At 44.2% G+C, this 52,434-nt stretch overlaps 2 protein-coding genes across 6 annotated transcripts; both read left to right on the forward strand.

Annotated features, from left to right (window-relative positions):
- The first annotated feature begins 1,101 nt into the window (after positions 1-1,101).
- RRP12 (ribosomal RNA processing 12 homolog) lies at positions 1,102-23,517 on the forward strand. The gene is made up of 34 exons (XM_028730535.2): positions 1,102-1,309; positions 2,190-2,431; positions 3,583-3,666; positions 4,537-4,613; positions 5,622-5,727; positions 6,184-6,300; positions 6,570-6,708; positions 6,857-6,984; positions 7,300-7,398; positions 7,613-7,704; positions 7,794-7,905; positions 8,458-8,558; positions 8,654-8,768; positions 9,056-9,198; positions 9,728-9,849; positions 10,409-10,473; positions 10,596-10,758; positions 11,027-11,181; positions 13,027-13,094; positions 13,507-13,600; positions 14,362-14,520; positions 14,662-14,742; positions 15,677-15,782; positions 16,783-16,890; positions 17,267-17,424; positions 17,796-17,887; positions 18,302-18,460; positions 18,647-18,819; positions 18,946-19,059; positions 19,980-20,029; positions 20,267-20,345; positions 20,962-21,029; positions 22,334-22,413; positions 23,048-23,517. The coding sequence occupies exons 1-34, from the start codon at positions 1,171-1,173 to the stop codon at positions 23,148-23,150; spliced, it is 3,891 nt and encodes a 1,296-aa protein (XP_028586368.2). The 5' UTR covers positions 1,102-1,170; the 3' UTR covers positions 23,151-23,517.
- A 2,137-nt stretch (positions 23,518-25,654) lies between these two features.
- ARHGAP19 (Rho GTPase activating protein 19) lies at positions 25,655-52,122 on the forward strand. 5 transcript variants are annotated; one of them, XM_028730537.2, is made up of 14 exons: positions 25,704-25,760; positions 31,366-31,569; positions 32,225-32,325; positions 33,974-34,230; positions 36,622-36,780; positions 43,220-43,300; positions 43,628-43,837; positions 44,141-44,367; positions 44,531-44,617; positions 46,139-46,204; positions 46,693-46,884; positions 47,024-47,122; positions 47,352-47,462; positions 49,807-52,122. In XM_028730537.2, exons 3-14 carry the CDS (start codon positions 32,297-32,299, stop codon positions 49,861-49,863), a joined length of 1,575 nt encoding a protein of 524 aa, XP_028586370.2. In that variant the 5' UTR covers positions 25,704-25,760; positions 31,366-31,569; positions 32,225-32,296; the 3' UTR covers positions 49,864-52,122. The 5 variants fall into 5 exon arrangements, with proteins under 5 accessions (XP_028586369.2, XP_077786275.1, XP_028586370.2 ...); XM_028730536.2 differs by lacking the exons at positions 31,366-31,569; positions 32,225-32,325 and having other exon boundaries at positions 25,655-25,760; XM_028730538.2 differs by lacking the exons at positions 25,704-25,760; positions 32,225-32,325 and having other exon boundaries at positions 31,548-31,569.
- Positions 52,123-52,434: the final 312 nt, after the last annotated feature.

Genomic DNA, 52,434 nt, shown 5'->3' on the forward strand with positions numbered 1-52,434 from the left:
CCATTGACAATCTATTTTTACTTAGTTCTTTATAACATTTCTGCTAAAACCATGTAGCTTCATTCCAGCATCTTTCTAACATTCATTAATTTTACAGTATTTCTGTAAATATACTTTGAATTTTTTCCAATCTTCTTCCACCGACTCTTCTCCCTGGTCTCGGATTCTGCCAGTCATTTCGAAACTGGTGTTATATTTTCCACCAGCCTTGCTCTTGAAAACAAAATGTAGCACTTTTGAGTGCTACATCTAGCTTCACTAACAATGAACCCCAAAACTTGGGATCTCCTGCAAACTGGTGCCTAAGTTATTCAGGCATTTTGCCACATCCCCCAAACTGTGAAACAGATACATGAAACTATCCATTTGGAGTAAATTAGACAAGCTGGGGTTTTGAGTGCTGTTAACTAGAAAACACAGTTTGGAAAGTGCTGCAAAGCTTGAGGTTTCTGCTGCAAAACAACTGCAAAACTTTGGCACTGGTTTGGAGAGTATCGGACAACATTGGGTTTTGGGGTGACACCCATGACCCCTGGTTTGATGTATCAATTTCTCAGTTCAGGGTCACTGCAAAACGTAAAATTGGGCTGAAAAACTCTGCAAAACGATGGCACTGATATGGAGGGGATTCTAAATTTGGGGGTTTGTAGTCAATACACCAATACGCAGCAGAGATGGAGTTGGAACCCATGTCTTTCTGCGAATAATTGTCAAGAAGGAATGGGATCAACGAATATGGCATTAAACAATAGTTTAACTCTTAGTTAATTAAAAAAAAGTTCGAAATCCGCTTTATATCTAATTTTTGCTATCAATCCTCACCACGCTCGTGAACAATTTAACCACCTTTTTTAAAAAAAGAAAACAGCTTCTGGTGCCATAGCAGACAAATAGACTCATCTATTGAGTCACGGACTTGCGGCAGCATTAAGATTCTACTCCCCGGCCTTTTACGCCCACTACCCTTTCGTCGCATACGGAGGGTTATTAACGGGGTCGGAAGTGGATGTTGTATTTTTTCCCCTTTACCTCTTTGGATAGCGGCGGAAAACGTTGGAGGGAAAGCGGAAGTTGATTCTCCGCACGGAGGCGGATAACCGGAAGTACTTGGAAAACAAGGCGGAACTGAGGAGCCGCACGTGGGGTTTCTCGTGGCCTGCGCCGTTCAGAATGGGGCGTTCGGGCAAGCTGCGCTCTGGCTCTGCCAGTAAACTCAAGCGCTGGCGCAAGGGGCATAGCAGCGACAGTAACCCGGAGGGGAGACGCTACCGCCTGGCTGCCCGGGGTCGCTTGCTCGCTCCCCGATCCGGTATGTGCGGCCAGGATAAGTGGGGGAATAGAATGCACTTATAGAAGGAGGGGGGGGGGGATCGGAATAGAAGGGCTTCAGAGAGAGAGAAATCTGTTACAAGGGCTTATGGCGTCATGGGGTTGAAGAAAAGCATTCTTCACCCGGAGAAATGTACTTCGTTTAGTTATCTACGTTATTGAACGTTAAAACCGTGGAACTGTCCGACATGAATGAATTCCTGTACCCACCCTATGTGATATAGCTGGTGCCAGCATCTTATGTGCCCCATAACACAATACAGTGGTACCTCGGGTTACATACGCTTCAGGTTGCATACACTTCAGGTTACAGACTCCGCTAACGCAGAAATATTACCTCGGGTTAAGAACTTTGCTTCAGGATGAGAACAGAAATTGTGCTCCGGCGGCACGGCAGCAGCAGGAGGCCCCATTAGTTAAAGTGGTGCTTCAGGTTAAGAACAGTTTCAGGTTAAGAACAGACCTCCAGAACAAATTAAGTACTTAACCTGAGGTACCACTGTACAAAAGACAAGAAGTATATATTTTATCCTATTAAGTGTGACATTTCATTTTCCACAGCGACCCTTGTTGCTATGGGTGAAGTACTGCTGCCTGTAGTACTTGTTCATTGATGGTTAAGTTGGAATAATAGTTGTGGAAGGATACTTGTGTAAATTTTGATACCAAGCTAGTGAGTAGCTATCTAACTCCGTGGCCAGTCTGTTGTGGATTAATCTCATTCCTGGATTGCCTGGACAACTTGGCTTGTCATTTGTGATTCTCTTGGTAGGCCTTATGTGGACAGAAACCTCACAGCAATCCGTTATGAAGTGTGTCCTCTCCCCAGTGTTGATTGAAGGTTTGTCTTTCCCTTATAGAAAACAGTAACCTGACTGTGGATGCTCTGAAACTGCACAATGAACTGCAGTCATCAGGACCCCTGCCTGCTTCACGGGATGGGGAAGGGAGTCAGCTGCGCATGGAGGAGGATGACAATGCCGAAACTGCTAAGACCCACAAATCTTCAGCCACCTTCCTGAGTGGACTGAGTGACTGCACCAGCCTCACCTTCAGTAAAGTGCAACGTTTCTGGGAGTCCAACTCTGCTGCTCACAAGGAGGTAATGGAATGCCAACTCCTAGGAAGTCACAAGGGCGGTGAAAGGGAGGGGCATAGAATATTGGGGGAAAGCACGCAGAGGGAAAAGTCAGTTTTTGACTGTAAGAGGAGATGGAGTGGAAGAGAGGCCAGCAGAGAAGAAAGTGGGTAAACAATACATTAGAAGGAACAGAGAAAAGTGGACACCAAGCAACCAAAGTGATAGACTAAAAGAAGTAACAGCAGTCAACTGACAGTGTGTCACTAAAGCAGCAGTTATGTTGTTAGCTCATTGTTAACTGCCCTAAAGCTACAAGATTAATAAGTAATACAGTGGTACCTCGGGTTGCAGATGCTTCAGGTTACAGACTCCGCTAACCCAGAAATAGTACCTCGGGTTAAGAACTTTGCTTCAGGATGAGAACAGAAATTGTGCTGTGGCAGCGGGAGGCCCCATTAGCTAAAGTGGTACCTCAGGTTAAGAACAGTTTCAGGTTAAGAATGGACCTCCAGAATGAATTAAGTTCTTAACCCGAGTACCACTGTAATCATATTCGTAAGAGTTGCCAATCTGCCTCTCTCTGTTCATAACTGAGAACTGTGTGCACTATATTTGTTATTCGGGATTGAACAGTTTATAGTTGTTGGCTGTCTGGTAATAATGTAAGAGATGGATCCTCAGAGGCACGTTATGAATACACTGGCTTCCTGCTACATATTGGGGGCACTTTGACACCTTCATTGTTCTGAGGGAAATGGAGGAGGAATTGCTATGCCATTTTGGAAATTTAAAGCAGAACTTGAATTCATACTTAGATTGCAAGAATGAGAAAAGTGGGCATTGTGCCTCCATCTCCAGATTGAAGGAGCAAGTGAAATGAATGTCAATCTACCGCTCATCTCCCTGGATCTCTAGTTCAGACACAATCCTCCTACTCTCATGTCAGCTCAAGAGCCCAGCACAGTGGTTATTGATAGCTGGTCTGCTCTTCCAGCTATTTGCTTATCTATGTTGAAATCATGCTGACCAGTAATCAATGGTGAAGTCTCCGGGAAGCATTCATAGGGATGGACAACAATGTTTACATGTAGGTGTTGGGGTGGCATGTTGTGAGGGAATGTTAAATTAATTTGGGCTTTAATCTGAACTCTCACACTTGGATTCTTTGATAGATATGTGCAGTATTGGCTGCTGTCACCGAGGTGATCCGAGCACAGGGTGGCGTAGAGAGTGAGACAGAGTATTTTGGTGCATTGGTAAGTACCAGTACTGTGAAATGAGGCAGGCAGGAGCTACCTGGACGTTTCAGGTCACTGATATGTACAGTTGAGTGTGGTTACCAACAACTGCTGTGATCGCAGTACTCATCAATAATCGCAATAAACAAACAGACTTGACCGTCATAAGGCAAATAGCAGACAGGAAGTAATGGCAAGACCTTGTAGCATTTGCATGAACAGTTTATCTTACTTCCCTTCATGCTATTTACTTATTTATTTTATTACTACGTTTACATCTTGCCCTTCAAGGAAAATTTCCAGGGAAGCTTACATAAAATTCAGTAAGCACAACCAACACCAATCCCACTGGATGAAACAATTCCAAACACCAGTCGGAGTGATGGTGGTGAGATAAGGCTCCACTTGATATGCACTCAGCCTAGGGGAACAGGGAAATAAACCACTAAGAAAATTGCAAAATGGTGCATCCATAGCCCACCCATGGTAGCAACTGCAGAGGGAGCCAATGAACTCATGATAACAATTGAGCCCCACAACACAGCCCTCGTCTATATTTCTGACACTCATATACTGGTTGTGGCGTGCTATGATTGGGTGCTCCTTGCAATATGGGAGGTGGGGGAAGATTGTCACATGAGCCAGCATATGGCCAGGTTGTTGTTGCCATTATTATTATTAAAATTTGGATACTGCCCTTCATCTGAAGATCTCAGGGTGGTTCATAGCGTAAAAATACAGAATAAAACTACAAAGTACATAATAGAAACATAATAAGAGCAAAAACAAACCAATAACCAAAGGTGCTCCTTTAGACTTCAAGATGCAATCCCAGGGAGTCCAACATCCTTTCTGATTACTTCCCTGCACCATACTATGTCTCCCCAGATGACTACTCTGGAAGCTGTGGAATCTCCAGAGTCCCTGGCTGCTGTTGCTTACCTGCTGAATCTGGTGTTGAAGAGGTGAGTTCTCAGAACATGAGAAAAGTTCGTCTGGACCAGAACAGTGGCCCGTGTCAGGATGCTTTAGAAAAGGATTAGAACAATTGAGGATGCAAGCATAACCTTCAATGCTATCTTGACTATTTCCCAGACAAAGGCTGATCTGGATGTAGCTATTGAATGTGTTGGGCCCTGTTGTGAATCCATTTACACTCTTGTTGTATTTTGGCAATGAGTCCCCAAGATAAATATCCTTCCTCTTTGTGTTGCTGTTGCTGCTTAATTGATTGACACATTCATATGATGTGTTACTGAAATAAAAGTCCCCTAGCAATTTTTTGCACCTGACCTTTTAAACTGTCCTTACTGGTAAAAAATCCTGAATCTATTAGACATTCATTTTTTGGTATCTTTTCTGCAGCCCTCATCACTCAAGCACTTCTGTGTACATTTACCACTTCACTATATCTCTGTTTAGATAAGATGACCAGAATTGCCCACCATGACCCAAGTGTGGATGTTGTTGCTCTTAAACTTGACAATGGATAACTGTGCAAGTGATGAAGTGCAAGAGCTAGTCTGGGCCTTTGGTGACTTTCTTCTCTTTTGAAACAGAGTGGGTGATTCATGTACTGGGAGATTAGAAGTATAGGGTGCTACCAAACTAAGCCTAGCTGCAAGAGAGTAAAGTTCCTTGGAAGCAAAGGGTAGTGGAATATAGTGATACCTTGGATCTTGAATGCCTTGGCTCATGAACAAATTGGCTCCTGAACGATTGAAACCCGGAAGTGAATGTTCCGGTTTTCAAATGTTCTTTTAGAAGCCGAATGTACAACGGGGATTCCGCAGCTTCTGATTGGCTGCAGGAGCTTCCTGCAGCCAATCAGAAGCTGCATTTCGGTTTCCAAACATTTTGGAAGTTGAACAGACTTCTGTAATGGATTCTGTTCGACTTCCAAGGTATGACTGTACTTGCTATTGTTTTTGCCTAACATTGATGCCTCTTCCTATCTCTTAACTCCCAAATAGGGTACCAGGTCCTGTGCTGATCAAGAAATTCTCTGATACATCAAAGGCCTTTATGGGGATCTTAGGCTCCCAAGCCTGTGGAGACTCCACCTCGGCCCTGCGCTGGGTAAGTGTTTCAGGAGAGGACTAACTGTGGGGCAGGAGGGACATCTGGATATTGGGTGTGGGCAGCTATTGTGGTTAATGGAATCCTTTATGTAGTGTGATGTGCACTTGTGATTGTATTGTGAAATCCCTTTGAGATGCTTCATGGGAAATAATGCAGAAATGAAATATAAATAAATAAAAAATGCATGTCCAGGAGTCAGGGGCCATTCTGCATAGCTTCTTGGTTTATTGCTTCTCACCCCACCACCCCCACAAGCAAGGTGTGTGGAGCAGTGCTGGGTTGAATGAATCCTGTTGATAGGCTCAAAGATAAAGGGCGTAGGTAGTGGTGTCAGATGCATCAGAAATTTTAAACTGAATCCCTGGCTTAAGGGCTCACTAGTGTATATGCAAGGATGTTTCTTGGCATAGTGATAGCACTCTATATGTCCATCCTTAATCTGTCTGCTTTCAGGTGCTCTCCTGCCTAGCTACATTGCTGCGAAGACAGAACCTGGTAGCTTGGAATTACCCTGTGACGATGCAAGTTTTTCATGGCATTCTCAGCTTTACTGTCCATGTCAAACCCAAGGTGAGTTCACATCACCTACCCTGTTCAGCACAAACCAGTCAGTTTCACTGCACTTGGCAGCATGCACCCCAACGCTGCCACAGTAACTTTCGCTTTTGTTTCATCTGTTAAATGTATGTCTCAGCTTTCCATGTGGAATGCCTATGGGGGCTAACAATAAAGTATAATAAGAGATGTAGCTCATTTCCAGTATGCAACTGCTTGGAGCTGGGCATGAAGTAAACAGCCCAGCTCACCACCCTTTCTCCCTCCCCTTTCCTTGGTTGCAGGTTCGCAAGGCTGCTCAGCATGGTGTTTGCTCCATCCTGAGAGGTAGCGAATTCCTCTTTGGGGATGGGGCTCCCTCGCATCACCCAGCTGCATCTTCTGCTGCCAAGTTCTGCGTGCAAGAGATTGAGAAAGCTGGAGGTATTGGAGACGGGAGATTCATGAGTTGTGTTTTATTAATATTTGCAAGCTGCTCTGGGACAAATCTCCCTGAAGGGTGGGCTGTGAGTTTTATAATAACAAACTGTGTTGGAGAAGGTAGCAGTGCTAGACCTCTTTGGTTTTCCAGGTGCCAAAGAGGCCACAACCACTCTTCATGTACTCACCCTGCTGCGTGACTTGCTGCCCTGCCTGCCTGCCCCATCTGTCAAATCTTGCTGCGAGACCCTCCTTCGAGTTATGACCCTCAGCCATGTGGTGAGCTCTCTTCTGTTGGTTAACAGTGGCTCTGTGGCGCTGCCTCTGCTCTGGGGATGCCACACCACCCAGTGGGGAGAGCCAACATGCTTCAGTAAGAATGAAAGCATGAATAGTCTTTGTTTGTTACCAATGGGGGCTTGGTACGAATTACCTATGTATCTAAAGTCCCTCTTCAGGATGGGAAATAATGGCCCTGTCACTTTAGGAGGGACATTTCATTAGCATATTTGGCACACTGGCTTTTGTGGGGGAGTCAGTGTATCTGGTGCTTTTAAAAGAACTTATTTTTACACATCTTCTTTCCACCCCCAGCTAGTGACAGCATGTGCTATGAAAGCTTTCCACAGCCTCTTCGTTGCCCAGCCACCCCCATCCTGCCTGCCAGCTGAACTCAATGCCCAGATCATTGTGGTGAGTACTGTAAGAGTCAGACTAGATGAGTGGGGGGGGGTGCATAACCAGCCCTGGGGGCTCAAATATTTAGTTATTCGTTTTGGTACATATATATCCTACTTTTCAAGGCAAAAACCCTTCTCAAAGCAATTCACGAGCTAGTATCAATACAACTTTAAAATAATTCAGATTCAGTAAACAACCAATAACGCTATCTATTCTGCTTTACCAGGCCCTATATGACTATTTACCCAGTGAAAATGACCTTCAGCCTCTGCTGGCCTGGCTATCTGTCATGGAGCGGGCACATGTCAATCTGGCAAAGTAAGGAGGAGAGTAGTGGGGAAGATGGATGGGTGGTGTTGGGTCTACTCCCCAGCTGGTCCATAACAAAAGGTCTCTCCATTCTCTAGGCTGCAGTGGGATCTGTGCTGGGCTCACCTTTCCCGCCTCTTCAGTGCGGCAATGAACTGCTTCCTTTCTCCTCACACACAGGTGGCGGCGGCTGCTGCTCAGACCCTAAAGGTACTGTCCTACCTTTACTCCCAAGCATACCATGTAGGGCTGTCAAGAATTGTGTGCTGCTGAAATAAAGATTTGTTTGGCATTTCAGTGAAAGTATGCAACCCCGCTCTCCCCAAAAGTCCTCTTTGTGAATACACACCTACAGAGAACTTTTGCATTGCCAGCTTCAGTTCAACCCCGTGATGTAACAGGAAACTTGGACCTACAGCCAGCTTGCTGCAAGCTCTGATTGGCACTCACCGAAAGCCTGCTTTAAGGAGGCATCCGCTGTGCTGGTGGGGAACTCCTTAGCACAGTCCATCACTGCAGGCTTGCTGTATAGCCAGTCAGCTGACAGCGCGAGTTTCTCTTGGCTTGGCAAGGAATAACTGGAGCACTTTAATGCTCCTGATTGTTGGACATCTATGTCACCATGTGGGTAAGAGGGCATGGTTTGAGGAAAACTGCCTTGTGGGCCCAATTGGGACACATGCTGGACTTTGCCCACCCCTGCTGTAAGGAGAGTGGGCTAGTGCTAAAGCTCTATGTGTGTGTGTTTGCCTCTTGTTGTAGGTCTTGCTCAATGAATGCGTGGCCCCCCACATGGCAGAGCTGGGGCTGGTTTCCTCTGCCACCCCCTCTGGACCGGCTGCTCACGTCTGCAAGATGTTCAGGTAGAAGAAGTGGCCCAGTGGGTTGAGGGAAAGAGGTCAAAATCCTGGTTTTGAAAGGCTGCGTGTTGAATAGCTATTTGCTTTTCTCCTTGTAGGGCAGTGGAAGAGGGCTTGACATACCGGTTCCATGCGGCATGGGCCTCCGTGTTGCAGGTTCTGAAGACTTTCTTTGAAGTGTGTGGGCATCAGTGCCATCTCGCCATGTGTAAGGTAAAGGAGTTTCTGTGGTGACTGAGCCCTGTTCCACAAGAGACAAGAAGGGATCTCCATGGCAAAAGAATATTTGGACACTGAGGCCTTGCAAACTTCTGAGATGCATTGTTGTTAAACTTTTCTAGAGCTCTTAGGATCGTGAGCTGGAGATTCGTGGATGCATAAATGTGTGTTATACAGTGGATATAAAGAAGTCAGTGATAGGAGTCATTATAAGAGGGTAGGCTGTTTTATAGCACATGCTTACTTGTGTGATGCTCTCTTTCGTTTTCCTTTTTCTGCAGTGCTTACAGTCCTTAGCTGACCTGCGTGGCTCCCCACACTTTCCTCACACTGTGCTGCTCGACCAGACTCTAGGGGCTGCAGTGACCACTATGGGCCCCGAGGTTGTCCTGCAGGCTGTGCCCCTAGATATTGATGGCACAGAGTGAGTATAATCTCTGCCTTTCTGGGTTTCTGATGTTTCTATACCTTCCCATAAGACAAGCCCAGCTGGATCAAGCCATCTAGTTCAACATCCTATTCTCACAGTGGCCATAGGCAGATTCAAATAAGATTTTGCTACCACCTGAATAGGATAGAAATGTGACTGTCTGAATGGGCATCTGCATCAGGGTTCATATGAAAAGAAAAGTTGGGATCCTATACTCTTCTATTAATTAGGAACACTGTTGCATGTTGCAAACGCTTGTTTAGAAGGGGTTAGCAAAATCGCATTTGAATCTGCCTTTGCCATTTAGTTGGATACTCCAAGACCAGAAATCCTTGGACAGGATTGTAGGCTGAGCTGGGTGTTTACTACTTGGGGCTTCCACACCTCCACTATCTTATGGCATTGTTGTAGCTAAAAGTACTCGCAAAGGAACATCGGCGCCAAAATCCAACATACCCAGGTACATTGCTTCCCCAATCCTCTTAATTTTGTCATTTGTTCTCTCTTCTGCTTCCTCCACAAGGGAGACACTGGATTTCCCCCGTAGCTGGCTCCTTCCTGTACTCCGAGACAGTATCCGAGATGCACCCCTTGCCTTCTTCTCCAGTTACTTCCTGCCACTGGCTGCCACTCTAAAACACAGAGGTAACTGACAATGTAGATGGGCAAGACCATGAGCACGTACCAGCAGACCTGAGTGTTGGACCTTAAAAGAGCACGACAACAGCTCCATCTCTAGGGTTTAAGATTGCAGTAGAGCTGTGGTACATTCCACCTGGAGAATCCATCGGAAAGTCTACCATACCAGACATCCCAAAACAAAATCCAGCTTCTAATGAGAAGTTTGGGCATACAGAATGAAAAAAAATACAGATGTTAAAGCTCCACATTTGAAGTCTCTGTCTTGGGATTTAGTTATAGTCGATTGCTGCATACCAGTACTGTTTGCATTCAGCAAGCAGAAATTCATCCTTTGGGTCTGCACCAATTGTGGCTTTGGATACGGGTTAGATCTGCACAAATATATGGGTCATCTATTGTATGGAGTACATCATGACAGCAGTTGCCTGTTAATTTCATGAGATTTTGTATAATGTGCAAACTCCAGGTGTCCTACAGGCAGAGTGTATTGATTTCCCCCTTAGATTAGCTTCTTCATATATACTAAGCTACAGTCACAGACCTCTCTCTTACCTTTCTCCAGCCACAGAGCTTGACGAGGCTAAACGGCACTTAGAAGCCAAGATCTACGATACACTGCAGTGGCAGGTGAGGCAGCACCCCAACAGTTTGGCTTTGCATGTTTTCTGCATCTAGGACTGGGACCCTGTGCTTAAAAGGTTTGGAGAGTAACCGTGGTTCATAACAATGCTCCTTTCTCTGTCTTTCAGATCTGGACCCTTCTGCCTGGTTTCTGTAGCCAGCCTACCGATGTGGTATCCTCCTTCAAAGGACTGGCACGTACTTTGGGCATGGCCATCAGCGATCGCCCTGATCTGCGGCTCGTTGTGTGCCAAGCTTTGCGCAGGCTAATTAACAAAGGCTGTCAAACAGGTAAGATCTATCTGTGGAAGTGACCCTTGCTCAGTTTACTCTAGCCAAGTCACTGTGGCTGGAGCTGTTTCTGTGCTAGTTCTGCTTCTTGCTGAGAATGCAAGAGTGGAGAAAGAGGGGTAGAGAGCCTGGCAGGAGCCCTGCTGTTGATTCCAACATTTTGAAGCATGCTTCACCAGCAGCATCGTTCTCTTTCTTTCTTTCTTTCTTTCTTTCTTTCTTTCTTTCTTTCTCTCCATTCTCTATATTTGTTTGCTTCTCTTTGCAGAGGCCGAGCGTGCTGAAGTTGGGCGTTTTGCAAAGAACTTCCTGCCCATTCTATTCAATGCCTATAGCCAGGAGGGTGGTGCCAGCGAAAGCCCTGTACAGCGGCGTTCTGTGTTGGACACTATAAGGGCCTACTTGACTGTGACGGAGCCAGGGGTGAGCAAAGCTCTGTGAACAACACCAGACTTCTGAGATCACCACCACTTGCTTTGTCATTCTACCTTTCCTCTAGAAAGTGGGAAGCCAGCAGGGTTACTAGTTTCCAAATTCTCAAGACTTGATTTTCAGGGCTTATTTTAAACTTTCTTTAATAGTGTGTTTTAATTGTTGTAACCTGCCCAAGGACCTTGGAATGAAGGGTGATTAACAGATTGTAATAGCAATATCAATCACTTCATGTGGGTCAGCTCTATAAGTGAACAGCATTGCTAGGAATAATAATAATAATAATAATAATAATAATAATAATAATAATAATAATAATAATAATAATAATTTGTATGCCGCCCATCTGACTGGGGTGCTTCCAACAAATTATAAAACCACAGTAAAACATCAATCCTTAAAAACTTCCCTATACTAGGCTGCTTTCAAATGTCTTCTAAAAATCAAATACAGTGGTGCCCCGCAAGACGAATGCCTCGCAAGACAAAAAACCCGCTAGACGAAAGGGTTTTCCGTTTCGGAGGCGCTTCGCAAGACGAATTTCCCTATGGGCTTGCTTCGCAAGACGAAAACGTCTTGCGAGTCTCGCCCTTCCCCCCCCGCTTTCCCCCCCCTTTTTCAAAGCCGCTAAGCCGTTAATAGCCTTTTAACAGCTTAGCCGCTAAGCCTTTAATAACCGCTAAGCCGCTAAATCGCTAATAGCGCTAATCCGCTTAGCTGCTAATGGGCTTGCTTCGCAAGACGAAAAAACCGCTAGACGAAAAGAATCGCGGAACGGATTCTTTTCGTCTTGCGAGGCACCACTGTAGTTGTTTATTTCCTTGACATCTGATGAGAGGGTATTCCACAGGGCTGGCACCACTACCAAGAAGGCCCTCTGCTGGTTCCCTGCAACTTCACTTCTTGCAGGGAGGGAACTGCCAGAAGGCCCTTGAAGCTGGACCTCAGACAAGGGCCATTCTCCTTATTTTAGTCTCTTAATAGAATTAATATATTTTTGTAGTGATAAAACAGGATGGATCGATGGGCAACAGTCTATACACATGAAATACATTTTCCTTTTCTGTTGTAAGTCCCACATGTTAATATAAAAGCAGATGGGTGGGTGTGCAGAACACTGACTATCAGCTCAAAATGAAAAGCCCTTTGCTAGAAAGGCTTCTCATCTGCCGCTTTGGAATGTTCTCTCTTCAAGGTCGTATCAGGGAACTGAAAGAGTGCAGTGTTTGCTAGTATGGCTTCCAAAAGCACAAGTCAAAATACTGTTTAACCCTGAAGTGTTCACGCAGGAGGTTTTATAGCTGAGTTCTCTTAGGGCTTGTCAGATCCAATATGGGTGCACTTCTGCTTGCTTCAGACCAACTGGATACAAGTTGGTCACATCTCTAAGGTCTGCCGGTGCTAGGAGAGAGAGGGGCAGGTTTCTGTAGCTGGATGGATCTCAAATATGGGGGGGGGGGCAGGCCTTTCCCCATCAGGCCTAGAAGAATGGGGCCCTGACTGATGACACCAACAAAAACTGAGGCTGCTCAGTTCAGTGGTTTTTGTTGGGGCAGGGTGCTACTGTTATGGATACTGATTTATTTATTTATTTGGTATCCTTTTAAAGATTTTATAATAGCATTTATGTGGAAATTGTTCAATTTGTGTACTTTTTGATGTTTTATTTATTGTTTATGACTGTGTTTGGTTATGCTTGTAATTATGTGTTTTCCCATGTTGTGAGCTGCCTTGCGCATGGTTTGAACTATGGAAAGGCAGCATACAAACAAAATAATGTATGTGTGGTGCAAAAGGGAAGCTCTGGGGGTGACACTCTCTTTATCTCTATTGCAGATGTTGCATGCTTTCCTAGAGAAAGCTAGTGAGAAACTGACCAGCTCTGATAGTTCAGAGTTCACTAGGTAAGGACACCCCAGAGTTTGGATCCATCTTTTTCCATACAATGGAGAAGAGTGTCCTCAGATGGGTTGTGCTACCCTCTTTTCTATTGCGTAGGCCTATGTAAATCAGTATTGTTTTCATCTGTCTGTGGAGTAAGCCCCTCTCTGTCCCACTCCTGTTAAGCTCCAGAGCACCTCATTGGAGGCCTGATTTTTTCCTCTGTTCCTCCCAGGTGCTCCCCTCTCCCTGCAAGTCAGTGAAGGCAGAGAGGGTGGGATGCACATGGCTTTTCCATTCCTGGCCCTAGTAATTGTGGAATCTGGTAGGTTTGCACTAATAAGTAGTTGGCTTTGTACTATTCCCAGGGAGAAGCAGAGTCCTAAAGATTAGCTTTTGTGTTCACGCTTGCTAACTGTGCCTTCCCTGTTGCAGGCTTTCTGTGTTGGACCTTGTTGTAGCCATGGCCCCTTATGCAGATGAGCCATCTCTGCATGATCTCTATAGCACCATCCAGTCCTCCTTACAGGTGAGCTACCTTTCAGTTAGCTGTTGGAGTGTATGCTGTGGCACATTGCAAGCTCCAGGTCTGCTGGCTTTGACCACCATGATCCCTGCTCTTCCTGAGAGTGCCATATTGACACCCTTAAAATCAGTTTAGCTATTACATTTAGGGAGATACGTGTCTTAATCTGTTCAGAAGGAGGCTGCAGAGTTGTTTGACCTTATCCTTTTTACTTGGCTTCTGCTCCCCAAAGTTGTGTGGAAGCAGTAAGGCGTGTTTGTCTATGATCCATTGCTATCCCGGTCAGGCATAATCTGTCTGCTTTGGGCAACCCTATGGTCCTTGTTTCATGTTGAGTGCCTATCCTCTTGCATCTTCTTGGCCACAGGGATAACTTCCTAGGTGTTTTCCCAGCTGCTTATCCTTGAACATTTTCTGTGTAGCAAAGAGAATGTTCAGATGATCCAACTGATGCTGATTCTGTGCGAAAGACTCATGTAATTGACCCTCACATTCCATATGCTTGTGACATTTAAACAGTCTCTCAACCACATGGAAACCTCTGGCAGATATTCAGCTCCTATGCAACTAAAATATCTAAAAGGGACTAGATGGTCCTCAGGTCCCTTCCAACTTTGTAATTCTATGATTCTATAGATGTGGCCTCTCCCTGGTTTCTGGAATAATCTTCCCCCGACTTCCATATTGTGCAGGCTGGGAGCCTCTGTTCTTGTGTGCATGCAGTTTGTTTTTGCTAACTGATTTCTCTGGTATAATCATCCTAGAACAAAGACCACAGGATACAGAAGAAGGCTTATCGGGTGCTGGAGGAAATATGTGCCTCTGACAGGCCTGCCTGTCAGAACTTTGTTAGAAGTCATCTGGAGGAGCTACAGAGTGCCCTGCTAGGCTCTTTGCCCAGTGCCACTTCACCTGCCAAGAGGGTAAGGAAGGTGTCTGGGGAGAAGACACTTACTGCTTTCCCCCCTGTAGTGGGTAGGGTGCTGAAGCACAGGTGGTGATAGAAATAAGCGATTGCTGTGCTTGCCTGTCTCTAACTCCACACTCCCATTCTTTGTTCCCAGCCCCGTTTGAAGTGCCTCTTCCATGTTGTCAAGCAGCTTGCAGTGGAGCATGAGGATTTCGTTACTGCCCTGGTGCCAGAGGTGAGCAGAAAAGGCAGTGGCAGGCAGGGTGCTGAAGGAATGGGGAAAGTAGGTGGGCAATTGTGTCCGCAGAAGATGGGGAGAAATAGTACTTCTGGGGCTAGAGGTGGGAGCATGCATGGAACTAAATATTCATCTCCAAACAGAGCCAAGTTATGGTACGAGTTCTGCTATATTCCGAATCCCCACATCTTTCTGGCCCATACATTGAATTTTCTCCTCTCCCACCTGCTGCAAACAAACTCATGCCCTTTGGCAAGTGTAGCTATGCAGCATGGAAATCCTCTCTCATTCCTTGCTTGCTTCTTTCTTTTGCATTACAAACATCTTGTACTCATGCTGTGAAGAAGCTGTTGTAATTCAGAATTAGGAATTTTGCTTCTCCTACCTTGTGATGAGGGAATAAATATATTCCCCCATCAGTGGAGGAGGATACCCTGTAGTGGGTTGCTGCTCCCACTTACTCCGACAGGCAGGGCTTATGCAGTTTTGTCTTAGTCCCTGACAGTTGGAAGTTACTGCCAGTTTCTGACCTGCCTGCTCTGCAGTGCTCCATCTTCAGGTTCACCTGATTTGCTCTCTTTTTTAAAAGCAACGAACTAGAAATGTTTTCTCCCTCCTTGAATCTGGATTAGATAGCTACTGCCTTTGTGAAATCCTCAGAAGAAGAAGTTCCCTACTGCTGAAAGTGTTTTGTCTGTTGTCACACGTTGTCACACGTTAAAAAAGATTATAGGTCAACTTGATGACTGTAGGTTTTGTGCTTGGGAAAGTCATAGATTGGCTGGAGCTCTGATTTTAGACCAATGGCTTATATTTTAGACCAATGGCTTATATTTCAGTTCTCTCTGAAAGCTGATGCTGATAATACAGTGATGTTGAAAACTGTGGGGCAGAGGTGGTATGGGGTGATGACAGGTACCTTTGTATTTAGGTCATACTCTGCACCAAGGAGGTGTCGGTGGGTGCCCGCAAGAACGCTTACAACTTGCTTGTAGAGATTGGTCATGCTTTCCTGCGCTTTGGCCCCACACCAAAAGGTGAGTCCTGGTTTGCCTACATTGGGCTGTTACCAAAAAGAGATGGACTTTTTTGCCCTGAGCCCCCTGTCTTTCTGTCAAAAGCTGTGTTGGCTCCTATGTACACGCCTTCTATTTTTTATTACCTTACATTGCTTTCCATCTCTGCTTCATTTATTCCAGTAATTTTAGTCAACTCTCCTCTTATCACTGGTCCATATAACCTTTTCTGAGTTTTTCCAGATTAGTCAAATTTTGCATTTAATTGCTGAATTGAGACCTGGATGAACTTTGTGCAAACTGAAAATCTGTACATATTGATTTTTTTGTGTGTAATTCTGTTTAGCAGAGGGCAATCTATGCAGGGTACTGAAGTCTAACCCCCTGACTACTAGAAATCCTCCTTAATCTCCTGTTTCAGAGATCTCATCAGACAATGCCTACACATTTTTCAGATTATCCTTGAATCATAAGTACTAGAATTTTAAATTTGGCATCTGATATTAAATTCCACACTAATTAAAGAAATGCAGGATTCACTTAGCCCAGCCTGAGGCTTTGAATATCTCAGTCTTCCACCCTTGCACTGTATAAAGCAGAATATATTTAACATTTCAGACTGGTTCCTGCTTTCAGAAGAAGGGTTTTCAGTAGCCAGAACATGGGGGCTTTTCTGTCGTTCCTAATTCAGTGTCTTATAACTGTTGCCTGTTCCCTTCCCAATATTGCCTATCTACTATTGATATCTGTACTCTTGTCTTTTTGGTCTCTGATATTATTATTATTATTATTATTATTATTATTATTATTATTATTATTATTAATTCTGAGATCTGGATGTTAGCATTGTCTCCATAGTGCCTGGGTTCCTCTTTTGAAAACCATTCATTCACATTGGGTTTTCTGCATCATTGTAGCCATTTTCTGGGGGAGCCTCTTCAGCCCCAATGCTGTGTGATATAGTTGGTATCTTACTTTTAGCAGTTTCAGTGAAATAACCCCCAGCATTTATTCCCTCCAGATGGAATGCAGCGTTATCTCCTCCTGGTTTATGCGGGCTTGACCGGTTCAGTCACCATGATCAGTTGCACGGTGCTCGCTCTTGCCCGTTTGCTTTTTGAGTTCAAAGGTGAGAGATCCAAATGCCAAAATCTTGCTGGATAATGTTTATAGCCTCAGTAGTTTAGTACAGAATTCTCCTGCGATTGGCAGGCACCAAAAGTTGGGAGGCACCAAACAGAGTTTGGAGACTGCTATTTGAACTGTGCTTATTGCTAACGGATATGTCCAAGGGTAACATGAATGGTTGTATTCACTATCCTGAGCAGAGAGCTGTGTGCCCTTGGGGTTCCAAGCACCACACCAGTTGTAAGCACTCTGAGGCCTGTGCTGAGTTGCTGCTGAGCAGAAAACTTGCTGAAAGTAATCTGAGCCCTGTGTTGTCTGGCTCTCAGTAGAATCTGAAGAATTGAAGTATGTCTAAGATTAGCTTTACTCTACTGCAGAACACGTTGGGTCAGATGCCCTGGAGCAGCTCATGCAGCATGTCTGCCTCATGGTAGGCTCACGGACACGGGATGTCGTCAAGTCAGCTTTGGGCTTCCTCAAGGTCGCACTCTTGCTCCTGGACACGGCACTGTTGAGTCGGCACTTGGAGACCATGGTGAGAAGAGGGAATACACTAGGGCAGCCTGTAGGAAGGAAGGTTCTGGGAATAAGAGTAGCTTAGTTTGCGTAACTTAAAGGAAGTGACGCAGAAAGGTGCCTGAATTGATGGAGCCTATTTCTGCCCGTTGTCTTGTCTAGTTCCTGACTCAAGAGTTCATGGGTATATATTGGAATTAACGATCCACTCTTTTCCCAGCTTTGGTGAGGTGTTGTGCCACTTCTCGTGCTGTTGGGAAGCAGTAGAAGCCCGGGGAGCGGGGCAGGTTTGCACACATGCATGAGAGAGAGAACCAAGGGAATTCATTTCATGCAAGGTGTGGTTGGGGGGGAGGCATCAAAATTCTAAAGCTTGTGCTCTGCTTACAGTTAGAAGCCATAGGAGGATTGACAGACGACATGAGACGCCATTTCCGCATGAAGCTGCGAAACCTCCTCTCCAAAATGATCCGCAAATTTGGGTAAGTTCTGGGGTTAGAGGGAGGACCGGGGAGATCCTGTGTTGTGATGCTCAGGAAGGAAAACTTCTAAGATCTATATCACATTGCTCATACACTGCTCACTCCAAAGCACTTGCTTCCTAGATGTGCTTGTCTTGAACTGTGCCATCTTGGATACAGCTTCATGCACACAAAACCTATCTGGAGAGTGATGACCAAGCACTTGATAGTAGTCCAGATGTTGCTGGACTCCAAATGACATTAGCTCTAACCATTATGGCCAAAGGTCTGGGATTAGCTGGAATTTTAGTCCCAGCAGTTGGAAGACCACAGGTTAAGCATTGGTCTAATGTCTGTCTGACTTCCATGACTGGTAGTGGGGGATACGTGAGAGACTGATTTCTGTGACACTGTTCTTCCATCTTTACTTCCCAGGTTTGAGCCTTTGCAGGCTTTGCTTCCTGAGTCGTATCGCAAGGTGCTGTTGAATATCCGCAAGGCTGAGGCAAGGAACCGCAAGCGGCAAGCTGTGAAACGGGCAGCAGCCACTTCTGTAGAAGAAGGAGGACCATCGCAACGACCCATGGGGGAGAGGTATTGATGTAGTGCTGGTCTTGTCTTCATGTCATGCCACTGTTGAACCTAAAAGCTACAGTTTTTTAAGGCTAGAGCAGGAGGGGTGTCTGCCATGGCAAGTGCGTTAAAGGGGAAGTGTTCTTTATGTTCCTCTGCACCCTCAGTAAGTACTACTTGCATTGCCTCCTGCCTTCTTGTTTACAGTATGGAGGAGGTCCTGGCAGACTCGGACTCTGATCTTGAAGATGACATCAAGCAGCAGAAAGGAAAAGAAACCAGGAAAGTGCTACGGCAACAAAGCCAGGCCTGGCTTAAGGAGGGAGAAGGCGATGAGCCCCTCAACTTCTTGGACCCTAATGTGGCCCAAAGGGTTCTGGGTAAGGAGCAGTTTGACAGTGGCACAATCTGCCTGTTCAGTTTCGGGAAAGTGGGAGATCATTTATGCTGAGATAAAGGGGCTGTCCTATCTCCTTGTAAGTCTTTTGTGATCTTCTTTTATGCAGCTACGAAACCAGGCACGGGCCAGGCTGCTAAAATCAGCCATGACTTCAAGGTATCAGCTGATGGCCGTCTCATTATATGTGAAGAGGAGGAGGAGGAAGAAGAAGGGGCTAAAGGTACTGGTGGATGGTCTAATGTATTCAGCTGAAAACTGGCCATCAGTGGTCTACAAACTATGACTGGGCTTGGTATCCAAGCAATAGTTTATGTTAACCAGCTGTGGAGTCCAGTTCCACTATGATAGTATCAATATTGTATACGTTTATTGATCCTGATACTGTTTGATGGAATTGTTTGACGTTAGATAACTTGGGCTTTATGTAGGCTGGTGAACATGTGATTTATTTGTTTTACTTTCAACATGTGATTCACTCCAGGGCTTTTGACACTTTTAGCCCTTTCAAGTTAAGACTGTTCACTGCCTTCACATAAAATTATAATGTGCTTAAATATGTATTTACTTCAAACTATTTTTATACTGCCCTTCCATTAAAATAATTAAATAATTATAATGTAATAATATAATAATATACTGGAAACATAAAGCAGTCCAATAAAACATACAATACAATGTAGTTACCACCACAGAGAAAGCACTCTTCCATGTAATCACAAATGGAGTTGGTGCCATAGGATGCAACGCAAATCAGCAGCGCCTCCTCCAAATATCTTAGGGAACATCTAAAATATGTTTCTCAGGGCTTACCAGCTGTTAAATGTTAACCCAACTTACATTGTTTCCTGGTAATAAAAAACAGCAACCAAAATGTGTGTGGATTATTACAAAAATGAAGCACTAGCAGTTTTTCAAAGAGTGTTCTGGTGTGCTTGTGGCATGATTGCAGTCCTGTCCATACTCTTCTGAGAGTAAGCTCCTTTGAACACTTTGGTGTTTGCTTCTGATTAAAGTTTTATCATTTCAACATGTAAAAACAATTTGAACAGCTGAAATGCATACTTTTAAATATAAATGCAAATGATTTTACAATGATGTTTTATGTATTGTTCTCACGCTGATTTTTGTTCTGTGTTACAGGAGTGGATGAAGAGATGGCAGATCTTATGCAGGAAGTCGGGATCCGAAGTGTAAGTACTGAGACATGGGCAGGAGGGGGGGGGAAATAGGAATTTCAAGCATTTTCTTTAAAGGCCCACGCAGTTGCCAAGGTGAATTGCTTGCTGAAATCAAAGGGGAACTGAGCTTGACTGTCAAATACAGTTCTTGTTACCAAGCAGATAATGCAGGAGAGGGAGAAGGCCTTGGACCCTAGTGAGAAGCCTAATTCATGTAGCAAGTGCTGATGCTTGGAAACTCTGTTGCAGAAAAAGGCTCAAAAGCGCAGATTCCGGGAAGAAGCAGATGATGAGGAACTGGGCACTGATGCAAAACCACAGTATAAGGGTAAGTGCTTTTTTCTGGGCTGGTGCTGTGGACTTAGCTGCCTTATCACATTGGATACATATCCCTTTAATAGGGAAGGGAAAGAGAATGAGATGCTGCTTAAGGTTATTTATATACCACCATCTCAGAAAATTTCAGGATGGTATACAATGAAATGTTTACGTAAAACACCATTAAAAAGAGTACAAAATAATCATTTCAATCAGCTGTATAGGCCTCCTGGCATAAGTAGGTCTTTGAGAGATGCCTGAAAGTCAAAAGCTAGGATACCTGCCAAATCTCTGCTGGAAGAGTGTTCCACACCATGGCCAACTTCTACTCAAGTCCAGTTGGACCTCTGAAACGGGGGATAATGTGTTGTGCTTATCCTACAAAACCTCTCAGTGCTGTGTCTTGCTCCCAATTAAACCTTAACACCGATAGCCCATCCGTAATATGCTTTCTCGTGCTGCTGAAGCACAATAATGTGGTGGGGGAAGTGTTTCAAACAGGCTGGCTGCACTTTAAGCATTGTTGGCTACAAGAAGCCTACAATCCACTGGCGGACTAGACAGAAACCTTTTTGTACAGCTGAGAGAAGCCTAGAAACTATTCCATTATTGTTTGTTCTTCACAGCTGGAGGTGTTGGAATCCATCGGCCTATTGGCAAGAATGCAGCACCTAGGCAAGCATACAAGGCAAAGGTAAGATTGTGATGTGAATAGTTAGGGCCTGGCATTGTCATAACTCCCAGAAGTTGATTATTTGTATAGAGCCACTTTTTCCACATCATAGGAACCCTTGTTTATTAGACTTACCAAGCAACTCCATAATCCAGCGCATGTTTGCCGGAAGAAATACCAACAACCTCAGATATGCAGATGACACAACATTGATGACAGAAAGTGAGGAGGAATTAAAGAACCTTTTAATGAGGGTGAAAGAGGAGAGCGCAAAATATGGTCTGAAGCTCAACATAAAAAATCCAAAGATCATGGCCACTGGGCCCTTCACCTACTGGCAAATAGAAGAGGAAGAAATGGAGGCAGTGAGAGATTTTACTTTCTTGGGCTCCATGATCACTGCAGATGATTACAACAGCCACGAAATTAAAAGACGCCTGCTTCTTGGGAGAAAAGCAATGACAAACCTAGACAGCATCTTAAAAAGCAGAGACATCACCTTGCCAACAAAGGTCCGTATAGTAAAAGCTATGGTTTTCCCAGTAGTGATGTATAGAAGTGGGAGCTGGACCATAAAGAAGGCTGATCGCCGAAGAATTGATGCTTTTGAATTATGGTGCTGGAGGAGACTCTTGAGAGTCCCATGGACTGCAAGAAGATCAAACCTATCCATTCTTAAGGAAATCAGCCCTGAGTGCTCACTGGAAGGACAGATCGTGAAGCTGAGGCTCCAATACTTTGGCCACCTCATGAGAAGAGAAGACTCCCTGGAAAAGACCCTAATGTTGGGAAAGATGGAGGGCACAAGGAGAAGGAGAAGACAGAGGACGAGATGGTTGGATAGTGTTCTCGAAGCTACCAGCATGAGTCTGACCAAACTGCGGGAGGCAGTGGAAGACAGGAGTGCCCGGCGTGCTCTGGTCCATGGGCTCACGAAGAGTCGGACACAACTAAACGACTAAACAACAAACCAAGCAACTCAAGTACAGATTCATAGTATCAAAGTATGTTAAAGGATGTCTTGGTACAGACATTGAAGATTTCTTGTCTCCTACCAGGAAATTTCCTTGACTTACTTATGGCAGTCTTCTACATAGTACAGCATTCTATTAAATCCCACCATAAACACAGGGCTGCAGGCTGGCTCCCTTTTAAAGACGAATCTCTGTATCTCTAAGCTAGATCCGGTTTTGAATAATTGATCTGAATGTGAGGCATTGATAGACGTTGTGAGAGCTGATGTGAATGCCCATTTTGGCGGAAGTCTACATTTTTCCATGTCTTGCTTCTAGTCACTAAGCACCGATTCTCTTCTGTTTCTACAGAAAGGCAAAGGTGATATCAAGAAGGGCCGCCTGGATCCTTATGCCTACATCCCACTGAACAGAGCCAAACTTAACAGAAGGTATGATATGGGGATGCTGTTGGGAGAGCATAGGAAGCTGCATATACTAGGCCATACTGCTCATTCATATAGCTGACTATTACCACAATGACCAACCACAGCTCTTTAGGGAGGTCTTTGCCATCACTTGCTACCTGGTTGGAGATGTTAAGCACTGAATCTGGCACCTTCTGCAGGCAGATCATGTCCTCTATCACTTGGATTGGTCCCTAGCCAGGAGAAAAGTGGAATGTGGAGACATTCGGTTGTGCAGATTATGGGTTGCATCCATTGTTAGTTCTGCTTGGCGTGGAAACATTGAAATTAATGGCCTTGACTAACTTAGGCCCTTAATTTCAACAGGTCTACTAAGAGTAGAACTTAACTCTATGCAACTCAGTGTCACTGTTCAGGATTTCCCTCTATCTGTAAAATGCTGCCATGGAGTTGTGTGTGCTTGAAACCAGCAGTGTTCTCTTATCTCAAGCACTCTGCTGGATATTCTTCAGATTTGAAGTTTCCTTTTTAACTGGTATCCCAGATCTGCTTTTGCTGCAGAAGCAGGGCACCTAAATGCCTCCATGGGAGAACTACACATGTACCTGCTGTGCTTGTGGCAGTACTCATTCTAACCTCTTCTCTCTCTTTCTGGCAGGAAAAATGCAAAACTTCAGGGACAGTATAAGGGCCTGATGAAGGGGGCCCAACGTGGTGCCCAGGCAGGCAAGAGGCATCGTAAGAAGCAGCCCCATGTCTGAAGAAGACAGATCCCCTCGAAACTCCTCTGGGGTGCAGTTCCTGTCAAGGCAACCTGACTCTGGATCTGGTTGCTGCCACCTCACAACCTGAGCTGCTCTTTGAAAGTGGAATGAGATCACTAATTCCACACAGTTGCAGTGTATACTTTTCTCAGCCAAAAAACGGTGAAGATGTATATTCTAGCCCAGACTCCCTTCTACTATTTATGGAGCTACGCAGTAGGGCTCTTCTCACCAGATGCTACTGCCATGTTTTTTTGCACAACTATGTGTGCTTCATCTAGCCTTGAACTTTGTGCAAGAGAGAGAAGTGTAATGAACTTCTGAGCAATAAATGTAACCAATGGAAGTTGGTTGTGTAAAAGCTGCTGTTCCCATCTGTCTACTTTTTCTGGCTTGAAAAGTGCCAGAACTAGCAACATAGTTGTGCTTTTCGGACCTATGCTAAACCTTCTAAGAAGTTTAACATTTCTCTGCATTTCAGGATTTATTCTATGAGGAAAGTGACTGGTTGGTACTTGTGAAAATTAGAAAATAGTAGTATTATAATCAGAGGCAGAAAGCTATGATAAATTCTGATTCAAATTCCATGTGCCCATTTTATATGTTCTCTTGGTACATACATCCCAGTCAAGGAGTGTACCAGTCACAACACATGCACAGCCAGTGAATCCACAATGAGGAGAATGTCTACCCCACACACATGCAAAATCATGCCATAGTTCCTGCAATCAGTCCCAGTTGCTCAGGCAGCAACAACCCCCCCCTTCACACAGTGATTTTGAATCCCCCCCACCTGCTGCTCACAAGTCTTATTAATTAAAACACAAAGCACAGAGCATCCTTAACTTCCTTCATTGATTAGGTAAAGGTAAGGTAAAGGACCCCTGGATGGTTGAGTCCAGTCGAATTACACACTCATCTCTTTTGGGACGAGAGCCGGCGTTTGTCCGCAGACAGCTTTTCCGGGTCATGTGGCCAGCATGACCACAGCGGTACCTATTTATCTACTCAAGCTGGTATGCTTTCAAGCTGCTGGATTGGCAGCAGCAGGGACAAAGCAACAGGAGCCATTATCTCCGTATCTACAAGCTATCAATACAAGCTGGGGGTGGACCGTGAGTACACTGGCAAGGCAGATGTCAGGAAAAAAACCCTCAGCAAAAGTTTGCATGGCAGTTCATGATTCACTAACCAGAGCAATAATCACCCAACCCTTTCTTATTTCAAAGGTTGACAAGATCTACAAAAGCCATAATGCACCAAACTATTTTTTGATGCATGTGAGTCAGGGATGGGGTTGCCATTTAATATCTAGTTTGCAACAGTGACATTTCATTTGAGACAATACAGAGCCAGGCAGATTTGGTGTGAGCTCTGAGGAGAGTATTCCTCCTTTTGTAGATGCTTGTAATTGATGCTTTAATTGAGATCTCTGTATTGCAGGGGGTTGAACTAGATGATTTTCTGGGTCCCTTCCAACTCTATAATTCTATGATTTTATGAAGACTTAATCCTAAAAGCTATACTATAAAGATAAAACTACTAACTCTGGAATAGTTCCAGTGGCATTACAGAAACAAGCACATCAGTTTACACTATTTTAATTCTAATATTTGGGTAAAAGATGAGTCTTCAGTAGGCCTTGACTAGCAGCACATAGTAATTTTTTTGCCATTTAATAGTTACATCTTATGCAAATGCATTCAACAAACACAAATTTTCCCCTTCGCAGGCATTTGAAATCAAATTTGTGCTATTTTGTTATTTTTTCAAATACACTGCTAGCTGATGTGGAGTTGTAATACCTTGGGGGCGGGAAACCTCTCTGCCTTTTTATAGTGCAAGTAACAATAGGTTTGCACTGCAGAAAGTTTTAAAATATGTTCAGCTTTTGGGGGAAAGACCGTAACTGGTAGAATACAAATTTGTTGAACTGGTCCCTGTAGCTGTGCTTTCTCAGCCGATTTCTGTGTCTCGACTTACTAGGGAAGGTGCAAGAGCAGTCCTGGCCTGCTTATTTTAATGGTTAGTTGGCAACCTTATTAGGACACCTACCAACTTGGAAGGGCAGAGAGCTCACACACAAGTGGACCTTTTGCCACACGAGCTCTGCATCTCCCTGCCATAGCGACAACTACTACCTATTCCGTTAAGGGGGCAGGAAATATACGAGGGACAGGAGCAGAGAGCTGTCGCTTCTAAGGGCTGCAAGCGCTTCCTTTCGCCTACTAGGTCACAGCGTAACACCGTAGCTGTCAAGAAGGCGCTGGAAATGTCGCCGAGAAGACTACAAGCCCCAGAAAGCTTAAAGCCCCATTCTGGGTTTGCTCTCCCCGCCCCCCGTCCACTTGTCTTTGTGGGGTATTTCTCCTCCTCCCCGCTCCTCGGTTTTCAACGGCGCTTCCAGGCTTGATGGTCGTTAGGCTTTTGCCGTGTTCGAACAGGCCAATGGCTGCGCGGCCATGAGGCGGCGGTGGGTGGGACTATTTTGCAAACGGCCAATAGGCTTTTGCAGTTGAAGCGACCAATCGGAAGGCAAGGCGGCAGATATGAGATGGCGGCGGAGTCGGCTTTGAGGGGGAGAGGAGGAGAGAAACGAGCGGGCAGGTAGGTCGGTCCGCCGAGGTAGCGTGGCCAGAAGTCTTTGAGAAGCTGAAGTGGGTCAGGTGAGGGCGGGGTTGAGGCAGAAACAAGGCATAGGGTATACGAGGCTTTCGCTGTGGTGCCTCAAGCATTTGTGCGGCCTTGGGACGTGGGGCCTGTGGTCCTGCCTCTAGGGCAAGCTGTTTCATAGAGCGGAGGTGCAATGCTCTGAAGCACCCCGTCTGCTCTTACTCTTTGCCCAGGGGCTGAGGAGAGCAAGGGGGGCGGAGCTCCCTTCTCCCTCTAGACGCGCCTGGGCGAGGAGGAAGTCTGGGGTGGAGCAGAGATGGGAGTGAGTAAGGGGCGACATGACAGAAGAATCTGATAACATTACGCTTGGCATAATAGATTGTTGTTGTTTAGTCGTTTAGTCGTGTCCGACTCTTCGTGACCTCATGGACCAGAGCACGCCAGGCACTCCTGTCTTCCACTGCCTCCCGCAGTCTGCTCAAACTCATGCTGGTAGCCTCGAGAACACTATCCAACCATCTCGTCCTCTGTCCTCCCCTTCTCCTTGTGCCCTCCATCTTTCCCAACATTAGGGTCTTTTCCAGGGAGTCTTCTCTTCTCATGAGGTGGCCAAAGTACTGGAGCCTCAGCTTCACGATCTGTCCTTCCAGTGAGCACTCAGGGCTGATTTCCTTAAGAATGGATAGGTTTGATCTTCTTGCAGTCCATGGGACTCTCAAGAGTCTCCTCCAGCACCATAATTCAAAAGCATCAATTCTTCGGCGATCAGCCTTCTTTATGGTCCAGCTCCCACTTCTATACATCACTACTGGGAAAACCATAGCTTTTACTATACGGACCTTTGTTGGCAAGGTGATGTCTCTGCTTTTTAAGATGCTGTCTAGGTTTGTCATTGCTTTTCTCCCAAGAAGCAGGCGTCTTTTAATTTCGTGGCTGCTGTCACCATCTGCAGTGATCATGGAGCCCAAGAAAGTAAAATCTCTCACTGCCTCCATTTCTTCCCCTTCTATTTGCCAGGAGGTGATGGGCATAATAGATAGAGGAAGGTTTTCTCCCTCTCCCATAACACTAGGACGCGTGGACATCCAATATAGCTGAATGTTGGAAGATTTAGGACAGATGAAAGACGAGGTCATAATTGGTCAAACTATGGAACTCATCCTGCCAGGAGGCAGTGATTGACACTAACCTGGAAGGCTCGAAAAGAGGATTAGACATTCATGGAGGAGAGCACTACCAATGACTGCCAGCCATGATGTGGTTGTGCAATACCTCCACAGTTGGAGGCAGCAAGGGTTCCAAATAGCAGTTGCTGGAAACTTCACCGTGAGAGTAGGCTCACGGTGGTTTCCCACTGTGAGAACAGGTTGCTGGATTAGATCCAGCAGGCTCGTCTTATGTTCTTATGAAGGGAAATCCTAGTGATTCGGGACTGGGAAAGTTTTTGGGGTAGTTGTTGGGTGGGATGAAGGAGAGATACAGAGGATGTCAAAGTTCCAATCTAGTTGACATGTGGTTCTTCTAGATATTTATTGCATTTATTGCATTTATATACAGTACCAGTTTTTTCTCCAAGGAGCTCAGGGTGACGTACATGGTTCTTCCCCTTCCTCATTTTATCCTCACAAGAAGCCCATAAGTAGGTTAGTGCTGAGAGACAGTGACTGGACCAATGTCACCCAGAGAGCTTAATGGCCGAGTGAGGAATTGAACCCTTGGTTTCATAGGGTCTAGTCTGGCACTAGCCACTATGCCACACTGTCTTTCCATGTGCCAGTGTGCCCACCTAAAGTACAAAGTGTGGCTCTTCCCTAATTTCGAAGGAATAGTGTTCATACAGAACTAATGTGGTGTACTGGTTAGTGTAGGACTAGAATCTGGGAGACCAGGCTTCATAGCTCTGCTTGACTCACTGGGTGAATGTGGGCCAGTCAACCTTTCTCAGCACTAACCTACTCATAGGCTTGTTGTGAGGATAAAATGGGGAGAGGAAGAAGTATGTAGCCATCTTTAGCTCCTTGCAGAAATTGTTGGATGTAAATATATCAAGAAATAAATGCAATGTGTTAATGGGTTAATAATACAACAGCTGCTACTTCAACCATTATTGGAATGATAAATTTCAATACTATGCAAGAAACAAGTCAGAATAAAATTTCTTTTTTAGAATACATTTTATTAATTTTCCAGAAGACATTTTCAAAACAATTGGTTCCCCACTCCCCCATAATAGAATACTAATGCGTCAAATTTTCCCATAAATCTATATCCATAATGTCAGTCATCATGGCATTTATTTGAATATTTTATAATGGGATGCCATATCGCAACAAAATATTGGTTGCATCATTCAGGTCATGTACTCTTAGTTAGTTTCTCAAATAAAGCAAGTGTCCACATATTCTATTTCCATTGTGTGGTGTGTAGATGATCAAGTCCTTTGCAGTTTGTTTGTTTTTTGCTATGAGTAGTTGTGCCACTACTAGAAGAAAGGTAGTAAGTTCCTTGTGTAATAAAATAAAATTTCTATTCTAGAAACATCCTCCTTGCTTTGTGACCTTTTGATTTTTTCCCAGGGCTTCAGCATGTTTATTCTTCACATCCTGTAGGTTAAATGGCTTCTTTGCTCAAGCTTGATGGAGTCTGCTGTAGAGTTAATAGTTTATTTTCTGCTGTATTTTTAAAGGAGCACCAGTTCTTTTTTTAGGAGCTGCAGTTGGAGCAATGATGTTTGATCTTACAATGTAATCTTCAAAGTCATCCATTAGCTTTGATACAGACAGCATGACTACGGCTCTGTTTGTAAGAAATGCCAAAATGATGCTCAGTATTCATTTCTCCACAACAGGCATGTTTTATTAAGCAGTTGGTTCCTCCATAGCTTATTTTCTGACCACCTTTCACTGTTAAAAGGCCTTTCTTTGCAATCACTTTTAATGCCTTTATTCCTTGAAATAGTTTTATGCTGCTGCAAGGCTCTGATATTGACCCTCTGGAAGTTGGAGATTACAGGAGGAAAGTTTTCTTAACACTTATTTTATGGCATAACCTTAAAGGGCTGCAATTCTTCAGATGCATGAAGTGTTATCCCGAATTGCAAGTATATGTACACATGGTTGGTGAGGATTAAAATCAGAGGAAAATGAAATGCAAAAAATATGAACAATAATAATTATTAGCTTCTCTTTCTCCAAACAGTAGCTGATGATAGCACAAGCATCCTAGCACTGATACAAATATACCATGGTTCAAACCACAGGTTACAATTTGTCAATATTTTATATGTTAAGCAGACACAGTTCTGTGCTTAATCAATTCTTATCAATACTTCCCCCCTAGGCCAGGGGTCAGCAACCCGCGGCTCCGGAGCCGCATGTGGCTCTTTTACACCTTTGCCGCGGCTCCGGGGCGGATACTAGTGAGGGGAGGAGGCACATTGTGTGCCCTGACACTCCCCACTGTTTTAAATGTCGCAATGGTTTTGCGGCTCCCAGTTTTTTTCCCTTCGGTCCAAGTGGCTCTTTTTGTCTTAAAGGTTGCAGACCCCTGCCCTAGGCCAATTGCTCCTTGCAATATCTTTTATAGTTAAATTAACTGTTCTACTTATTAATTCCTGCCAACCTAGCAGTTTGAAAACATGTCAAAGTGCAAGTAGATAAATAGGTACCGCTCCGGCAGGAAGGTAAACGGCGTTTCCGTGCGCTGCTCTGGTTCACCAGAAGCGGCTTAGTCATGCTGCCCACATAACCCGGAAGCTGTACGCTGGCTCCCTCGGCCAATAAAGCGAGATGAGTGCTGCAACCCCAGAGTCGGTAACGACTGGACCTAATGGTTGGGGTCCCTTTACCCTTTACCTTTACAAATTAATATCTCTCTGTACCTGCCGTGACTGAACAATCAACTTTTACTGTGGCCTTACCTCGAATGCATGTGGGTGTTCTTCACCTTATTTATATTTATTTATATGTATTTTATAGCCTACTCCACCCTGTAATCCCAGGTTGAATTACATACAAGTAACATGCCTTGCCATAAATTGAAGCATATCAAAGCAAGTAACATCAGTAACAACACTGCAGTGGAATGCATATTCTTTACTAATCCTGTACCCCCAAAGACCTATGCAAAGAAGTGTGTCTTGACCCACCGACAATGTAATTACAATAATACGGCCAGATGCATCTTAGAGGAAAAGCATTGCACAAGCTGGGGGCCACATCAAAGAAGGCCCTCCCACCCTCTGTCATGACCCAACCCACCTGTAGGATCTACACTGCAGGCCTTAACATCCAGGCGAGTCAGTATGTACTAGAGGTGCTCTTCAGATATTTCAGCTCCAAGTATTAGGTACTTAAGCATAGGGTCCTAAGCACCAAGTTAAAAGTTCTGGAAGCTGTCAGAGGCTAAGCCTTGTGCATGACTGAAAAAATATTATTTGCTACTATAAGATGCCTAGATGTTGCTTCAATAAAAGCGATCACATAATTCCATTAGTCTGTCTTTCTATTGAGCCCAGCTCCCCTTTGTTTTGCTATGGCACTAGATCAAAGTCCTTGAGGATTTTATTCCATTCACAAAAGTCTTCTCATTCATGTAATCGTCACTCATCTCCCCCCCCCCCCCCCCCGTCCCAACCCCTTCATGAGCAAAACATTGCCTTTGCTAATTTGGTTTTTCTTCAACCTTGGTCACAAAAACCAAATAATCTTTTCTTCCTTCTCCTGGACACCCGCTTTCTAATTGGATGCAAAGAATAGAGAGGGGGTAAAGCAGTAACACTGAAGGTTATTGCACTGGTGATTGTAATACTATGGTGATAAAAGCAGAGAATCCAAGCTGCAAAGCAAACAAGATTGCTCCCCCTGCCCACACCAGTAGCTGCTCTTTTCTAATATTATGCAAACTGGGGGAGTGGGCTGTACACATCCTCCTCCTCCTTTAACATGGCTGCAGTACAGGGCTTTTTCTATTGTGCAGGACTGGGCTGTCTGAGAAGGGTTCTGATTGTATGTGCTGTCTCGCATTTCCATTTCATTAGCGTTAATAATAGGCAGGCATATTTTTGTGCGGGGGAGTGTTGCTGATAAAGTGACCTTTCAAAATTACAAAGACCAGTAAAATGTAGCACGGAATAAGGGGGTTTAGGGCTGTTTCCAGCTGTGAGGTCTCTAATCATAAAATTGGGTTGGATTTTAGTTGTCAGGGCAAGACAATAAATGGACTGCAAGCCCATTTCTTTGTTACGGTATGCCCCAAATGCATGGAGGATTAAAGAATTAAGACAAGGGGAAAGCTGTACTCCAAAGATCCTTCAGGCTGGTTTCAGATGAGAAAAAGGCAACAAGAAGAGATGGAATGTAACCTCTAATTATTTATGGTATTGTTTTCTTTTGATTGTTAGGTTTTTGAGAATACCTAAAATAAAATTTTAAAATAAATTGGGGGCGGGGGAGGGAGACAACAAATGATGGAGGTGGGCTGCCCCACAATCTTATGCAAAGTACATCAAATGTAATTACACACTGGGGAGTGAAAAACATGAAAAGGGGAGATTTAAAAAAGATTTCTGTTTATTAATTATTTTGTTATTTACTTGTAGCCAGCCTTTCACCAGCCCTTCTAACCAGGGCAGGTTAGAAAAATATCACAACTAAAAGAGTACAGTTGTATTAAAAACTCAAAAAATATAACCACAAAATTCATCAGTAATGCAATTGACAAAACAACAGCCCAGGATAGTAATTGAAGAGGAGGGAGGATATTCACTCAACCAAAGGTCTGCATAAAGAAAAGTAGAAATGTGGTAAGTCTAGATGGAGATGATGCATGAAAGGTTTCTAGTAACTGGGAATGGTGAAGTCAATGGAAGAAGTAAAAAATTTGGGGGTTAAGTGCTAAGGTTGCAAGCTTTTGGAAGTCTCCAGCAGTGAGTAACATCAGATCCACCAGATAGGGTAGGTAGGGCACAGTCATGAAGGTACTAAGGCAAATACAAGAATCTTATGCAGAAGATGTGGAAGGAAAGTCAGTAGAGATGAGAGTTTATATATTGTGTGAATACGCGCACGCACACACACACCATGCATATACACATAATATACAGGACATGAATGAGGGGAATGTACCAGCATGAGTCCAAGAGCTATTTTCAACTGCGATGTCTAAACTATTGTGAGGGTTTGCTTAAAATTGAAGAAATCTTAAAAGTAATTGTTTAAAATCATGGGCAGAGTCTGTCAATGAATATGACAAGGACACTTTTCTCCATTCAGTGTTCAAGTCTGATGCAGGTGACATGCCTAGCGTTCCATCTGTCACTTTCTGTGGGGTAGGAAAAGTGGAGAAGAAGTTGGTTAGCCTGAGTTCTGCTTTGGCTCCATATCAAGGTTGATGCATTTGTGCCAAGAGGGCTAATAAATGAGTCTTTGTGTTGTTTACTGTGCATGGAATTTGCATAGGCTGTGCTGGAGCAGGCAGATCTGTTTCTGAAAACAAGGAGCAAGTTCTTCTCGCTGTGTCTCTGCTTCCCAATGCCTCATCAGAAGCTTTCTGCACTTGTGTAAGCAATCTGACTTTCTGTGTTTATTAAGTAATAGGGGCTATCAGATTTCCTAGAAGTTTAGATTTGAAACCCCACAAATAGGTATTGCATGAATGACAGTCAAATTTAGTTCAGTGGATTTTCCTTAATGTCTAGATCATGACTGGGACACTGGGGAGGGAAGGGTGAATAACTGGCATAGCTATTCTGTGGAGTGATCAGTTTTCTTGGGTGAAGACACTAACTACTGCATTAAGCAAGTAGAGAGAAGTTGGATCTAATTAGATTACAATGTGTTTTGGACAAAACGTACTTAGTGGTGGAGCTGGCCTTGGCTGACATGTATAAGACAGCAGAATGTGCTGCAAGTGGGAGGTCAATCGACAATCATTCCCAGCTGCTTGAGCTGAACTGCTCCATCTTGTCCTCGGCTTGTTAAGCACGTCAAACTGCAGGGAAGTCTACCGAGCAGCACTGGAATCAGACTGCACTTGGCAGCCAACTCACCAAGTGGCTGGAGAAAGCGGTACTTCTCCATGCTTTGCTGCTTTTGGAGTGATTTTGCCAACTTAATTGCTCCAATTAAGAACCCTACTGTCCAGTTACAACTCACCCCTAGGCTGGCACTACAGCAGGGTATTACCTACAGGGGGTGGCTTTCAGGTAATCTTCATAAAAATATCCCACTGCATCACGGCATTCAAGTGCATAAGAGATAATTTGGTTAAATTCATGTGACAGCCTTTCTTCCTGTGTGTCTTTAAATGTTTGACTTGCAACAAATTTTTCATAATACTTCACCTCTAAGAAAACAGATAATTATATTTGTGAGTCCAATTGAACCCCCTCATAAAACAGGAATTTGCTCTCTTTGCATAGAGAGAAACCTGGCACAGAATGTCACTTCTCAGAAGATGATGCAATCTCTACCTCAAATCTGTTCTAGATTATTTTCATACATACTTAGTAATTTGGAATGTAAGTTAAATTATTGGTCTTTTTGTTAAATATTTTGATTAGGATATTAATACCAAACTTTGGCCAGTTATAAGGTCTTGCCATATGTAGGGTCAGATGTGTAATATGGCAGGTGAGTGCATCCCTCAAACAGAGACCATGCTGAAGGAATATGCAGGTTGTACTTGGTTGATTGCTAAATGATGTGCTATCTGGTCAGCCCCACCTGACTTGATTTATACATGTTGTGCTGGTATCTACAGCAAGGATAAGAAGCCTCAGGCCCCAGGGACCAAATGTGGCCCTCTAAGCCTCTCTATTCAACTCTCAGGACGGCCAAAGCCCGTCACCAGCCCTGCATCCTCAAGTGCTTTTATCTAGGTTGAATCTATTCTTAATTATTGTAACATCACTTTATTGCCTTGCTGCAGAGCTTTGTGTGTGTGTGTGTGTGTGTGTGTGTGTGTGTGTGTTTTAGAAACTTTTACGTGGTGGATGTACCTTATTGTATAAAAAGTCACATACCTGCCTCTGGCTCTACCCTCCACTCGTATGTGGCTCCCAGGAAGACTGTCCATGATGGAATGCTGTCCTCGGGCTGAAATAGTTTCCCTACCCCAGATCTGCAGGTGGCTCCTGCGTAGCTGAGTATTTTAGTTTGTGTTCAGGTATGTCTCCCAAAGTAATGTATCTTTGTTTCTCTCCCTAGTGATGCCATTTGCAGTTTAGTTATCTGCAATGACTCCTCCCTTCAACGGCATCAGATCATCTTCAATCCAGACTTCTTTGTGGAAAAGCTGCGACATGAGAAACCTGAGGCATTCACAGAGCTTGTGGTCAGTAACATCACCCGGCTGATTGACCTGCCTGGAGCAGAGCTAGCCCAGCTGATGGGACAGGAGGACCCCCAGTTGCCTGGCACATCCTCAGGGTTTTTCCGTTCCCTGATGTCTCTGAAACGCAAAGGTGAGCCTGATGTCTTGGCTAAGATTTTTCCCTTAATTTTTTTATGTTAAGTCCTGGTATCCTGGGTACAGCCTCTGCTAAGTGTCCCACATATGTGGCAACAACTCCAAGTAAGTATGTGAAAACTTTTCTGGTCCAATTACAGTGCAGACCAGCCCCTTATTAAAAGAAAATAAGAAGGGCAGTACAGGCAATTCTCATTTTACATAGGGGTTCAGTTCTGGACCCCTGCGCATGTTGGCGTAGCGTGCGTAAGCCCATTCTACTCCCACTCTGTTCCACCCCCGTTCTTCCCCTTTTCAGGAAATCTTTATGATGCTTCAGGGCTACTTCTGGGTTTGGCGCTGTGTGCGTGATCATGCGTCATTCGGACACTGCTAAATCAGTCATTGCCTGTAAGACAATGACAATGTTTATTTAAATACTTGATTTACACAAGGGGTGGGAAACCTGTGGCCCTAAGATGCTGCTGGACTCAAAGTCGCATCAGTCCCAGCCAGCATGGCCAGTGATGATCAGGGATGATGGGAATTGTAGTCATCAATATTTGGAAGGCCACAGGTTCTCCACCCATGGTTTTCTTTATCATCCCTTTATGGAGGACAAAGCTCTTGTTTCGGCAGCCATAATGGTGCCACCCATGCTAGAAGGTAGTATATGCATCTTTATTTTTTTTAAAGCAGATTAAAAAAATAGTCCCGAAACAGAAAGGGAAAAACTGCATGGGTGTGTGCTCCTATGGAGGGTGGGAAGAGGAGGTGGAAAGCAGCAGAGAGTGAGGAGGGTGTGCTGTGCAAAGATGCCTGCCCACAACATGAGATCCACTTTTACAGCTGCAATAGTAACGGACTGTGCCTCTTGTTTCATCTGGAATAGGAGAGCTGGGGAGAGACCTTAGCTTGGTGACAGAGCATGCACTTTGCATTTGGAAGGTTCCACATATAATCCCTGGCATCTACAGTTAAAACTAATGTGAAAAATGTTTGCCTGAGATCCTAGACAGCTGCTGCCAGCCAGACAAATAGTCTTCTCTGATCTAGATGAGCAAATAGTCTGAGCAGTTTAGTCTATGCCTTATATCTTACCTAGAAAAGCAATCACTAGTTCAGCTGCCAACTGGTGTACCCTTTTCCTCCCATTGTGCTGCCTACACTTTTGGGTGTGCCAGGTTTGGATGAATGTTGTGCTCCCACCCATACTTGTAAAACATTTATGTTTAATTCTTTGGTCAGCTGGTCATTCTGTGCTACTAGCAGGCAAGAGGATTCCTATAGCTAAACTCTCCGGCTTCAGCTGGCTCTTAGTCTCAGTTCCCTTTGAAGATACCCTTATTTGTATCTCCTCTTCAAAGTCTTAACTGGACCTATGTAGCTGCTAAGAGCAATGTTCCCATGCTGTTGCTTAGAGATGCTGAACAAGGAAACAGTCACTTAAGTTGGGAGAAAGAGCTTCTATTGATCTGGTAGACAAGCAGCCTTGGACTCTCAACCTGCATTTCTACTTGTTTCTTTTCTGGCAAATTTATTTTGCTGGAAGGCGATCAGAGTGGCTGGGGCAACCCAATCAGATGGGTGGCATATTATTATTATTGTTAATTACTATTCATCTTCATCATCATCTAGGGACATATTCCTTCCAAACTGAATTAAAATATGCAGCCCTTATTTCCACTGCAATATAACTTACAAAGGTTTCCATCTTGCCCTGGCAACAAGGTAATTGACGTCACATTTAAAGGATGAAATGTGAGATTGCTTGAACAATCCTTTACCTGCCTAAATATGACTACAAATATCAGCCCAAATATCTAAGATGTAGTTTTTCTACAGATGTTCTATGCCCTAGGAATATTGGGGTGGGAGGGAGTAGGCTTAATGAATGAAAGAATGAAGAACCTTTGGGTTGGGGGGATGGAAACATGCAGGGTGATGTATAATGCTGAAGAGAAGAGGGATGAATTTGGAGGAGATTACTGGAAGGTGAATGATAAAGATTTGGGTGGAAGAAGGATTTTGATATGAGCAATAATTTTGCATGGTGTGTAACTGGATGTGCGCACATGTCATGTGGCCCTTGAAGGGGTGTCCAGCCCTCAATGCCAAATAAAGTTAGCCACCCTGTTCTGGGATATTTCCCTGTAGTGGGGAGGGGATCCTTGGATAGCTTGTCCCTCCCACTTGCTCCACTGGGCAGAATTACTCAAATGAGATAGCTCTTACCTTCCAGTGGGAGGGTGACCCCTCCAGTTCCTTCCTGTCTAGCTCCTTGTGCAGGAAGAATGTCATGGGACTGGCAAATTGATTCCCTTTGTGGCCATGTATCAAAATTCATTTTTACTTTAATGTCAATCACATATTGGAAGTTACCATGTTTTTCTGTTCCCCTTTAAAGCTGCTAAATGTATATGGCAGTGTTCTGCTAATGCTTCCTCCCACCCCTCCTCCGCCATGTACTCCCCACACTCTCCCCAGAACTGCTCCAGAGAATTGAGGGAACACATTGAACAGAATTTGGGGCATGTGAGGAGAGAAGAGAAACATCAGCCTACAGGTATCTAAATGGAGTTCCATGTGCTGAGGCTGTGTACCTATGAATTCCAGATGATGGAGACAAATAGGGAAGACCATCCTTGCTATGAAATGTTCAATTAGGCCTGCTGAAAACAGAATGCTTGTCAAGATGGACTTTGGGTTTGCTCCAGGAAGTTAGTTTTTATATATCGCCTATCCTTCTGTGGAATCTGTTCCTTTGGGTCATTTTGAAACAGATCCAAGTTTAGAAAACCCAAGTATCTGTTTTACAGCATACTTTCCTTTCCAGTAAGAGTTTTTTGTTTGCTTTTTTTAAAACCTGAGGAGATGAGGAGTTGCATTTGCAAGAGAAAGGGTCGAAGTGAACACACAGTGAACCGGGGCTTTTTAATTCTGCCTTTTCAGTATAGTATGGAAATACTTACATATTTCTTTTTTTTTTATAGTAAATTTTTATTAGTTTTCCATAAATAAAAAAGAGACAAAACAGAAACATAAACATAAACAAACAAAAACACGACTTCCCCATACCACCCCTTTTCTGCATTCTTGTTTCAAGATTTTTCAGCAACCCTCTGAACATAGCTTAAATATATTTCATGTATTTAACTTCAGTTAATTATTAATACAACTGTAGTTCTTTATCTCTTGTAACTCTGAGCCCCTAATTTTCCAAATTACAACAGTTTTTAAGATAAACTTTAAATTTGTTCCAATCTTCATCCACCGCCTCTTTCCCCCGGTCTCGAATTCTGCCAGTCATCTCTGCCAGTCCCATATAGTCGATCACCTTCGTCTGCCATTCTTCCAACGTGGGTAAATCTTGCGTCTTCCAATACTTTGCTAAAAGAATTCTTGCTGCTGTAGTGGCATACATAAAAAATGTCCTATCCTTCTTTGGCACCATTTGGCCCACCATACCCAAGAGAAAGGCCTCTGGTTTTTTAACAAACGTTCTCTTCAGAACTTTTTTTATTTCATTATAGATCATTTCCCAGAAAGCCTTAATCTTCGGGCAGGTCCACCAAAGGTGATAGAAGGTTCCCTCCGTTTCACCACACTTCCAGCACTTGTTGTTGGGCAAATGATAGATCTTTGCTAACTTAGCAGGAGTCATGTACCACCTGTAGATCATTTTCATAATGTTTTCTTTTAAGGCATTGCATGCCGTAAATTTAACACCAGTGGTCCATAACTGCTCCCAGTCAGCAAGTTCAATGTCATGCCCAATATCCTGTGCCCATTTAATCATATTAGATTTCACCATTTCATCTTGAGTATTCCATTTCAACAGCAAGTTGTACATTCTTGACAAATTTTTAGTATTGGGTTCTAACAGTTCTGTTTCTAATTTTGACTTCTCCACTTGGAAGCCTTTCTTTCTGTCCTGTTTGAATACTTCATTTATCTGTCGATAATGTAACCAATCTCTCACCTTAAACTTCAGTTTCTCAAAACTCTGCAATTTTACATTTTCACCATCTTGTTCTATAATTTCACAATATTTAGGCCAATTAGAACCCATATTCAATTTTTTCACCTCTTTTGCTTCCATTGGTGACAACCACCTGGGGGTTCTACTTTCAAACAGGTCTTTATACTTAATCCAAACATTATACAGAGCTTTCCTCACCATATGGTTCTTAAAACCTTTATGCAATTTTACCTTGTCATACCATATATATGCATGCCAACCAAATCTGTTGTCAAATCCTTCAAGATCCAAAATGTCTGTATTCTCGAGGAGCAGCCAATCTTTCAACCAGCAAAACGCTGCTGATTCATAGTAAAGTCTTAAGTCCGGCAGGGCAAAACCCCCTCTATCTTTCGCATCTGTTAATGTCTTAAATTTTATTCTTGGCTTTTTGCCCTGCCAAACAAATTTCGATATGTCTTTCTGCCACCTCTTGAAACAGTCCATCTTGTCTATTATTTGTAATGTCTGAAACAGAAATAACATTCTAGGCAATACATTCATTTTGATAACAGCAATTCTGCCTAACAAGGAAAGTTTCAGCCTTGACCATATGTCTAAATCTTTCTTAACTTCTGTCCAACATTTATCATAATTGTCTTTAAAAAGATTCACATTTTTCGATGACAAATTCACCCCCAGGTACTTCACTTTTTTTGCTATCTCCAAACCTGTTTCATTCTGGAATGTCTCTTTTTCTTCATTTGTTAGGTTTTTTTCCAAGACTTTAGTTTTTTGTTTGTTCAACTTAAATCCTGCAACTTGACCAAATATCTCGATCAGTTCTAAAACTCTTTTTGTGCTAGTGATTGGCTGTTGCAGAGTCAAAACTAGGTCATCTGCAAATGCCCTTAATTTATACTCTCTCACTCCGACCTGAATTCCTTTATCCAACTGGTCCTTTCTGATCATATTTAACAAAACCTCCAGAACCAGTATAAAAAGTAAGGGGGAAATAGGGCATCCCTGTCGTGTTCCTTTCTCTATAGCTATCTCTTCCGTTACCACATTATTCACAATTAGCTTTGCCTTCTGCTCAAAATAAATTGCACTTATACCATTTTCAAAACCTTGGCCTACCCCCATCCCTTGGAGATTCTTTTTCATAAAACTCCAACAAATATTGTCAAAGGCTTTCTCCGCGTCCACAAAAATCAAAACCGCTTTTCTGTTAATGTTCATTTCCAACAGTTCCACAATGTCTATTATGTTCCTCACATTGTCAGACATGTGTCTTCCCGGGAGAAAGCCAGATTGATCCTTATGAATCTCACCTGTCAATACTTTCTTCAGTCTTTTTGCTAAAATGTCTGCAAAAATTTTGTAATCCACATTTAATAATGATATCGGGCGGTAGTTCTTAACCTGGTTCTTTTCAGTCTCGGTCTTTGGTATAAGTGAAATAAAGGCCTCTTTCCACGTTTCAGGTGCCTTTTCCCCCTCCAATATTTCATTGCAAACTTCTTTCAGTGGTTGCACTAAACCTTCTCTCAAAGCTTTATAATATCTAGCCGTCAGTCCATCTGGTCCTGGAGACTTTCCCAGTTGTGCCTTTTGAATGGCCTCCTCTATTTCCTGTTCTGTTATTTTCTCATTCAAAATCAACTTGCCCTGTTCTGGAATTTTCGGTAGTCCATAATTTTTAAGAAATTCTTCTATTTCTTGTTCGTTTACTGGCCCTTGTGTGTATAATTTCCTAAAAAAACTTTGAAAACAGTTACTTATCTCATTTGGCTTATGAACATTCTTTCCCTCTATCTCCAAACAAGTAACTGTATTCAATTTTTGCCTCTTTTTCAATTGCCATGCAAGGAGCTTCCCACACTTGTCTGCCGACTCAAAAGTCCTTTGTCTCATTTGTTTAATTTTCCATTCTATCTCTTGATTTGTCAGTTCCATATATTGCGTCTGATAATGTTTTATCTCTCTCAAAATTTCTTGAGACTTTGGTTTTGACCTCAGTTTCTTTTCTCCTTCCTTCATTTTTTCTAAGATTCTTTCTTTCCTTTCATTTTGCTTTTTCCTCTTGATTGAATTCTGTTGTATCAGGAAGCCTCTCATCACGGCTTTACTCGCGTCCCAAATTGTTCTTTTTTCCACATTTGTTCTCAAATTTATCTCGAAGTAATCTTTCAATGTCTTTAGGGCCTTTATACAGAATTGTTCCTCTCTAAATAGGGAGTCATTCATTCTCCATCTAAAGGATCCAGTTGTTGTCATTTTCATTTCCATCTTTACGGCATTATGGTCGGAGCAGGTTTTTGGGCAGATTTCTACTTTTTTAATCTTTGTAGCCATCACACTAGATACCCAGATTTGGTCGATTCTCGTCCATGTCATTTTAGATTCCGAGAAAAAAGTTCCCTCTCTCTCGAGAGGATTCTTTGTTCTCCAGATGTCAATCAAGTCCATATTTTCCGTCATCTCGAAGAAAGTCTTTGGTAATCTTCCTTCTTTAGATATTGTCTGTCTTTGTGCCTTGTCCATATTTGTAGAAACCACTCCATTCATGTCCCCCATCATTATTATTTTGCAGTCGAGATAATCTAGTAAGGTCTCATGCAGCTTCTTAAAAAATTCTGCCTTCCCATCATTTGGTGGATATACTCCAATTATCAAATATTTTTCCCCCTGGATCTGTACTTCAATTGCCAGGTATCTTCCTTCTTCATCCTTAAATTTTAATTTTGGGTCCAATTTTTCCTTTGCATAAATCACTACTCCTCTCTTTTTTACTTTATCGGAAGATATAAATTCTTGTCCCAATCTTTTGTTCACCAACAATTTCCTGTGTGCTCTAGTTATGTGAGTTTCCTGTAGACATATCAGATCCAGTTGTTCCCTTTTCAAAATGTGGAAAACCTGTCGTTTTTTTCTGGGATGGTTCAAACCGTTGCAATTCCAACTTAGAAGTTGCAGAGACATTTTGTTTGTTAGATGTTTGATCCTCCGACTGCTCCAAGTTTTTCTTCCTCTTCAGTTGGCGGTTGTGGTAGTCCAAATGATAGATTTGCAATGTCCGTTAGCCCTCCTCCTTCTGATGTTAATCCTTGTCCTTCTCTTGCCGGGTCCGCCGTACCTTTCTGTAGGTCCTCTAGGTTTCTCTCCAAAAAGTACTCTTTCTCCTGTACTGTTCTTATTCTTACTTTCTTCCCTTTGTAGTTAAAGGACAACCCCTGTGGGAATTCCCACCTGAAGGGTATGAAGTTCTTCCTCAGCAAATTGGCAAGGTCTCTATAAAAAGTCCTCACTTCCAAGATGTATTTAGGGATGTCCTTAAAGATTTGGACTTGAATGTTTCCAATCACCAAAGCTTTTTGATAGTGAAGGTTCAGTATCTTGTCCCTTTCTTCTTTGGTTCTAAAGGTAATCAGACAATCCCTTGACTTCTTGCTTTGCTTTCTACCAAGTCTGAAAGCAGTTGTTATCCCCACTTCATCTTCCTCCAGATCTCCTTGCCAATTTTCCAGAATTGCCTCTGTGAGAAATTCCGCCAGATTGTCCTCCTCTTTCTCTGGAACCTGTCTAAATTTCAGATTTCGTTCTTTCCGTTGTAATTCCAGTAAGGAGAGGGCCGCTTCATGCTCATTCACCTTTTTCTCAATCGGCACAAGTCTTTCCTGTGTCTCACCTGCAACAGATTTTGCACTCTCTGCAATTTTCCTTGTTTCTGAAGATTCCTGAATCAGTCTATTTATAGATTCTGTATTTGTTGCCACTGATGTGGTATTCAAATCCAATCTTGTTGTTAGTTCTGTCAATTTCTTTGAATTTTCTGTAGATTGCTTTGTTAAGGCCTCAAGGGATTGATTTATTTTAAGCAGTGCCTGTGTCATAGATTCCATTGATGCTGCTGTCACACTGTCCGGTGCAGGCACTGTGTTGCCAGAGATTGAACCTCTTTTCTTTTGTGTTAGTTTAGCTTTAGATCTGGTTCTTATCTCCTCTGCCGTGCCACTCATATCCCAAGGCCGTTCTCACAGGAAAAACTTGCAATGGAAAATCCCAGTATTAGTCAGTCACCTTGCAATTTTTCCCTCTTAGCCCTCAAGAGGGAGCAGTTAAAAGTTTCCAAGTTAGAAACAACAAAGAGACAGAAAGCCGGATGTAGAAAATCTCAAGTCCGCCATTAAAGTTGTAAAACTTTTTCTCCAATTTAAATTTGGTTAGTCCAATGTCAGTAACAAAGTCCCATTCAAATCTTAAATGTCTTAAAATTTTTTCACCATTTAAGGTATAGTCTATATCCACTTCAGAGTTATTTTAAAGAACAGTTTTCCCGGTGTTAAGTCCTGGCAGGTCGTCCCGGGGATCAGAGCAGTGAAAAACTTTGTTGCCCTTTAAATTAAAAGTATCTTCACAAGACTGTCTTTTTTCCCCCTTCTCCTGCCAATCTGGAGGGGAGAGATACTTTTGACAGCTCAGGTTTGACAGTTCGCAACTAAGTTTCTAATAACTGCAGCGAGGTCTTTCGTTGCTTTAAATTCCTGCAGTCCGGGGGGGGCAGACTTCCTTATTTTTTGCCCTCCCGTTTTCAGCCAAATTTTCTATTTTAAAGGTTCCTGATTTTTTTTTCCCTTCTTACTCACGGGAATCCAGTCCAGATTTTCTTTTCAGGAAGGAATCGGCGCTCTCCGCTAATGGCGACGCGGCTTCACTCCGCAGGCTGGGTAGCGACTCTCAGCACCGCGCTCACTCCCGATGCCGCTCCGGAGCCTTTAAAAAGGCTCTTTCACAGTACCGGGGGGCGCAAAGGTGCCCACCGAGTCTCCTTGCTCTCAGGCTTCCGCGCCTGAGATTTTAGGGGTCCCCCACTCGCCGTAGCGGGTAAGACCCGAACTTGCGGAGCAGTCCTTCTCCGGAGCTCGGAGGTAGGACCGCCATTAAGCGCTGGCACCGACCGGAAGTCAATACTTACATATTTCTGGGTCTCACAACAGTTGATGATGTTGGCTACTCATTATCTCCTCCTTTTCATCTCTAGAGAAAGGGGTGGTTTTTGGAGCTCCACTGACTGAAGAAGGTATTGCTCAAATATCTCAACTGATAGAATATCTGCATAAGCGTAAGTGGTTTGTGGTTTCCTTTCTGTCTTCGTTTAGTCAAGGATAGTGGACTGGTCTGGGGGCACAGATTTAACTCACTTCTGAGCTGAGGAAGTCCTAGGAGCTATGTGATTCTAGACACTAACCTTTTCCTGCCGCCCCCCCCCCCCCATATCAAATGTTTAGTGATTTTTTTTGTACTAGACCTCTGTAGGATGTTCAGATAATGTGGCAGGAAGAAAAGGAAAGTATAAAAGGTTAAGAAGCTTTGTCAATATATTAGAAGAGGACAACATTTTATCTAACATATTCTTAATACCCCTTTTGTCTTTCTTCTCATGGTGCAGATCTGCGGGTGGAAGGCTTGTTCCGAGTGCCAGGAAACAGTACCAGGCAGCAGAACCTGAAAGAAGCCTTAAACAGTGGGACAGAAATTGACTTGGATTCAGGGGAGTTTCACTCCAATGATGTGGCCACTCTGCTGAAGATGTTCTTGGGAGAATTACCAGAGCCTTTGTTGACCCATAAACATTTCCATGCACACCTCAAAATTTCAGGTGAGTCAGCCTTGGAGGGAAGTGGGAACCAGCCCACAGGATGTTAGCATCAATAATTTGGGGTTTGCCTTGTTCAGTGATAAAGCTGTTGGGTTAGGATCAGAGAAAGGCCTGCTTTCTCTGCCCATGTCATAATAGGAATATATAAGCATGAAACCGTTGGGATTTCTGATTTATGCTGAGGAAAAGAAGAGTGCAAAGGAGTGTTATGGCAAGTTGGGAATGGGCAGTTGATAAAATAGTGTATAGTTTCCTGAAATGTGTGTGCAACTGAAGTTTCTTGGGATGTTTTCCTGTTAATAGATCTGATGCAGTTTGATGACAAGGGCAACAAGACCAACATACCCGATAAGCAGCGTCAGATTGAAGCACTGCAGCTCCTCTTCTTGATCCTGCCAGCCCCCAATCGCAACCTGCTCAAATTGCTGTTGGATCTGCTTTATCAGACAGCCAAAAAGCAGGACAGAAACAAGATGTCAGCTCATAACTTGGCTCTTATGTTTTCACCTCACATTTTGTGGCCTCGAAATGTAAGTGGTGTTAGATTTTTAGGCAGCAGTACAAAAAACCAGGCTGGGAAGGAGTTATTCTGAAAATAAACCTACCTCTACCAGGGAGCCTACCTCTACCAGGGAGTGTATCTTACCTACACTCTCCTAACGATTCTGCTTTGGTGTTTCCCACTATTGCCAGGTGACTGCCAGTGACCTACAGGAAAACATTCCCAAGCTAAATAACGGGATGGCTTTTATGATCAAGCACTCGCAGAAGCTCTTCAAGGTAGGTGCTTCAAAAGGAAGGGACAATCTCTATCTCTTTTTCAGTATCTGCTTAGCAAATGTCTCAGGCTGTCCCCTCCTGGGGGAAAATATGTTATGTGCACAGTCCTGACACTGACAAGCCTGACATCTTCTTATCTATTACTTCCTTGGAGGTGCTGTGTACTGTGCCTGCTCCCTTTGCTGGGTAGATCAGTGTTTCCCAACCGGTGTTCCGCGGCACACGAGTGTGCCGTGAGACATCGGCTGGTGTGCCGCGAGATGCCTGGAGGGAGGCGGGCGAGTCGGGCGGCGAGAGGCGGGGCGGCGGCGGCGAGGAGCCGCTCGGCGCGCAAAGCGAGGGAGGCTGGAGCCAAGAGCAGCGGCGAGCAGGAGGCGCTTGGTGGGAGATTCAGCCGAGCCCGAGCTGCGTGCGCTCCCGAACCTCTGGGCGGAGAAGAGCGTGCGTGTGTCCGGCTTAGCGACGGATCCTCTCACCCGGCGCAGCAGAAGACAACCCTCGGGGCGGAGCTCCTGCCACAGGCCTCCCGCCTTCTTCCCCACGCGGGGCAGAATAAGTGGAAACCGGCGGACGCAGCGGGTTTCTCAGCCGCTGCCCGGGTTGCCCCTCTCTCCTACAGAGCCGCATCCATCCCAGCCCCTCCTGTCATCTCAACCTGCCCGTCTAATTTACATACCATCATATCCTCCTTTCTTATTGATTCACTTAGATTTAGTCTTACATTTCTCGCTTTGTCTCCGTAGACTGCGCGGAGGGAGAGCCAGAGAGAGGCATCGCTCCTGCGCGGCGGGAGAGGGAGCAGCCGGAGCGATGCCCCAAACAAGCTGAATTCCGAGCGAGGGACTGAGGGGGGAGGGAAAAAACTTTCACTTTCGTGCGTCCCTCCCGGCGTGACGCTGCGCGCTGACGTCACGGGGCGGGGCTTTAATGGTGGTGTGCCGCGAGATTTTTTTTCAGTAAACAGGTGTGCCGTTGCCCAAAAAAGTTTGGGAAACACTGGGGTAGATCACAAGTGGCACTGATATGTGAAAACAAGGCCTCCTATTCTAAATGGCAAGATATCCTGCACATGTGAGTGTCCTTGTAGTTACCGTGCCAAACTCTGTCTTAACCAGACAGTGCCCCTTTCCTGATCAGTTACTATCATGGCCTCTGAGGCTGCTCTTTGGGTCCTCATCTGTCCCTCTTTGCCATTTAGCTTAATAAATATCCCTATTAATGGCTAAAATCTCTAGAAAACTAGGCAGGTTCACATTTAATTGTCAAAAAGTGAGACTCCTAAAGCATCTGGTAGCATACAACATATCTGAGATGATAAAGGACTGAATGTTTGCCCTGGGTAACCCTCCTACCTATAAAGGAAGCACGCTTCAGAAGATTTTGCATGGATTACATTCAAAGATGAAGTTGCTGGTCTGGCGGGGTGAGTGCCTGGAGCAACTGCTATAGGATGGAACCTCAGAGTTGGGGAGACTTCAGCTTAATTGTGTCTGACTCTTTCTGTTTCACTCTCCTTCCAAGGCTCCCTCATATATCCGGGAATGTGCAAGGCTGCATTACTTGGACTCCAGAACACATGCCTCAAAGGTAAGAGCAGTCCATGACATTGGTTATGAAAGGGAGCACCCAACATGGGCACCAGCAGGTCAGCAAACTGATGACTAAAACAGTCTTGTTCATGACAATTTCCAATAAGGGATTCTTTGGGGGAAATCTATTCCTTAGGAAGGCAGAAAAGACATAATTAGACCCCAGTTTTGCCACTTGGACTGCTACATATCCCCTCTATTAAAATGTGTTCTAGTTAGGCTAAAATTCTAGAGAATGGAACAAATTCTCATTTAACTGTCAAAAATAGAACAACTTTATTATAGCACATGCATATTTTGGGGAGAGAGGAAAAGATCGGGCCCTCAGTTGTTCACCCAGGTCTGACTTTGCTACTGGATATGAAGCTCAGACTACCTTTATTAGTGTGATGAAAGGCAAGATAGCTATCATTGGGAGTGGGGTGCTAATGTTCTTTATAGGACAAAACAGCCTGAAGTGCAGAGGGTTCTTTTGAATTTTTGCAGGATGACTTGGACTTGCCTGTGCCCCGGAATTTCAAAGACTTCCAGCTTCTGAAATTCAAGAAGCGAGGACTGGTGGATCCCTCTGCCCACCAAGAAGACACACAGCAACATACAGAAGAAGCACTGAAAGAGCTCTTCCACCATGTTCATAATATGCCAGACTCTGCCAAGAAAAAGAAGCTCATTCAACAGGTAGAAGGGAGACTTGGGTAATTGACTGGAGCAAAGAGGCATGAATGGGGCTTTGTGCTTGGAATGGGAACTAGGATCAATCTTTGGGACAGATGGGCAATGCTGCAGAACTAATCATGCTATAAAGTGTGTGTTCTAGTTTCAGAAGCACCCTGAAGCTCTCACTCCTCAGGCAGGTGTACCCACACCCCGGACCCAGAAGCGGGCTCGCACTCGTTCCTTCAGTGGCTTAATCAAGGTATGGCTCTTTCTACCATTAACAATAACTTCGGCTGCAGGGGTGCTGCTCAAGTTACTTCTCGCTGGTGTACCTATCGGGCATATTGTCTGCTGTCCAGATGCATAAGCTTTCTGATGGTATGGGGTGTACATATTCAGGCTTCTATAAATAAGCCCTATTCTGTTCTGTTGCCTTTTTCTTTCCGTTCCCCAGTCACAATCCCGGTGTTTTCCTTTTCTTCATACAGCGTAAGGTGCTGGGGAGTCAAGGGTCTTTGGATAAAAAAGGGAAGGATGCAGTTTTGGAATCAGCGGGCATGAAAGAGCAGAAGCACGGCAGCAAGGAGAATGTTAGCATGGTAAGGCCAGCTGGAAGAACAATCACTGTGCACTCATAATGGGGTTGGTTCATGAAGGGGGTTGCTGCTAGCTATTGCCTGCAGTTCATATCTGTCTGCACTGATGTGGCGCCCTAAATTATCCTGAGCACAACAGGAAGTCTGGGAATAAGCCTAAAGCTCTAGATGCATCACTCACATGACTAACGGAGCAGCCCTAAGCTGTGTTGGTGCTGGGGCCTGGAATATGCCACTGCTATGCGACTGGAATGGCTACTAAATGCAGTACCTGCTCAGCCCTGGACATGAGTGGGGAATGGAGGGAAGACACACCAGCCAACTTCCTTGGAAACACTGCTATTGTCCACCAGTTTCAGAATGTGGTAGAAATGATACCTCCCACGCTGCCCAGAAACAAAGGGAGCCAAACCACATTGGCTGGCTTGTGAGTGGAGCCATGCTAGCTACCACTATGCTTCCTCAATACACAGCATCCCAACATGTGAGCCTCAGTAGCACGGCTCCCAAGAGGCCCCAGGCAGCCTTGTAGGAAGGGATCCAGCACCTCAAATACCCCACCCCACATAGTTGCACACCAGCCTCAGATCCCTGGCAGCCCATAGAACCAACCACCCTGTGCCTGATGGCCTCTGCCTTCTGGGTAGCATCCCATCCCTCACTGACTGCCTCATATCCCCTGGCAGCAACACTCAGCCCCCTGGTGCATTCTCAGTAACCCATCTGTGGAGCCAGAGGAAACAGGAAGTGGGGGAACCCAAGTCACATCCAACCTCCCTACCCACCCTCCTTCCAAGAGTTGCATCCTAAAGCCACTTGAACCTGATTCAACATTATGGAACATTGATTTTTTTAATTGAATGGTACCTGATAGAGTGGATCTGAAAAGATAAAGAGGCATGTACATGGTTACTGACCAATCATCCCAGCAGAGTTTTTGTGCTGAGTGGCTAACCCTACAGAGGAGCAACTGAAAGGGAAATTTTCTGTGCCATGTTTGGTATAAAGATTTACTGTTGATGTTGACATGGATGTGTATTGAAGGGGTACGGGATCCAGCATAAGTGCTGCTTGTCTCTGTTGCCCATAGCTGTGACGCTTTCCAGATACGTATGTCACTGGCTGAGCATTCTGCCAGCATATCTGTTATGGCAGTGACACATGTGGCATTCTTCCAGTGCAGCAGGGTTTCCACTGAATCCTGTAACCCCTGATCCAGTGTAGGAGGGAGCCCTAAGCCCATCTGCCCTGCTGCTCTTAGGTAGTTGAACTCTTTCTTTCCCAGAGTAACAAAAGGCTGTTTCTTTCCTTTCCAAATTTGGGGAATTGAACTTGATGCCTCTGCTCCTATTGGCTGATGGCCATTTTTGCATTTGGATGCTCCTTCCTTCTGAATTAAGGCTCCATATTTTTTTCTGGAGCAGCTTAATTTCCAGAAGTTTGGCAGACAAGTGTGTGACACGGCAGGCTAGTAAATCTATGCAGCATGAGTAAGATCATGTTAGAAGTTGACTTGAATTTAGGCAGGCCAGTTGCTGGCAACTGAACCATCCTATCTTAGAGAGTGACAGCAAGGTTCAGAGGTTAGAGTTTTCTCATCTTCCCTAGTTACAGAAACCTGCTTCCTCTCCAGCCATCAATGTGATCTGAGCAAGTCTTAAGTCCCCTGAGGACAGGAAAGGGGAGTTCAATTCTGTATGTATACATTACCATGTATAAGCAGCAGCAGCAGCAGCTTGCAATCTCATGTTCTCCTTTTTGGTATGAAGCCTATGGACTTACAGAACTGCCTTTTGGAATAATAGAATCATAGAATTGTAGAGTGGGAAGGAATCCTAAGGGTCATCTGGTCCAGCTCCATGCAATGCAGGCATCCTGCCCACAGCCACCCCTGGGTGGGTCTGAACCATCAACCTCTGGTTAACATCCAGACACATTGACCCATTGCACCACAGAGGCTGCAAAGATTCTTTTTAAGTGTGTGATGTGTGTCTATAGCTTGATGCCTAAACTCATTGCCAAGAATTGACCAAGAAGCTGCTGTCAGGGTGGTTAACTTTTATCTGACAGATAAAACTAGTGAATAGATTTAAAGTGTTAATGTTAGTCCTCAAACTGCCTTGAGTAGGCTATTTCTGTTGGCAGCATCCGTGAATGAAAGGAAGATGTGCAGAGAAGCAACCAAGCTAGAAGAGTGGGTTAAAATGGTCCTTAGCCTTAAATCTGGTCTTCTCAACAGGAAGTAGAGGTGTAATGTGGCGAAATCTGTCAGTGGCTTCCTATCCTTTCCTAATGCTTGCAAGCACAGCTCAGTACAAATGTACTAATTATTCTCCTTCTGGTACAGGACTCCCGTAAATATACTCGATTCCATGGTTCCTCGACAAAGGAGTCTTCCATTTGAAGATCCACTCAATGGTCGGTCTCTCTCTTTATATCCGTATATATCTACACACAGCAAAGACTTGCAGCTCTGTGGATAATGCCTGCTACTCCCAAGCTGTGAGTCAGGACTCGCTTATCCCTCTAACCTCACTTATTGGAGCCTGGCCTACAACTGTGTGTCTGCCAGAATAACAGACTCTTCCATTGAACATGAGGAAACCACTATTCAACCACTTGTCTAGCCTGAGAATGGACTGGACAGTATCTGCAGTATAGCCTCTCTTTGGAGAGGTTGCTTTGTATGCCTTGTTCTCTCAGCTGTCCATCTTTCTAACAGTTCTTTGGGACTTGGCTTACACTGTCCTGTTTTGTGGCTGGTGTTTGTTTGTTTGTTTTTTGATTTTGGCTTTTAGTGTGTACGCACACTGTTTCTTTTACCCCTGCAATTCCCATTAGCATCCACAGTAGAGTCAAGCTTTCAGATCCCCTTGGCAGCTAGGCTCATCTCGGCCTCTCTTTGTATGGAAGTCTCTCTGTTGTGGTTACTGATGGGATTTGAGGAGTAGCTGTGCTCTTAGCTGCCTCTCCCAGATTGCAGGGATCTCCCTCAGGCCTGTGGCTCATCTGTCAGAAATCCCAGCGTCGGATGTATCCGAACTTAGACATCTTAAACCAGGGATGCGGGGAGCCTGTGGCACTCCAGATGTTGTTGTTGGAGTCTCCAGTTAGCCCAGCCACCATGCCCTATTCTTGGGGATGATTGGGAGTTGTAGTCCAGCAATATGCCTCATTTAAGAGCAGCGGTAGCAGGAAATAATTTCTGAAAACTGCCCCTTTAAAAAAAGGGCTCCTTGGCTGAATTCTAGCATGTCTGGTGAATCACCTGCAATGTGATTACATCTTTCTCCCCTCAAAAGGCCGCCAGTTCTGTTGCCACAGACACTTGCCTTCCGCCTGCTACGATTATTCTTCCATCAGCGCTGATTGCCAAGACAGCGTTTTGGCTGAGGCTCTGCCTGATGGAGTCTGTTTCACTGCCCCCTACCTGTCACATTCCCATTGTCTGTGGCCCAGGCTCTGATGTACGTTGCTCAGGCAGGACAGGGGGCTGACAGTTTAATGACTAACAATCTGCTGAAAATGCACTGAAAGAGAGGAACTTGCAAATACAGAAGGCTAACTGACTTGCTCCCTGGAAAGGAGGAGAGGCTGTCAAGATGAATAAAAGAAATGTTCCTGTTTCCTTCCATCAACGAGAAGAGGGCAGGTGGGAGGGTGGTGCAATGCTATAGCAATACTGCTATTTACAGCTCTGTATTTGCTAAGCTTTCCCCTGTACCTAAAGGAACAAGTGTCTGTCTGGGTCAGGGGTGGTGAACCTGTGGCCCTCCAAGTTGTGTTGGACAAAACACCTATTAAAACTCCCACCTATTACCTGTACACTGTCACCAGCCCCAGCTAATGTGGCTGAGTTGAACAACATCTGGAGGGCCACTTACTATTCCTGATAACTGGCTTCTGCCTGAGTCTCAGAGAGATTTGGCTCAAAGGCTTTTGCAAAGGCACTGTATATTTGAATTTCCTAAATATGCGAGGATTGAGTTTCCTTTTATTATTCTAAAAAGAATGTCGTAAATCTGTGTCAGGGACCCTGTCAAATGGTCTTCTGATGTGTAGAGATGTATACACCCCTGTTAAAGCAGGTATGGGGAACCTGTGGCCTTCCAGGTGTTGTTCAACTCGACCTCTTGTCACCCACAACAAGTAGCCATATGGTCTGGAGCTGATAAAGAGTTTGGGGTCCGACCACACCTGGAGACTAACAGGTTAGCTGCTTCTATGTTCCTCATCTCCCCAACCCCCAAGCTGGTATGTAGCTTCAGCCAAAGAAGTAGAAAGCTGCTAACACTTGGGAGGTCATAGGCAAGACTGAAAAGTGCCCCCAAAAATGGCAGGGGAAGCAATCATAGTGGGCAAAACCAGTTTCAGCTACTCTAGATCTTAAGCTTGGGTCATTCAAATCTTAGCGGTATTGTAAGTGAAAGCGGGACTGCCCCCATTGTTGTGTCAGCATTGCTTATGCAGGTTCTCTGACTGCCCCCATTGTTTTTCATGTTTTACTGTTCTCTTAACTTATCCTTATGTGGACAACCTTTACTTATTTATGCAATGTAGTAATGTAAGTAAAATAATATGTTGTTTCTTGTGGTGTATTGCCCTCTGTTAATGTGAAAATCCCACATTAAATACTGGTGGTTATTGGTGCCTTCTTAACAGACTCTTGGCTAATTTTATTTTTTATGCAGAGTGGAGATCGGATTTAAGAGACGGAGAGTCTGTGACCATAAGTATAATGACTTTAAAAGTGTGCGCTTCTGGAGCTGGGCTTGACCTGGGGACTCCTGTGCCCGTTCCCTTCCAACTATCAGCAACCCACTTCTTTTCCTCTTGCTCTTTCCCATGATTCTATATTCTTCCCATTACTGGCCCAGCATTCCACAATGGTATAGAAAGTGGGCATCACACTAGTCCTCATAGACATTGTAAAACGGAAGGGCAAACTTATGGTCCTCCATTCTGTTATTGGAGG

This window comes from Podarcis muralis, chromosome 6 (genome assembly GCF_964188315.1).
Source record: "Podarcis muralis chromosome 6, rPodMur119.hap1.1, whole genome shotgun sequence".
NCBI lineage: Eukaryota > Metazoa > Chordata > Lepidosauria > Squamata > Lacertidae > Podarcis > Podarcis muralis.

Coding starts and splice junctions, on each gene's coding strand:
- RRP12 (XM_028730535.2), top strand. CDS start 1,171: ATGGGGCGTTCGGGCAAGCTGCGCTCTGGCTCTGCCAGTAAACTCAAG. Junction 20,030..20,266: donor AGGAAGTCGGGATCCGAAGT/GTAAGTACTGAG, acceptor ACTCTGTTGCAG/AAAAAGGCTCAAAAGCGCAG. Junction 22,414..23,047: donor AGAGCCAAACTTAACAGAAG/GTATGATATGGG, acceptor TCTTTCTGGCAG/GAAAAATGCAAAACTTCAGG.
- ARHGAP19 (XM_028730536.2), top strand. CDS start 25,708: ATGGCGGCGGAGTCGGCTTTGAGGGGGAGAGGAGGAGAGAAACGAGCG. Junction 34,231..36,621: donor GATGTCTCTGAAACGCAAAG/GTGAGCCTGATG, acceptor TCCCCTTTAAAG/CTGCTAAATGTATATGGCAG. Junction 43,301..43,627: donor GATAGAATATCTGCATAAGC/GTAAGTGGTTTG, acceptor CTCATGGTGCAG/ATCTGCGGGTGGAAGGCTTG.